A 72089-nucleotide genomic window follows, 5' to 3' on the forward strand; every position below is an offset into this window, starting at 1 on the left:
CACACAAGGAAACGGCCCCACACACCCGTCATAAGTCAGCCCCAATAAGGTGATTTACACGATGGTGACGGAGCGTGACTGCGAACTGTAAATAAACAAGGCGGGCGCGTACTTTGTATGTAAATTATCTAACCTGTAACCCCCCTCTCTGCTCCCCCCCCCCCCCCGCTCCCTTCCAAAATCCAAAATAAAGGCGTGTCAGCCTCTAAAAATAAAAAATGAGGGAAATAAAAGGTATGGGGGGGGGGGACCTGAGGTAGCCCAGTTAATTTGCACCACAGCACTTCTAATCTTAGCCCGTCTCATGTGTGGGGCTCAGTGAAATATGAGGCTCCGACAGCAGCAGCACACCCTGGTATATTTAGCACAGGGTCACCCGAGCTCTCGCGCTGGAGTCTGACGAGGAGGTGTGTGTGTGTGGGAGTGTGATTGTGTGCGGGAGGGGTGTGTGTGTGTGTGTGTGTGTGTGTAGGTGTGTGTGTGCAGGAGGGGTGGTGTGTGAATGAGTGTGTGTGTGTGTGTGTGTGTGCGTGTGAGCGGTGTGTGCGTGTATGTGAGGTGTGTGTGTGTGTGTGTGTACTGTATATATGTGTGTGCGTGAGGGGTGTGTGTGTGTGTGTGTGTGTATATGAGTTTACATGTTGGCATGTGTGAAGGTAAATGTGTGTTTGTGTGTGAATGTAAATGTGTGTGTATCTGTGTGTAGGGGAAGCACAAGGGAACCACACGCTTTGTTTCTCAAATAGCAGCGGCGGCCCAGAGGATTAGCCATCTCCTCAGGCCACAGGGCTGTTGTTTACAGAGTGTGAAGATGCCTCTTACCAAACGACCAACATTTTAATCAGCTCAAACTGCAATTCCCATAGATCCTGCCTGCGCTGATCTCCTCCATGGTGATTATATGCATTTGCAGTGTATACAGTTACGCGCAGCCTGGCGCGAGCGCGCATTCGCTGCGGCAGTCGGTCTGTATTGAATGACGGTGACGGCGAAACCGAACTAAAATCCCACACCGGGCTCTTGTTTGGCAGCGTGCCCACGAACGGCACTCGATCCGCTTTTAGACACACAGGACCTTTCGAACGGCGGTAACACTTACGCTGTATGACATAAAGAACGCGCCGCAGCGTCATCCGCATGGCACAGCGCCTGTCATGCCCGGGCGTGACAGCGCATTTCAGCTAGGAGCAGATGTCATAACGCTGTTGTAATGTCCACGGTGAACATTGTAACAGTCGCCTCCTAATTGTTTCTCAGTGTCGTGCATATATGATAGCCTTATGTCATAAGTTGTAATTTGCTGTCACGGCTGGTTGTGACAGGTGGTATGTCATGCCTATGGGGTAGGCTTCTAGTTCACAGACCGTTACTGAAAAGGCCAATGTTTTTTTTTTTTTTTTTTTTTGCCTAGACAGCAAACAATTCCCAGCATGCAATGCAGCGAGACTGCGCCAGGCTCAGGCACTTTCGAGATAAGCCTCTGGATGGGACGCCCCGTCCTGAGTTGTGTGAACCCCCTAAACAGCTGTTCCGTCCGAAGGGGGCCAGAAAGGCTGGGGGGAGGGGGGAGGGGGTGCTGGGGACATAACGGAAATGTCGCAGCTTGAATTTCAAAATGGGGGTCTGGAGGGGCCTAACAACCCAAGCCTCCTGTTGGGAAAGGTTTGGAGCAGCGGCGTCCCACAGCTGTTGAAAATGGGAGGCGGGGGGGGGGGGGTCAGTGCATAACTGAGCCCTTGTCTGTTGCCTGGGTAACCGGTCAGAGTCCACGGCACCGACATGCCTGTGTTACCCCAGGCCGGGGGCCTGGAGAGGACCAGCCATGGCACCAGGGCAAAGGTCACATGGCTCCCGTTATTTGCCCAAGAGGATTAAAAGCGTCTAATTGGTCACAGGGGTCCCTTAAGTATGAACGTTTTGCCCTTATTGCTTCAGAAAAAGCACTGTTGCTTAAGCACAGATGGATACGCATAGAGGGTCAGATGACTTCTCTTTTGAAATACCTTCCATTTTAGTTCAGGGCTTTGCAGCTGCTAGTGTTACTATTTCCTTATATAGCAGCAACTCTCAGGAGCAGAACAACTGACAGAACAGGTATTAAAAACACTCACAAGACTAGTTTGCAGTTTAATACAAAAAATGCGATGACAGAATTAACATTAGCTAAGATTATGACTAAATAAAATAATAAAGCATGAATATTAAATCATTTCTAGTCTGTAGGTAATCAGACCTCAAGGTACAATTTATTCATGAAAATGGTGAGCATTGTTGGGCTGAATGGCCTGTTCTCGTCAATTTGTTATATTATCACAGATGAGAATGAGAGCCTCAGCCATGACATGACAGAAGAGAATGGGAGCCTCATCTGTGACATCACAAAACGAATGAGACCTCAGCTGATACTTCAGAAAAAAGTGAGTAAGCCTCAGCTGTGACATCATAGTAGAGAATGAATTAGCTGTGTTGCCACAGATGAAAATCAGCAAACCCACAGCACATTTTCAGTCCTGTTGCCTTTAACATGATAGCAACTGTTACTAATGGGCATGCTCATTTTAAATTTCTTGCAGAAAGCACTGGCAAATTCAATATATTCCATTTCCGCAAGGACCCCCCCCTTCCTCATTTTATTTACGCCCCCCACTTCACCATTTCTGTGATTGTTATTCGGAAATGGAAAAATCCTAGAATAAAAAATGAGCTTACAAACTGCTGGAAAGTGGTGAGAAAAAACTGCAGCTATTCCTTCCCACTCATTCTTCACTGGCTGAAACCCATTAGTGCTGGAGCGCATCCTGTATTTCTCTCCGTCCAAACTGCAGGTAAAAGCCGTGTACACCTGCTCTGTTTTTATAACCAGGCAACTCCGGGGAGCAGAACAAGCTACGGGCATTTCCATGGTTACAGGCAGGAGGGCTGCAGATGAAGAGAAAACAGGTGTTTTCTGGGGGGGCCGCGGGGTCAGGGGCAGTTTATTAAACAATCGGAAATATTGCCGCTCCACCAAAATATTTTTCAGCCACAAACAACCCAGCAGCGTGCGATCCATCGATTCCCTCACCATTGTTTGACCGACTCAATTTCTGCACGTCTAGCTAACAAATACTAGCCTGTCAGAAATGTCAACTCCACAAAGACCTCACGAGTCATTTCAGATAAGAAAAGTCATCTTATTATTGCACTTAATCCATCTATTGGGTGATATGCACATCAGTGGTGGTCCATGTGAGTTTGCTCGATCTCTCTCTCCGGCTATGAGCCCAGTGCTTGGTATCTCTCTCTGGCTGAGCTCAGTGCTTGGTATCTCTCTCCGGCTATGACCCCAGTGCTCAGTATCTCTCTCCGGCTATGAGCCCAGGGCTCGGTATCTCTCTCCGGCTACGAGCCGAGCGCTAGGTATCGCTCTATGACTATGAGCCGAGCGCTAGGTATCTCTCTCCGGCTACGAGCCGAGCGCTAGGTATCGCTCTACGGGTAGAAGCTCTCGGGGATGCTGTTCCCAGAGCAGGAACACTGCCTGCCCCAGTTTAGATGTCATATCAGCACTAATGTATTTTCAGACAGCAGCACATAGCCATGCTCACGGGCCTCCTGTCCCGCAGGTCTGCAGTTCCCCCAGCAGCCAGACAGCCCTATAAATCTTATTAAACTGCGTGAGGGGACAGCACTGGGGTGAAGGGGGGGGGGGGGTGGGCACACAGTGGAGAACCCCCCCCACCCCACCCCCTTTTACAAGCCCCCAAGCTGGAGATTGAATTTAAAAAAAATGTACCTGTCCAGGGAGACTTTAAAAAAGACTAACTGTTCCTGAGACTGCGGTCAGGAAGCCACACTGTACATAAAGCACAGCTTAATGAAGCGGACAGGAGGGTGGTGCTGTTACTAATACTTTCAGCCAGCCTCACAGCGACCCCACTGTGCAGATCAGATCCGGGGTTTGGGGGGAAAAAAACAGAGTCCTGTTTCATAGGCTGGAGAGCTGCAGGAACAGAGATACTCAGCGACAGGGAGGCTTGCACGTGCTCAGATACTCTGCGACACGCAGGGATGCCCAGGGATATGGGAATGAGAGTGTTAGAGTGTGTTTGTTTAAGTGTGTGTATGATTGTGGATGAGTATGCAAGTGTCTGATTGTCAGTTTGTGGGTAAGTGCAAGTGATTGTGAATGTGTGTATGTGATTGTCAGTGTGTCTGCAAGTTTATGTGATTGTATTGTGTGTATAAGTGTGTGTGTGCGCCTGTGAGTGAGTGAGTGTAAGTGTGATTTTGAGTGAGTGTATGTGCGTGATTGTAATAGTGAGTGATTGTGTGCTTAATTGTGGCTGATTGTGAGTGTGTGTATGTGCTTGTATAAGGCTCTGAATCTATTTTTTTTAACATGACAAACTCCACAAGGATTCAAGTGCCTAGCGCAACAATACAAATAAATCTGGACTGGACCTTTTCTGTTACCCCCGAGGGTATAAAATATTAATCATCAACACAAATAAGATCCGTCCATTTCATTCAGAGACGGCTTCACAATTGGCCACTCGATCATAAATACAACCGCTTTCACACATACACTTGCACTCCACTGTAAACTTACTCGCGAAACGATGACTTACGACTTCGCTTCCTGCTTTGAATTACTTCACACGCAACACACACATCCAATCGGGAGTGAGCTATTGGGGAACAGCGGTTCAGTCTCAGAGTGACCCCCGGCTTGCTTCGGTAAACACCCAGCACAGGAGGATGTGACAGCAGATGTGATGAGGTCATTGTACCAGGCGAATAAATCATTCAGCGTACTGCCATTGGCTGATGCGTTGTAGTGTTTGCGGGGGGGTGGGGGTGGGGTGGGGGGGGGATTTACACCTCCTGCCATTCTTGACTTACCTGCCAGGGCGTCAGGTGATCGCCGTGGTGATTTGATTTTTGGCAACCCCTTCCGCGGTGTCGGCTGGCTGCCGGTTCTGGCGGTTCCAGAGACTCCTGGCCTCTTCCCGCTGGCAGACAGCCACACGCACCTGAAGAGCAGCCCACCTTCCTGACCCCCTGTCACTCAAATCCTTCCATACGCATCGTTCCGTTAAAATTAAACCAGGGATCAGCAGGCCTGCATGACTGCACGTTTTTCACTAGTGACGCTCCCTTAAAATGAAACCAGGGATCTGCAGACCCATATGACTGCACATTTTTCACTAGTGACGCTCCCTTAAAATTAAATCAAGGATCTGCAGACCTGCTTTAAAATGGTACCACCATCTAAAGAGTTAAGGATAAATAAATGAATAAACTGATTTCCATAACACAAGTCAGCCTCAGCATAATGCTGTTCTGTGTGTTAAAGGTAACTCTGTTACCTCCCTGTAGACACCAGTGAAGGTCCTGCAGTTTACTTACCATTTAAAAAAAAAGAAAAAAGGAGCGGACCATACTCACATTCAGACATTGAGAACAGAACTTCTCTTTCATACCCTTGTACATTTTGGCTAGGGGGACTCACTGAAGGTTCTCAGGGATCTGCAGAAGTGGGTTTTTCTTTCTCTCCATTTCACTGGCAGCTAAAGAGTTAAAAGTATGTGAAATATGCGTGCGATCCAGGTCTGCAGTGAACCACCCGCGAGCTGAGTCAGTCTTAGTGGTGCTTTTGTGTCCATGCCGCTTAAATCGCCCAACTGGACTGGCAACTCATTTTCACATCTGCTTTAAAAAAAAAAAAAACCCTCAGGCACTTCTGCTTCGACGAACAGAAAATGACTAACTCAGAAAAAAAAGTGTTTGCTCGGACGTACCTTCATTCTGTGTACATGGAATTAATATTAATTAGCCGGCTCACTCGAACGCCGCCCCGACTGAACGTACAAGAAGTTGATTGCTGAATGAAATGTAAACTACTAATAAGCCTTCTGTGAAGCTCCAGGTGCATTGGCACATAATGATTACCTCCAGTGTACAGGATGGTAAATAATTTAAGGTAATGTCAGCAATAAAGGTCAGAGATAGCAAGGAAAAGGAATCCAGAAAGAAGGCTTTTCATGTAGTTTTTGGGCACAAACTTAGCTCAGTCTCCAATTGCAAATTTTGAGGTCCCGCTGGTCTCTTGCAATATATTTTATGCATTGAATTTTATATATTAAACACTGCAAGTATGTGGACCTGTTGGAAAATATATTTGCTGATAATTTCTCAGCAGTGTAGTATCCGACATTATCTGAGTGGGAATCATTTTTTTTTATATTTGGAAATATATTGTTCTTGAATATATTGATAAAATATTTATTTCTATTTCCAAAGACATGACTTTTCTATAGAGCATGCAACCTGCGTTCAGTGCTCTTGGATCTAAGCTTAGCTGAAAAAAGCCAACAAGACCAGAGTCAGTATTCATAAAGCAGAGTCAGTATTCATAAAGGAAAGTCAGCATTCATAAAAGCATCAGAGTAATAAGGTTAGGAAATTGACAGGGGAATACAGATCCCCAATTAGCACTCGCACTCATAATTTATATTCATAATGTTTTATGAATACGGTGCCCAGGCTTTTGAAATCAAAATCAGAGAAATTTCTGATAAAACTGCTTCAAGAATACAGACGACTAATCTACGACCAGCTTGGTCTTTTAGTTCATAATGGAGAAGGTTACGATTTGGACAGAGGATGTGCTCTGGAACGAGTACTCCTAACTCCGAGAAGTTTTATGAATACCACGCGCCCGGGCTTTTGAAAACAGTGATGAGATTCTCGATCCACGAAACGAACGGAACGAACGAAACGAACGAATCGAATGAATCGAACGAATCGAACGAAAGGAGCACACGACACAAAGGAAGCGCTGACTGGCGAATGTTTTAATGGCTTTCATGCGCGTAGTGAGAGAGTTCAAGGTGCGGCGACGCGCCAAGGAAACGAACACTGAAACAGGAAACACCGACTGCACAGACCGTGGACTTCTCCGCGTGAACATCGTAGCTACAAACACAGTGGCTAAAACGCAACCCCAAACCCCCCCACACCCCCACCCAACACCCCCTCCCATTCCCAACCGCACAAGGCCTCAATCTTCAGTTAGCTTAGACACCAGGTCTTAAATTACACCCTGACCCAACCCCGATTCAAATACTATACACATTTATATATTACAGTGTGATCTAAATTTTACAGTCTATAAACATGTTTGTTCTTAAGAAGTACTGAATGAGTTAGGCTTCACGTCCACTGATTGTTATTTTGTTATTACTTTAGCTTTTTTTTTTACATGGCTGGCAAGAGGTCAGTTCAATGGTCAGTCATCATCGGTGACCGTCTGGGAGACCTGCCCCCCCCCCTCGCCCCCCCTACCGCTCACCCCCAAGTGGGCTACCCCAGGAGACCGCAGTCTAAAGTCACAACAAAGCCAAGTTCCATTCGGTCTGAGTTGTCATCTCAGTCACCAGTCTCAAGGGCCACTGGGAATTAATAATGGGGATTCAGGTTGGGTAGGGAAGGGGGGGTGGGATTTTTCCATCAGTCACCAGTTTTGTTTTTTTTGGCCCCTCCTAGATTTTGACTGAACGAATGAAAAAAAAACAGTATTTAAAAAAAAAAACAAAAAAAAAAACAACGCTTCAGTGTTTTAGACTTATGTGCGTATGTTCTCTCCTCCATTTGAGGATGAAGGCCTCTCTCTCCATCCTTCCCTCTTTCCTTCTGTCCATCTGCCCTTCCTCTCGGGGCAGTTCCCTGTTCTCTCTGGGGGCTCCACCATCTTCACCCAAAGCCTGCAGGGGGCGCTGCAGCCCCAGTATCAGAGGTGTGAGGAGGTGGAGAAGCACAGCTTCAGGGTGTAGGGGTTGGAACCATCTAGAAAAAACAAGGACACACTGTCATTGATGCGCAGCAGCCTGAGTGCTAATAGCGCCCCCTAGTGTGAAATCTTCAGCCTGCTAAACGTGAGGGAGTGAGTGTGAGAGTGAGTGAGTGAGTGAGAGAGTGAGCAGTGAGTGAGTGAGTGAATGAGTGAGTGAGTAAATGAGGGAGTTAGCGGGAGACAGAGTGAGTGAGTGAGAGAGTGAATGAGAGAGTGAGCAAGTGAGTGAGTTACAAGTCAAAACCATCGGGTGCTTTGAATCTTAAGATAACACTGCCAACTTATCACCCACAAAACAACAGAAAAAAAACCATGTGAAAGGACAACTGGTCCCCCACAGACAAACCTTACACACACTGCATAACCAAATCACAGCTCGGCTCCCCAACCCCCCCCGTCAACCACTGACAATCACACCCACTCAACTATTCCAGACGTGTCTTCAGACTCCACTTGAAACCACCCTTGAAGGCAGTATGTGCACAGACGCAGAATCTCTCAAAGACGACACCGGTATGTTCTTTGAATAAAACATTCCTCGAAACACGCAGTTGAAATCAAGCTGACGTTCGAAAATGGGAAGGAATGTTGATTCACAGGATATTACAAGCAGAAACTCGCTCAAGGATGATTTGTAAGCGTGTGGTCCTGTTGATCTCGAAATATAAATTCCTGGGAGTTTAATATCACTGGGCACGCGTAGATTAAATCAGACGTGTGCACCCTTGGGCTTGGTGTGGCTCCCATGGGTTCCCAAACTTCACAGGCCCCAGAGTTCTGGGGGGTTGGCCAGCCCCCACACAAAAGCATTTTCTGTGTCTTCGTCTCTTCTGTTTCTATGTCACTTGTGATCAGTAAAACAGTGAACAAAAAATCTTAATAAATGAACCAATTTTTTTCTGTCTAGGAGCTGTTTAAAACACAACAATCCATGGCAAAAAGTATGTGGACATCTGACACCCAACATCTCAGGCAAAATTATGGGCATTAATGTGGAGTTGGTCGAACCTTTGCTTCTATAACAACCTCCACTCTTCTGGAAAGGCTTTATACTAGAGTTTGGAGCATTGCAGCAGGGATTTGCTTCCATTCGGCCAGAAGAGTGGTTGAGCACTGATCGGGCGATTAGGCCTGGCTCACAGTTGGTTTTCCAACTGATCCCAAAGGTGTTGGACAGGGTTGAGGTCAGGGCTCTGTGCAGTCCAGTCAAGTTCTTCCACACCAATCTCGACAAAACCATTTCTATATGGACCGCGCAGTGTGCCCGGGGGCATTGTCATGCTGAAACAGGAAAGAGCCTTCCCCAACTGTTGGGGAAGTACAGAATTGTCTATAATGTGATTGTATGCTGCAGCATTACTATTTGCCTTTACTGGAACTAAGGGGCCTAGCCCAAACCATGAAAAACAGCCCCAGACCAAGACGTGTCCAGGTGCTTTGGATCATACAGTGTATCATTTACCTGCACAGGTGATTCCCACGTTCCAATGACACAACCCTGGCAGTGTAATTAAAAGCAGTCGCGTGCGGCATAAATGAGCTTAGCGACTGCAGAGAGGAAACAGATGTGGCAGGTTCGGGATGGGCCGAAGGACCTCTCCTCATTATCAAACGCTGTTTTCTCACAAGTCAGCGCGAGGACTACATTTCAGGGGATCAACACATGTCTTCACGTGTAACCACATTACTTTGATCTGATTTAGGTTTCATCGCTCTTGACGCTCTGTCGCGAGGCGTCGGTACGAATTACGGGCAGCAAAACGGTTTAACGGTGACACTGTACCCAGAAGCACTTTCATAAACGGCTTTGCAAGATGGAGCCACAGCTGTCTCCCATTCACTAACAAATGGCTGACTGCCCTTCCTGTGCTGTAGAGGATTAGAGAAGTCACTCTTCTTTACTAAACTTCTACCCCCGTTTCATAAACTTGTGTGAGTTTATGTTCTTATGCCCATCCACACACTGGAACAGTACCTTAACAGGTAACAGACTGTGAGGCCCATCCACACACTGGATCAGTGCCTTAACAGATACCAGACCAGGGGGCCCATCCACACACTGGAACAGTGCCTTAACAGGTACCAGACTGTGGGGCCATCCACAAACTGGAACAGTGCCTTAACAGATACCAGACCAGGGGGCCCATCCACACACTGGAACAGTGCCTTAACAGGTACCAGACTGTGGGGCCCATCCACACACTGGAACAGTGCCTTAACAGGTACCAGACTGTGGGGCCCATCCACACACTGGAACAGTGCCTTAACAGATACCAGACCAGGGGGCCCATCCACACACTGGAACATTGCCTTAAAAGATACCAGACTGTGTAGAGTCTATAGCAGAGATCTCAAACTGCAGTCCTGAAGGGTTGTAGAGCAGAGGGAAGAGCAGAAGTTGGCAAGGAGGGCCATATCTGTTCCTGGTTTCCATTCCAACTTCTGGCATTAATTAATAAATTAGCCCAAACATTTGTGCCATCTGATATTTTAGCTAAAAGTACAACTATGACAGCTCCAGATTGTTCTTCTGGCCCATATGAAACGTTTTACTGTGATCTACAAGTGAACCACTGTTGGTGTATACAGCCAATTAGCTCATTTGGCCAGGGTAATTGGTGGAAACAAAAACCTGCGTGCACACACCGGCCCTCCAGGACCGCAATTAGGCCCCCCTGGTGTAGGAGGAGGCCCAGGTAACGAGAGCGTTTTAGGCCAAACAAGAGCTGAAAGCCGCTCGGCTTTTTCCACACCACGCACCGATCATCCTACAGACAAAACAAACAGACAGGGAGCTTTCACAATAAAAAAAGAAAAAGAAAATGAATGGCAGCCGAAGGAAGAAAGAGTGAAAAGGCAAAGGAAAAGAGCTCAGTGTCTGCTCGCATCCACCGGCTAAGCCTTCAGGTTTGAACTTCCTGCCTTTTCTCTCCAAAGAGTCTGCTCTTAATGTGAAGATCCAGCGAGCGCTGTGTAAGTGTTTAATATTCGCCAGGTAAGACTACCGGAGAAAACAGCCTAATACTGAACGCAAGGTAAGGAGTGGAGGACGGGTCTTAAACTCCAGCCACAGGAGAGCCACAGCATGTGCAGATTTCTGTGGATTTCTTCTATTCGGCAGCGAATTAATCACCTTGGAAACAAGGTTGGCGGATTCGTTAGCCACTCAATCTCTTAAGTTCTGCATTGAGGAGCTGAAACATGCTAGGAACTCCCCATTGGCTCGGTGTGCGCTATTTCATAATGATAACAATAATCACAGATTGCACTTATACAGCTCTTCACATCCCTGAAGGTAATGCATAGTAGCCATTCTGTGTCAAAATGCTGTCCGCACATCTAATGGAACACCAGTTACCTGTGGCACAGTGGGGCCTGAAGCACTAAAATCACACCGAAATGTGGAGTTTGTTTTCTCCCTTCCCAAGTGCTCCTCAGGGCTGCACTGCACCCTGGGATTTGTGGTTTCTTTTTATTTCTTCCCCATGAGGACACAGACCCCCTCCTGTACACCACAGTGCAGGGAAGAGACTCCATCTACACAAACGCTCTTCTTCACATGTAGTAATTACTCTGTCGAAAACGCACTACACATGAAAACGTTACCAGTTCAGCAGACTCAACGACTCTCTGTTGTTGAATTGAGTTTTTAGTTGAGTATTTAAACTTTAAATATTAAATATGGAGTCTATACTTAGAGAATAAGCTATATAGTACAGCACGATCACATTTACTCTGTCCACGTCATCAATATATTCCTTAGATATTATTTCATAATGTAATACTGCATCCATTTATATTTCATTTAAAAATTCTACAAGTTATTTAGTACATGTGGTATTCTAGAAGATTCCTGAATCCTTACACCTGCTCTCCAAGCATCTGTTTTACAGCAAATGAGCAGTGTTTTAAGAGGGGTTTAACAGAGACCACACGGACTCTATTAAAGGGTTTACAGCCTACGATGATTACGGAGTTCAGTATGCTTCTGTTTTTGAGCAGACAGGGTCCCTCTCCCCCTCTCCGTCACAGAACGGCTGACCTCATCCACTTACTCATTTATTAGCATATATTTTTAAACCAGCATCTGTTGAGACCACGCAGTATTAAGTACACTGCACTGCGATTCCCCTCCAATACTGTTTGGCTTTAAAATGTTAAATGTGCGAGGTCTCAACAGTGCGATATGTTACATGTTTCCTGTCCCTGGTTTTAAATCCATGGCACATTTGCAGAAAGGCGGTGGAAATGTTTGGTGTTCGGTGTCAGAGTGGCGCGGCAGGTTTTTTCGTGGAGGGAAGCGAGCGTCGCTCAGAAATCGGCGGGAGATGGAAAGGGACGGGACGCTCACTTGGTATTCTGATCTGGAAATGGTTCAGCACGGTCAGGACCTCCACGGCGTGCGTCTTGCTGTCGAACTCCAGCAGCCCGGAGATGGTTTTTGAGCAGGCTGCGGGGGGGGTGGGGGGGGGGGGGGGGGGGGTCACACGTTAAAAACGGCGAGACTCTGTCATGAAAGCGCGTGCGGCTGTGTGTGTGTGAAACCGGCGGGGGAGATGTCACATGACCCCCTGCCCTCCACAGCTGAGCTCCTCCTGCTAAAGTCTCTGCTTTTTAAATATTTCCACTGTTGTGGAAATGTAAGGCTCCTGTGGGTGTGTGTATATATATATATGTTTTAGGTTAGTCAGAGGACTCTTAGGAGAAATATAACATTAATTATAACAGTACAAAACAAACATAATAGCTTTGGTAAATTCAGTCACCACTACAACATTGAATCTTCCCCCATTGGCTGTTCACCCACTCTTGTGCTTTTTAAGTGACAGCCATTAAAATCTGAACTAAATGGATTTTAAATTGAGAACTTACAGCTGTGTAGCTTAAGGTTGGCGATAAATGTATTTTTCAATGTTGCCAGTATTTTTTTTTTTTTTAAAGAGCACTTACGTTTTGCGTCAAACACTTTGAACTTGATGAAACCGGGTACATCGTGCTCTGTACATAACTGTAAAAAATAAAACAAGGAAGAAGGGGAGCAAAAGGTCAGTCCACTAGATGGCGATGTTCAGCCTGAATCCACCACTCAATTAGGCTGCAAAAAGACGACTTCTCCCTATTTTACTGCTTCTGATCCGACTGTGAATTTGCAACTGATTATCACTGGTAAAGCAGTGTTATGACACATCCATGTGGAACCGTTAGATCAAAGTAGGGAAACAGACACTGCAGATTAGGCAAATTACAAAAAAATGGCCACTGTCACAGAACCGCATTGTTCTGTTCCTTTTTAAGAATAGATACTGTCCTTCTTAATTACTGTGAATTTTACTAATCGGTAATTTTATATACAGCTTTATTTCTAAAAACATTACAATTGGCATAACATTCCTATTTTCTCTCCTTTTGATTTTAATGTTTTGGTTGCCCTGTGTAAAACATAGATTGATGTTTATATATTATATATATTATGATTATTTGTTGGTTGTGTACTCCTGCCTTAAGTACGGGAGGCTCTGGCTGTTGACAAAATGGTGGCCATTTTTTGTAATTTGCCTAATCTGCAGTGTCTGTTTTCCTGCTTTGATCTAACGGTTTCTGGGGCTGTATTACAGCACAAAAGACCCATTGCCATAGTGACCCCCCCTCCCCCCGCCCAAATACGCCTCACGTACCCTCTGCAGCTCCTCCTCGGTGACGCAGGGCGGGACGTTGTAGAAGTGCAGCACGCAGGACGGCGGCTGGATGATGTTTTTGGAGGCCTGCCCCGCGCTGGTGAAGCGGTTGTTTCGGGTCATGGCGAAGTCCTTGTAGCTGCTGGTGCCGTCCTCCAGCTCGAACACCTGACTGGGGATGACGGCGTGTTGCTTGGATACGCTGTGGGGGGTTGTGGGGGGGGGGGGGGGAAGGGAGAGAGGAGCCAGCTGAAGGACGGGAGGAAGACAGGAGCTCCTCTTCCTCGCTGTGCTACACTGCACTACCAAACCACCTCCTTGCGCTACATTATGCTGGAGCTATTCATCAGATGCTCTAACGCAGACTTACACAGCTCACGTTGTTTATATGCAGTCCATTTATACGGCTGGATGTTTTTACTGACGCAGCTCAGGTTAAGTACTTTGCTTAAGTGTACAGCAGCAGTGCCCCCTCCGGGGAGCTGAATCCATAACCTTGGAGCTCTAAGCCCAGTTTCCCCAGCCATTAAGGATACTGCCGTCCCACTGTATTTAAAATCCTTTAAGACACCGGGAAAGTTATTCACGGAGTTACATCCTGCGAAGTACTTTTGGTATCGCCATTCTAATATCATGCACACGTAAAGGGCAAGTCAAAATTCCTGCAGATTTTTCTGAATATTTTCATATTATTCTATACTTTTGGTTGGTAACATATTTTTGTTGAAAATTCTCCAGGACTTGCAGGAGTGCCTTTACTCAAGCGCTGCACAAGGGCCGATCTATTTTAGGATTTTGTGCCAACTTCTGCTCTTAATGGTTTAATTAGCTCAACCACACCTTGTTCTGACATTGTATAAGTACCAGCTACAGCCACAAACTGCAGTTGTAACCTTGTGATTTTACTGTGCTCACGTACAGGAGCGAACCAGATTGGTTTATAGAGCTGTCAGAAAACTAAGGTCATCGGTTGGAACAAAAACCAGCATGCAGACCCGTCTCCCAGGACCGGAGTTGTGCACCACTGCGTTATTCTCGGTTTGATCAGCAGGTAAAGAGTTGAGTATTCCGCACGCGTGTTTGTGCCGTGTCTGCTAGCAGCAGGACAGCAGCGGGTCCGGAACGTTACCGCAGCCCTGTGTTTGGACGCGGCTATTCTCCCGAAAGACTTCGGTAAATACAACTCATTGGTTAGGCAGCTGCGCTGCGATTTCCACACCGGAGGTTCCTACAAGGACATCACGCCTGGAGGGCCTGTTCTACCGCGCACCTACGCGAACCCTCCCACTCCAAGGTCCGTGAAACACACGCCCCCCGATCGATATGCCCCCCGAGGATGACTGCGGGGCCGATCAGAAGGATGGACGCGTCTAATAAAACTACGTTCGAACTTGTGTGTGTGGCGGGTGGTAATTCCAAACTGAACCACGTCTGCATCCTATTATAAACACGCAAACCGAATAAAGTATATCTCCAGAGCACCTCGGACAGTTTTTTTAAAAACGAGCCTGCTTCCGAATGTGCCTTCAACGACGGTCACCATGGAGATAAATAAGCGATGTTTTTCCACTGTTAACGGGAGAAAGGTGGTGCCCTGAGGATAGAGAGATCGCAGAGCATCTTAAAGGGAAAAAAAACACCTGTACTTGGATCTCCTGGGGGGACGGGGGCGATGTTGAGGAGGAAGAAATCACGTTCTTCAGAAAACAAGAAGAGAAAAACTCCCACCGGGCATTTTTTCCGAAGGATTCACTTGATTACGGTGCTCGCGGAGAATTGAAAGTGTTTGACCTCTGCTTTATTACTCGCTCCGGCGATGGGCGCTGTGTGCTCTGGGTTTAGACGTGGCTCTCGCGTGCTGCCGGTTTTTACAAACAGACCCGCCGCGTTTCTGCCGCCGCGGGCGTCACTCGCGGTACAGCGGTCACACAGAAGCGCGGCTTAGCGAGGAGACAGCGCGCGCGCTTTTATTATCTAATCAATATCCCGTTAGACACTGACATACTGAAGCAATACGCTCACCGGCCGTGCTCGCGTTCGCTCCAATATTCCACTGTCACATGGAATATTTGCGCAGTCTGTAATCAGATTGTGCCGAGTACAACTGAGTACAAACTTGTGCATATGGGCAGCGTTCTGATTGCCTTCGCTTCAAGTCAGAACAAGGGAAAAATTTTCAATTAATCTTTCGGTTAATAAGCATTAGCCATGTAAACAAAACACTCCAGAGGTTTGTTTCATCAAGTGCAGTTAAATTACACTAAATTAAACTGAAATTGAAAACATTTTAATAATATATTTTTTTAGAAGTTCTTCTGAAGGGAGCAGGAATGCCTGAGAACACTTGAATTCCTAGTTTGCATTTTCGAAGAGTGTGTGTGTGTGTGTGTGCGGGTGGGAGATCAACAGAATATAGTACTTGGCTGATACTAGTATTAATAATTGATCCCCTTCCTTCCTGCAGATAGAACAGGTTAACTACAAGCCAAAAGTATGTGTGCTTAATAAATGTGTGATGCATTTTCACAGTTCTGAAGTATTGCCATTGTTATGTCACATTTTGTGCCTGCAATGCAGTTACTGTAGTTTCATTAATTTTTTTTTCTAGTCAGGAAATAAGGAGTGTTCTAATATGATAGAACACACACACACAAAAAAAAAACAGTTAACCCTTTAAAGGCACTCCCTGGCGCTGGGACACATCTGATACAGTGCTGAAGTGTTCTAAAGTGGGAAGGGTCAAACTCAATCCAGTGCCCTTGTCCTCGGGGCTCCGGCTCGGAGAACCAATCCCGCCATCCGATACGCCGCCGTATGAATAATATATGAGCCACCCGACCACCGTACAGCCGGGATTTAATTTGAAAATATAACGCAGTGATAAAAATGAGCCGAATTAAAAAAAAAAAAATGTTCTCACCGCACCTGACATATATCATCCTCTGCGGCTGCGCAAATATTTTCGTATTTATTTTATTTTATTTTATTTTTTTTTTTCTTCTGGGCCGGGGAGGGGCGATGGGTGGGGGTTTGTTGGTCCGCAAAGGGTGAGGATCGACGTCCCAAATATTGATTTTGGCCGCTAAGGCCCGGAACATGGCCCAGGTATACGGGAATCTCCACAGTGGACATAAATCATGTGAATCACATAACACAAGGAGGGCAATAGCGGCTAATGACTGCGGCGCAGTGTGGGCCTCTGAGCTGAGGCCCGTACGAGCCCGCCGGGGCCCATACGCATGCACAACAGAGTTAAGAGTGCCATCAGCATCCATTTTGCACTAAACATTCTGCTGCGCGCAGGGGGCTAACATTGTGAGAGTCTGCCTGCTTTCCCAGCGAGCAAAGGCCGGAATCTAGACATCTAGAGGAACGGAAATCTAGTTTGAGAAACGTTTTTTGATATAAATGGACTCGGTTCAGCTCAAAACAGCTCAGGTTTTACCCAGATATAGCCCGGCTAAATCCCAGTCGGCTAGTAAACTTTCACTTTTCAACCGAATGCAGCCAGGTTACCACCTGAACACCCGGACGGTGTTTTACCAAGTTATCACCACAAAAACGCTCAGTGGGTTATGGCTCTGGTTTAGCACAGGTTGGCTGCGTTAGTGTGAGGTTTGGCACAGTTTTTCCGTTTCAGGTTTGGCACAGGTAGTGTGAGGTTTAGCACAGTGCTGGGCGGTTCCTGCTCACCAGACGTTAAGCCTCTTGGTGAACACCTTGATGCTGTTCAGGTGCGTAATGGCTCTGTCCACAGCGTACTCATCTCCCATCTCCACCAGGGCGGTGCCCGGCACGCTCTTCATGAACTTCACCTGCGGTCCAATGGAAATTCAGGCGTTATCGCCATGACAACATCATCACCGCCATGACAACATCATCACTGGTCCCATACAGCACAGTTCTTTTTATAAATGGCCAAACATTCACCCACCATGTTTAAAAGGATGCGTGAACAACGTGCTATACATTTATGATGAACAATGCAGCCTTTTTTTTAACATACATGCAGATATTATTTATTCTCATTTTTGGACATGGCTTAAAATGTTGATTTGATGCAGGTGAACCCGGCACTTCCTTTGGAAAACGACAGACTGAGCAGTATCGCCATGACAACGAGACCATTACGTAGTCCCATGCAGAGCGTTTCAAAACCAATTTCCCAATTGTACCCCTCACCACCCGAACCCCCCCCCACCAACCCCCACCATGTTCCAAGGCCATCAAATCTCCTGACCTTCTCGATGTTGCCGTAGAGACAGAAGAGGTTGAAGATGCGGGTGCAGTTCATCTTGGCGGGATGGAGGCCGCTCACCATGGCGACGGAGCTGGAGGCGTGTCCCATGTAAGAGGAGGTTTGGGGCAGGGGGTAGGCCACCACGTCAGGGATGTCGTGGGACGTCCTCTTATACCTGTTATTGCTGGGAAGTGGCAGCAGGGGGCAGTGTGGCCCTGGAGAGGAAGGAGAGGCCACAGGGACGAGTGTTGAGAGAAGGGGGGGCTTCTTAGCGCAGTGGGCCCCTCGCCCCCCCCGTTCCCTCTCCCCCTCCCTCCCTCCCTCCCTCCCCCCAAAAAGAAAGGAATAAAAAAAAAAGAAACAAAATTACACGCCATTTTCTGCACCGATGCACTCAGGTTCCTAATTACCCCCGATGCTCAGTCACGCTACGCTGGGCTGTTGTGTTTCACAGTCTCTTTTCCTCCGCCGCCATCTCTTCAGTCACGCCTCCCTCCCTCCCTCCCTCTCTCTCTCCATCTCTCCGCCTCTCTCTCTCCATCTCTCCTCCTCCCATTCTTTTTCTCCATCTCTCTCCCTCTTTTCATTCTCACCTCCCTCCGTCTCTCTTCCCCCAATCCCTCGCTCTCTCTCTGCCCCCTCTCCATCTCTCTCTCTCTCTCCCCAATCCCTCCCTCTCTCCCCCCCCCCCCTGCATCCCTCCCTCACTCTGGCTCTCCATCCCACTCTCATTCTTGTCTCATTTCTCTCTCCATCTCTCCTGCTGTTTTTCTCCTTCGTCTGCTCCTCCTCTCTCGGGGGAGCTGCTGACAGGGTGTAATTAAGGTGCCAGAGTCCCCTCGTTTCTATGGGCAGAGCCCTGGGGGGGGCTGGGCCCTGGGGGGGGGGGGGGCAGGGGGTGCCGACGGGCGTCTCACCGTAGCCGTTGTCGCTGAAAGAGGAAGGGTGCGCTCCCAGGATGGCCTGCCGCTGCCTCCCTTTCCCCCGCTCTGAAAAACACACATTTAACACAATAAAGGACAAGGCCAGGAACGACACACACACCTACTCACACAAACACACACCTACTCACACACACACCAACTCATATACACACACACACACACTCACTCACACACACACTCACACCTACTCACACACACACACACACACACACACACCTACTCACATACACACACACCTACTCATGTACACACACACCAACTCACACACACCTACTCAAATACACACACACCAACTCATATACACACACACTCACACACACACCTACTCACACACACACACACCTACTCACATACACACACACCAACTCATATACACACACACTCACACACACACACACACACACACACACCTACTCATGTATACACACCAACTCACACACACCTACTCAAATACACACACACACATACCTACTCACACACACACACACACTCACCCCACAAATTCACATGCCCATGCACACAAACACACATTAACACCCCACACACACACATACCCATGCACAAACACACACACACACACACACACACACACATATGGACAGGGAATCAATGAGGGTTGTGGCTAACAGGTGCAAACCGGTGAACAAAGGCAAGAAAAAAAAAAAAAAAACAGACTCCTTTTTCTGACATTTTACACTCTTCCAATTTCACAAACGAGTGACTACGCACAGATTCGGCTGGGTGGCTATCTGCTTTATGCAGCGGAATGGGAGAATAGAGGGAGGGAGGGAGAGAGGGAGGAGAGGAGAGGAGAGGGGGATGAAAGGCTTTTTAAAGGTCACAATTACAGTTCAGTGGTATGGAGGGGAGGGGGGGGGCCAGTGACCCAGAGCAGAAGACAAATTATTGACACGTTAAAAAAAGCACATTAGGTGCCACTGAAATTTAATCCTCTTAAGGTACAAGCTGGCAACAGGACAGACCTGGGAATAAATAAATAAATAAATGTGTGCGTGTGTGTGTGTGTGTGTGTGAGAATATACAGTATATATAAATATGTCAGTATATAAATATATAATATACAGCCCATCTTGGTGGCCAGCATTTTCAGAAGAAAAAACTATCTGTCCTGTTTCATGGAGCATATCAAAGAACCGTGTCTGTAAATTTCAGCAACCTTTAGCCCAGGGGAACAAGGAGACCAGAGTGAAACTTTCACAGAGCAAACAACGAGACAGTCTGAAGAGGAAAAGAAACCGCACAGGTTTTAAAAGAGGGGAACGCCTCACAAGGGCCGCACTGACCACTTTCCACTGAGCAAACGGGATCTGTTCACACACTGACCACGGTGCGGGCGTCTTTAAAAGGGAGATTTTACCCATTTATAACGAGCGCTTTTGTGGAGCCGAACCCCCGGTTCTGTTTGCACAGTGTGAAAGTGAGCAACAGATGCTCCTGCTGATCTCTGCCATTGCTGGTCCCCCTGGGTGTCAGGCTCCTAATTCACTCCCATTCATTTTCAGGACCTTAGAAAAATTGAGTTTTTCAAGCACAGATGAACTACGGAGGACACTAGATCAATGCAATATTTTCTTCTTAATCTGTTTTTTTTTTTTTGAGCTGATAAGCTGTATTCATGTTTAGGTTAAAATAGTTCTCTAAATAAAGGAAGTGTTTTCAGAGTTTCCGGCTACTACGTAGAAATACAGCGAGTTGTAGTTTGATTCATTATAATACACGCGTCTATGTGAATCTTATCGTGCACAAGGATACATACCCTTAAATAACAGAACTTTTGGCCAGATCTTAATTTTCTTTTATAAGGAAATAAAACATTGACAATCCATCGGATATCAAGACAAACAGATAACCTTTGACCTTAGCACTCTCTTTTATGGATCTATTATCCTCCATAGTTAGTCTGTGCTTTAAAACTATTAATTTTGTTCAGTGAAATTGGAAATTGAGAGCCTGACAAACAGGAGGAATGGTGATGCTGTTAACGGTCAACAGGAGCATCTGATGTTGCTAGTATTCACGCTACGCAAATACAATGGGGTAAGCTCCACAAAATGACTTGCGTTATGAAAGGGTGAAATATCCCCATAATACTAAGTAATGTGTGTAATCGTGTGCTATTTTCATTTTTGCATGTACGTTCATTTCTTGAACATCAGATTTCAGCATTTCTGAAATGAATGAAAAAAATAACACATGCTTAAATTCTTAAATCTTAATCTTAATCTAACAAACCACAACTACGTCACAAAGTTCTACAAAAAAAGACACATTGGTTCAGATTGAAGAAGAGACACATAGCATTACATTCGGAAGGTACATTACATTTCATTGACTCGGTACAACATTACAACATTTTTGGGAGAAGAAACGGTACCTTGCGTTACATCACATAGCGTCATGTGGCCTTCCTTACACTGCCATAGGGGAAGGGGGGAAGCTTTTTCAGCACAAAGACATCAAAGCACCAACCTGTGTTACATCACGTTACAGTCAGTACAGCAGGAGGAGAGACACCCTGGAGGCTCAGGACTGAGTACGGAGAGCACCCCGCCGGCTGCTTCCGCCCGCCGCGCGACACGGGCGGGAACTCGCGCTGCTCGCGGCTCGGCTAGCCCGCTAGCAGGCCCAGCGAGGGGCCGTAAAAGCGAGAGCCTGGCGGCGGGTTACCGTGACAACACAGCTGTAGCCAGGGGCGATTTCGCCCGTCGGGTTGACCGTTAAAACGTGTTCGTCTCGGGCGAGCGAGCGGGCAGGGGTTCGATTTCCACCCTGGGCGAGCGCCTGTCACTCGTTGCGCTCGCGCCAAGCTAACGCTAATCGCTACGACCGGAGCGGCGGAACCTCGGGAAGAGAGGGCCGCGAGGCATCGTCGGGCTCGTGGCGCTAGCGTAAAACATTTGTACGGCCGAGGGGCGGGTGGACGGGCGGGGCGATGTCGCAGTGAGAGAGGATGTGAGTAGCGGAACAAGGGTGTGACTTTACCACGCCGATGAGAACTGGCATCCCCCTTAAAGACGGTTTCTCAGTTCCCTCTCTGCCTCAGCTGATGTGTGCCAAGCATTTTTGCCACAAAATGGCTGCCGTACATCGCCAGGAGAGGGCTACACATTGGTGGGGGCTGAAATGAGTCACCGCCCCCCCCCCCTCACTGTAAAGCGCTTTGAGATCACGAGACAGAAGGCGCTATATGTGTGTGTACAGTACGCGGGGTAGGCCGGCTGTAGGTTCAGAGCCACGGAGCTCCACTATAACAGCAGACACGATTAACCCGCCAAGCTGAACACCACGGTCTCCAGACAGGGGGACTAATCGCACTCCGAATACTTCTCCGGTCCCGACTGTCACTGTCTGGCAGATTTTCACGCGCTAACTCGCCTCTCTAAGCAAATGCAATCCTTCATTAGTCTCATATCTCTTCTTCTCATTATTATTATTATTATTATTGAGCAGCAGGCTTGTTTTGGATAGATCCACAATCATCTGGAATCATCCGGGGCAATGATCTAACACCTGCCCGTTCTCATAGAAAAAGATCCCCCCCACCCCCCCCCCCCGGCAGAAAGCGCTTTGTCTCTCGACTCACGGCGGAAGCTCTTCCTCTCCCACTGTGAGACGAACTTCAGCGCCGCTCCGCGGAAGATTCCGGAAGACTCCCCGCCTCTCCCATTACAGAGAAACAAACAGAAAAATGCTGATTTCATACAAAGTCTCTGGGGGATGCCAGCATTTGGCTTTATCATTAATTTTTTTCTCCTGCTACACTGCACTTGTGTGACAGAGTGATATAATGCTTGGGGCTCTGGGCTTGAATCCCAGAGGTTCCTGTGGTACCACTGAGTGAGGAACTTAACCTGAATTACTTCAGTATACACACAGCTGTGTAAATGCGCACTACGAAAAGGTGTGTTACTTGGAATGGTGACTGCAAAAGGGGTGTGTGTGTGTATGTGCATGCGTGTGGGTGTGTATGTGTATGCGTGTGTGTTTGTGCGTGTGTGTGTGCATGTGTGTTTTTCTGTGCGTGTGTGTTTGTGTACGTGCGTGCGTGTTTGTGTGTGGGTGTGGGTTTGTGTGTGTGTATGTGCGTGTGTGGGCCCCTTTAGGGTTATCTGGGGGGCAGTTTGGCCTGCTGTGGCTTATCGGTTGTCTCTTTGTGAAACAGTATAATTTAATGTGCATCCAAAATAACCCCATGCCCGGGTCAGCATCTGGATAGTGCACTGTGAACGTGAGAAACAGTAGCGATGCTTATTTTAAGAAAGGCGCCTATGCTGTTCTCTCTACAGTCACGTGCATATTTTCAGATGAGCAGGAAGTGGGAAAACGTTAATCTGCGTAATTCTTTAACCCCCACCCACCTGGGTCGTGAGCGAGGTAAACGAGCCGGGCTGTGCGATGGAACAGAGGGGTGCGTTCTCCCCCTCCTCCCTGAAACTCGAGGCAAAAGAAAAGCCCCCAGATGACGGAGGGGGAGAACAAATCAGACGAGGTAAATAACGCCACCGCGGGGGGGCAAACTCGTTTTCCGAGGGGCAATTTTCCCATCTCGCAGCCCGGAAACGTTCTAACGAGCTTTCGCCGAAATATCGAATGATCCTGTCTTTTGAAAGGGCCCCTGCTGACGCCCCCACCGCACGCCCCCCCCCCCACCCCACATCAGACCGGCGTGGTGACTTTACTCAGTCCTATGAGCCTCCATTAACATTTGTTTCAGCATCAACAGTCAACATTATTTCTTTTTTTTTTCCCAGTTACAGCAAAAAAAAAACATACAAACTGAACAAACATTCCACAGCTTCACAGCTGAATCATTTAAACGACAAGCAGTTGAGTGATCGTCAAAGTCCGAGTCAACGGTCCAAGTCAAAGTCAAGGTCAAGGTCAAGGTCAAGGTCAAGGTCAACGGCCGAGGTCAGCCTCAGATCCGACCCTTATCGATTCTGGAAGTTTCCTTGGCTGCTTGTGACAGCATTGGTTTTTGGCATCATCACCTGTCACTCATTAGTGTTTTATAAGACCTGTGTTTTACAATTCCAAGGCTGGGGGATGCTTCCGACTGTCTAAAAAGGCACATTTACGTAACATGGACCAAGTACAGACCAAGAGTGTAATTTATGAGGGGTTATAATCGCCTCCACCCCCAATTTTACAAAACAGGCCAAACAACCCCCTCCAGTAATGAAAAAAATTAAGTGTAATAAAGTTGGGGACATCATGTTGTGACTGGAATATACTGATCAGTATTCTGAAGGATTTTCCCCTAAGAATTCACTAGAAGTGATAATTTCACAGCTGTTCTTTTAAATAAGTGGGATGGGGGGGGGGTCGGGGGGGGCAGGGGGGACTGCCTCTGAATCCCCCCTGCAGGGTTGCAGTTCTCAGGGTCTAAGCATCCCAACCCCCTCCCCGCCCGCAACATTCAAACTAAGTCTACGCACTTGGACCGGATCGTGGATGAAAACATCTCTTTTTTTCCCCAGTAGGGTAAAATGAGCCGCTTTAATTATGAACGCCCTCAGCAGATCGACTGCGCGGATCCGGACGAACAGCCATTATGAGCTCGAGTCTGACGGCGTGTTCTCCGCCGGTTAGCGCCAAAGCGCTATTGGAAACGGAAGAAAGGATCACAGCGAGGGAGTCGGGGGTGGGGGGGAGGGGGCACCCTGTGATTAAATTCGAGGCCTTTTGTAAAGCGGGTTCCATTCCGGTACCTGCTGGTCTCCCGGAGAATGAAGTGGGCTCGGTACCGGATGAAAAGCCCCTTTCAGCGCCCGGCTGGACCGGCTCCAGAATCGACAGATCGGATCTGCGGCCGCCAGGGGCCCGAGCTGACAGGGTTCGGGTCCCGCAAACACAACACCAGGCGACATTATTTCTTAAACAGAAGATGGCAGCGCTGATAGGGGCCCAGCAGCTGTGTCAAATGAAAGTCTGGCGAAATCGACCGGCCCCTCGGGAAGGGGGGGTGGGGCTGGGGACGGGGGGCAGGGGGGGGGGGGAGGGGGGGGTGGGCACTGGCCTGAGGAAAATGCTGCACAGTCCTTGGGCAAGGGAGGAAAAGGGAAAGGCAGGGATTCTGGGGATTGTCTGAGGCAGTCTTTTTTTTTTCCGGGGGGGGGGAGGGGGATGGTTTTTATTTGGAAGGCATGAAGCATGCGGTAAGGGTGAGTGTCAAGTCTGGAAGTCTGGTCCCTCTGAACATTTCATATTTTTGAGGGGGTGGGGGGGGGGCAGGGAAGGGGGGGGGGCAAGTTGCGATGGTAGGTCAGCCTGACGTCCGTCTGTCTGTCTCTCTCTCTCTCTCTGTTCCCCCGTCAAAGAGGGGGGCGGTGCAGGCGTACGGATCTGAGAGTGCGTTGATTGGAGAAGGACGCTCGCTCGCTCTCTCGCTGTGCCGGTGATGTTGGTGGTGATGGTGCAGCTGGCTTGACTGCAGGTCTGTGGTTCCGCCTCCACTCCGGTCCTTTAGGGGGCGCTAGAGAGTCACAGTGATGGCTCGGCTGCTCTCAGCACGCGTGCAATGCGGGAGGAGGGGGGAGGGGGAGAGCCGGTTTGGGATCAAGGGGGTTTGAGGGTGGTGGGGGCGGGGAGGGTAGGACGGTGGAAGGGAACGCCAGCAACGATGTGCATCTCTGGTGTTTTTAAAAATGTATTTATTTCTAACTTTTCAATTACCAGCAATCCGCAGGCTGCAGTTCTACCACGAGCCGAATTGTTCTCCCTTTTTTCGTTTTGTTTCTTTTTTCCCTTTTAAAGCAGAACTCAATGCGGAGGTGACTGTGTGCATGTAATTGCCTCAATTTTCCTCTGACGCAGGCAAACCCTGGAACAAACAATCACACTCAATCAGGAGCCGGAGACCGGGCAGGCCGCTTTTTAAAAAGATATATTCACCCAGGAAAATCTTTGAAGGGTAAGCGAGAGAGGGGGTGAACAAAAAGCGCCTCTCCTTCTAGAATTTTCTAGAACGGGGGGGGTTCTGCTGAGGGGGGGCCCCGAACCGGTTACACTGCGTCAGAGGAAGGATGGGCGCTCGGGTCATACGGGCCTTCTCGTCGCGATTCGTTAAGAGGTTAAAACACACCGAAATGCACACACGGGCGGGGGCGGGGGCGGGGGGCGGGGTGGGGGGTTCGGGTGGTATCCCGGGAAACAGACGCGGCGCGGCGCAGGAAGGAGGCGGGGTCTCTCTTACCTCGTCTGACGAGGTACGGCTTGGTGTAGTCCCAGCTGTCGTTGTCATTCCGGATGACGTTCAGGCGCGTCGGCTGTGGGGAAGGAGGGGTGGGGGGGGGAGCATTGGTGTTGGGGGAGGGGACACACACACACACACAGAACAGAGCGCCGTTGGCCGTTTTTTCTCCCCACGTTCTGCAGATGCACCACACGCTCAGATCCACGCTCTCAACATCAAGGCCTCAGTCTCCCCGCGGAGTTTGCCGGAGTCTTGGGAGGCTTGTGTACCGACTGCAGCGCTCGGCTCGGCTGTGACTGACTGACTCGGCTTAGTCCCGGCTCGCCGTCTGAACCTTCACGGGCACATTTACGGTACGCAACTCACGCCGGGTAAGAGCCTCAGCTAAACGCCTTCATGTCAATGTGATATACATACAGTGTGATGCAAGGCAGTGTAGTGTAATGGGTATAAAGGAACTGGGCTTGTAACTTAATGGTCGTAGGCTCGATTGGACCGGACACTGCCGTTTTAAGACTTTTAGGAAGGTAGTTAACCTGCATTGCATCAGTATATATCCAGTATATCCAGCTGTATAAATGGATGCAATGTAAATGCTATGTAAAAAAAGTTGTGTAAGTCGCTCTGGATAAGAGAGTCTGCTAAATGGCTGTAATGTAATGTATTGTATTGTAATGTAAAGTAATGTAACGTAACGTAATGTAATGTAATGTAATGCAGTGTCTTCTGAAATTCACTAAGAGGGGAGTGACCAAGAGCAGCACAGCGATAGGGAGGTTCTGTGCTGACACTCCTGCTTCTGAACAGAGGCTCCTGCAGCCCAGAAGCAGGGCGGACGGGGGGGGAGGGTGCGGACGGGAGGGGTGCAGGGGCGGCCATATTTACCCGGGCGTACTCTATCTTCAGGGTGCAGCAGCCGGCGTAGATGTCCGCCCCGTTCAGCGCCGCCTTCGCCTTCTGCGCATTTTGTACCGTTTCGAATGTGGAGAGCGGTTAAGGAAGAACCAGGAGCGTTCCTACTACTGTATTAAAAACAGGTCCATTTATACTGCACATAAAACAGGTTCATTCACACTGTACATAAAACAACCCCATTCATTCTGTACTTGAAACAGGTCCATTAATACTGTACTCAAAACCGCTCAAATTTATACTGTACTTAAAGCAGGCAGACTTGAGCAGGTAGACTGCGGGCACACGTCTGACCAGCGGGGGTCGCTGGCGAGCGCTGAGATGTGTTGATCCCAGCTGACTGAACCCCCCCCCCCCCCCATACCCATGGTGCACTGCTGCAAACACACAGATCCGTGGTTTCCCGCGGTCACAATGACGAGCCCCATTATCCGCGATCGAATCCCGACCGCGACTCTCCCAGCTGCGGCCGGCAGCCCCGCAGGGTGATGTGTAATTGGCGGTAGCATCTCCCAGGGTTACGGAGGGTTCGGTCGGTAGGGATCCACACCTCATTGCTCTCTAGCGACCCCTGCTGGTCGATGGGGTGTTTGCACGTCCGCCTGTTACTCTAAACGTGTCATTCTCCATCTCCTTGGACCATGACGCCATTTTTAGTCTGTGTAAGAGTACAACTGTGTAACTGCACATTCTAGCTCAGATCACTGCAGTCACCACATTGGCTGAGGAGGATAATATAGAGACCGGGAGGAATGGGATTTTGCTTATGATTTTATCCACTGCTACCTTAGTTCTGGCTCTCAGCCCAGTATTTAATTCATAATAAATTCATGGGTCTGAGATGCTTATGAAATAAGTGGGAAAGGACCCCTGGCAGGCAGGGCTAGCCTGTAGAAGCGCTGCTTCAAATCAGAGGACATGCATTCGGGAGGTTGTGTGTTCACATCCTAGGTAGGGTGTGTTTGGATCCCAGATTGGGAGATTGTGTGTTTGGATCCTGTGGGGAAGTTGTGTGTTTCAGATCCCGGATGGGGAGGTTGTGTGTTCAGATCCTGGATGGGAGGTTGTGTGTTTGGATCCCGAGTTGGGTTCGGATCCCAGGTGGGGAGGTTGTATGTTCAGATCCTGGGTGTGGAGGTTGTGTGTTCAGATCCTGGATGGGAGGTTGCATGCATGCATGCATCCCTTGAGCAAGGGCTTTTAAATATATTGCTTCAGGAAAATATCCAGTTGTGAGAATGAGATTTTAAAAAAAAATACCCTTTGTGGCTGTCAGCTGTGTCCATGGTCCGAGATAAAGGCTGCTTGCTAAAGCACACAAAAATAACGTAATGACTGCTGACACCCCATCAAAGCCAGGTGTTGTCAGGTAATTTCCTTCAGTTAAGGCTGTCTGAATAGGCGTATCTCGTCATGTTCCCCGTGTCGCCGGCCTGCATCCAAATTTCATGAGGAAGGGGATCCCGAGGGAGGGGGCGAGGACTGCGTGGTCGCGTGTGTGAGGGTGTGGTGTGTGTGTGTGAGGGTGTGGTGCGTGCGTGAGGGTGTGGGCGTCGCGTGCGTGAGGGTGTGGTGCGTGTGTGAGGGTGTGGTGCGTGCGTGAGGGTGTGGTGCGTGTGTGAGGGTGTGGTGCGTGTGTGAGGGTGTGGTGCGTGTGTGAGGGTGTGGTGTGTGTGTGAGGGTGTGGTCGCGTGCGTGAGGGCGTGGTGCGTGCGTGAGGGCGTGGTGCGTGCGTGAGGGTGTGGTGCGTGTGTGAGGGTGTGGTTTGTGTGTGAGGGCGTGGTGTGTGTGTGAGGGTGTGGTCGCGTGCGTGAGGGTGTGGTGCGTGTGTGAGGGCGTGGTGCGTGTGTGAGGGTGTGGTGCGTGCGTGAGGGTGTGGTGCGTGTGTGAGGGCGTGGTTGCGTGCGTGAGGGTGTGGTGTGTGTGTGAGGGTGTGGTGCGTGTGTGACGTGTGGTGTGTGTGTGAAGGTGTGGTCGCAAGCGTGAGGGTGTGGTGTGTGTGTGAGGGTGTGGTGCGTGCGTGAGGGTGTGGTGCGTGCGTGAAGGTGTGGTGTGTGTGTGAGGGTGTGTTAACCCCCAGGCTGAGCTCCAGAGAGAGGCAGCCCACGATGCCCAACATCTACAGGACCCAGAGCTGCACCGAAACACAAACACACTCACTCACTCACACACATACAGAACACACACACACACACACACACACACACTCACACACACACACACACACACACACACACACACAAACACACACACACACTCTCACACACACACACACACACAAACACACACACACACAGAAGCACACACACACACACTCTCACACACATAGACACACACACAGAAACACACACACTCACTCACACACATACAGAACACACACACACACACACACACACACACAGAGTACACACACTCGCACACATACACACACACACTCTCTCACACACACACAGAAGCACACACACACACACTCTCACACACATAGAAGCACACACACACACACACACGGGGCGGGGGGGGGGGGGGACATTCTCAGCCACGCGGCGAAAGTAAATCATCCTCTGTCAAGGCTTTAATCTCGCCTTAACGATTCGGGCCTTTAACAAGCGTTCAGACCATATCGCTGTCACCCGGCGTGGATGAACAAAGCCAGCCGTACCGCACACGCCCACACACGGCGACACACGCCCGCACACGCCCGCACACGCCCGCACACGCCCGCACACGCCCGCACACGCCCGCACACGGCGACACAAGGCCACTCAGAAGGATATTCCACCATGGCCTGGATCCCGTTCCGCTTGAATATGACGATGCGCAGCACGTTACCGATGGGGTTGCACACCGTGTACAAAACATCCTTCACAACAAGACGGGAGGAAAAAAAACAAAGCTTTACCATGCAGAGAAGCGGACCTTTTTCAAGCACGCAATCACAAAGCTAATCTCCTCACTGATTCACTGATAAACACGCTGGCAGGAAGACTCTTTCTATCTTTCCTCAGATAGCCGGGTATCACGGCTTTCGCGGCTATTAAGGTACCGAATACTTCGCATAATAAGCGTAAGGCAGCACCTGAATGTTAGCGCTGCGTTCAACCTGGCCTTTTTTAGGAGGAGAGATTAGGGAAAGTGTGAAACGCGCTGGTTTCGCACGCAGAGACGTAACCGGTGTTCAGGCGCGAGCTCTGCGTTCGGTCGTGAGAGACCGCCGCCGCCGCAGAGCGCTGCTCCTGCAGCACTCCTGCTGTTCGCCGGATCAAAACGAAGAGCGGGTTCAAGGGCGGGCTAACGGAGTCAGCGGGAAGACAGAGCCGAGAGCCGCGCGAGATGAAGGGGGTGGGGTGGTGTGGGGGGGGTGGGGGCGCGTGTGCGGGTTTGACAGCTGCAGTGCAGCTCGGGGCCGCAGGAGCGCGAGATCACAAACGTTTACCATGTGTGGATCAGGGGAAAAAAAAAAAAAAAAAAAAAAACACCAGTCGAACTGTTTCGGGTTCAGGGGCTGAAGGCACCTGTAAATTTACTGCAGATCACAGACAAGACACTATATTTCATTAACGCTCAGAACACTATCCTTTCATATTATTACTGTATGTTCGCTGGAATTTTTAAAAGGATTTTACTGCCGTGCAAAGTTAAATTATTCCAAATATGTATTTGTAAGTCTGACTCTGGATCATTGGTCCTCTGTTCGTTTGGATCAGTTTGTTATTCGCTTGGTTCTACACAAAAAAAGTGCTGTATCTTTGCAGCCATCTTGCACTGGCAATCTTATCGACTGTTTTGCTTAAATTCAATAGAACTCCAGCTACTTCTCTCTGCAAACACTCTCAAAACCTTTTTCACATCAGTGTGCTCTCACCAAAAGAAGAATACCTAGAGGAGGAACTGAAAGATTTTGTTTTTCAGAGAGGGGAAAAAAAAAATGTGAGACAAAGGTTTTTACAAACCGCTGTGAAAAAAGGAGTTTGTGTGCTCGGGTCTGATGCAAAAACAAAACAAAATCAGAAACCGACTGGACGGCCAGCAAAACAAAGAACGCTCTGGTGCATTTTCAGAAGAGGAAATGCTACAGAGAGAGCAGGTGTACACTGTGTACAAGCCTGGCCATGACTCCCCTGTCCCCTTATGAGCAGCTTCTGTTTTTTTTAGCTGCGGTGAGACAGAGCTACGCATGGTGTCCTCTGTGCTAGAAAGCTCTATGGGCTAGAACACGGCGTGTGCTCTAACAAGATTATTGTTTCAGATGGGCTAACAGCTTTCTGTGACATCTGTGGGGTTCTAGGTCCTTGCAAACGTAATGGGGTACAGGTGGAATCCCAGGGGTAAAAGTTAAGGGGGGGGTTCTAGGCTGGTACCATGGTGATGGATTTGCGATTCCATGCTCTTACCGTGGTGATGGGATAGAGGGCATTCTAGACTGTTACCGCGGAGATGGATTAGAGATTCTACACTCTTAACGTGGTGATGGGATAGAGGGGGTTCTAAGCCCTTACTGTAGTGATGGGGTAGAGGAGGTTCTAAGCTCTTACCGTAGTGATGGGGTAGAGGAGGTTCTAAGCTCTTACCGTAGTGATGGGGTAGAGGAGGTTCTAAGCCCTTACTGTAGTGATGGGGTACAGTTTGTTTTAGGTTCTTACCATGGTGATGGGGTAGAGTGGGTTCTGGACTGTTACCATTGTGATGGTACAGTTTGTTTTAGGTTCTTACCGTAGTGATGGGGTAGAGCGGGTTCTGTATGGACAGCAGCAGCACTTTGTTCCCGCTGTTGGGGTCGTCGGAGTTGGTGGGGCGCGTGATCCTCTTGCTGGTGGAGTAGTTGAAGAAGGCCTGCTGCCCGGCGATGTAGACGGCCTCGCTGGCCCCGCACGCCACGCACTTGTCCGCGCTCTCCACCCCCTCAAACTCCACCAGCGCCTGCCGCTTGAAGGGCATCATCATCACGTAGCTGCCATGGAAACGAGGAGGGGGGGGGGGGGGGGCGGAGTCCATTCAGAGTTCACAGAAACTCCCCTACCGCCAGTTCCGTATCAAAACAGTTCAAATTCGATGCAGAAAAAAAGCCCACGAGCTATTTTTTGACAGTACGTTTGCGAAACTGGTTGTACTGAAATGGAATCAGGCACTTCGTGCAGTTTCACAAGCCCCAGTGCACGTCAGCGATAGCGCTCGGCGTTGTGGTTTAAAAGATGCGCTTGAGCTGAAGGTCCCTTTAATAGCCACGGCACTCCTCTGCACGCACCGGTTACTGCGCTACCTCCCCAAAATAAACAGGGGGGAGGGGGGAACTGTCTGCCTTGGCGAGGCAGTCCTTTTACAAGCGTGGGGGTGTGGGGGGTGGGGGGGGGTGTGTGAAAGTCCCGCCTTTAAAAGACTGCACGCACTCGAGCCCCAGGCCCATGGAGGCTTCCTCCGCGCGTCAGCCTTACCACGAAACGAAAAAAAAGACCTCACCCGCTGCGGACCTTAAATGTGCCCTGCACCGGACCCCTGGAGTCCCCGCACCCCCACCCACCCAATTAACTCCCCCGTCCCGCACCCCCACCCACCCAATTAACTCCCCTGTCCCGCGCGCGCGAGAGAACTTAATAACTCAACCGCTTCGGCCTTTCAGATAGAGAAAGTGAATGGAGCAGTCTCAGGGGGGGGGGGGGGGGGGGGAGTGGGTTTGGCAAACCCCCCATCTGCCTAGAGAGCAAAAGGAACCAGTAAGGTATGATTCGATTAAAGCCGAAATGGCATGATAATTTAAGTATGCTCCGTAATGGACCTTGTTCAATTTGGAATGTGATCCACGCGGACTGCTTTATTGCATTAAAATGCACTAAAAAAGGGAAAATTTAAAGTAAGAAAGATTTAATTTATTTGAAAATGAGAGGTAAGGGAAAATGCTATCACATCCCAATGTCTTTCTTTTTCATGCGCAGGACTCACAAAAGGAACCACAAAATCAGGTCCTCAGTCAGAATACAGACCTGTTTTCGGGCCTTTCTTCAGGGTACATGGATAAAATAATCTGGGTAAGTCTCTCCAGGTAATAGGATCAATTAAATGCCTAAATCTAACCCTAAGTGCAACCAGTAATGCGACTACTCTCCCGAAAACCCGCGACAGGGTCCGGCGGGCCGGCGCGTTCGTTACCAGATGGTGCCGAACTTCTCCAGAGCTTCCACCAGGTCGGCCTCCACCACCGACTCGCAGAGCCCGCGAACGTGCACCACAGGGGAGGGAGCGATCCGGTGAGCGTCGTCTCCATTGTCCTGAGAGGGAGGACGGGGAAGGAGAGCGAGGGGGAGAGGAAAGAGAGGGAGAGAGACAGGGAAGGAGAGAGGGAGAGAGAGAGAAAGAGGGACAGTTAGACGGGGAGAGATGGGGAGAGAGAGAGATAGGGAAGGGGAGAGGAAGAGACAGAGGGAGAGAGAGGGAGAGAGAGAGAGATAGATAGGGAAGGAGAGAGGAAGAGACAGAGGGAGAGAGAGGGAGAGAGAAAGACAGGGAGAAAGAGACAGAGGTGGGGGAGAAAGAGAAGGAAAAGAGAGAGAGGCAGAGAGGCAGAGGGAAAGAAAGGGAGAGAGAGAGAGAGACATGTTGTAAAGTGAAAATATGATGTGAATGTGACACAGGGTCAGTAGCCATCCCCAGCGAGCATCAGAGCCCCCCCTCTGTCAAATCCATCCACATCCCAGCATGCATTGCGGGACTTCATTCTGACTGATCAGGGACATGCGGCAGCGTCCCCCTCGAATTTCAGCATTCAAACAGCAGTCCCATCATTCCCCCCACATTCACTCAGTCTGCGCTCGTGTGTGTGTGGGTATGTGTTGTTAGTGTGTGTATGAGTGTGTGTGTGTGTGTGCCAGTGTGTGTGTGTATGTGTATGTAAGTTGTGTGCGATGTGTTGTACGTGTGTGTGTGTGGGTGTAGTGTGTGTATTACGTGGTGTGTGTATAGTGGTGTAGTGGTAGGTGTGTGTGTGTGTGTGTGCGTATGAGTGTGTGTGCACACACACGCGTGTCCTTTCCTTTCTCAAGGTGACAGCGCAAATCAGGCTGTTGCCAGACACCCAGGGAGATGTTCGCCATTAAAACACAGAGAGCGAACCCCAGCGAAGCCAGAGAAGGCCTGATGAGGGGGAAGGGTGGAGTATTACTCTGTCTGATATATTCAGCTCACCGACTCCGCACAGGCACTTACAATCTTCCCCCCTTTTTCCTCATCTGGAAAAGCAGGAGGTGCCCTGGGAGAGAACTCCATTTCCCATCTTTCATAGTCGCTTTGGAGTGCACCCACGTTCCTGTTTCTGTCAAATCCACCACCACCACCAGCAAAGTCCAATTTGACTGCATTAAATGCAAAATGAACTTCTCCTTCTTGGCCTGAGAGTACACAACCTGACTTGCCAAACTGAAAAGACACATTTTCAAACCAGAACCACTCCCGAGGTAAGAAAGGGGAACAGAACCTGCTGAAAACTGGAACACGAAACACCCCCCCGCCCCCCGACACGGCTTTCAAATCTTAAATTTGACTGGTTTCTTTAACGCCAACTACACAAGCCTGAGAATAGAACGTCCGCATACACTATACACGCAGCGGTTGTCTGCATATTTAATAAATAATACAGCTACATACAGGGCATCTAAAAAAAATTCCATTACACATAAAGAGAGTAATATATGCTTTACACAGCAAATACAGTACACTATCTGAGCACCATTTAAAATTTGGGACATATTCATTTGCCTTCCATTAAAGCGCAGCTGTACATCGTGTTTTTTTACGAGGCCGATGGAAGCAGAAAGCAGCCCTCCTCGCAGGGCACGAGTGCGTCTGACTGAACAGGATGCGGGACGTCCCTCTGAAGGCCCTCGGATACGGTCGCCGGGGCATCGCAACATCGCACGTACTGGGCTTCAGATGTGGGCTGTCCTCTCTCTCTCTCTCTCTCTCTCTGACTCTCTCATTCTCTCTCTCACTCTCTCTCTGACTCTCTCATTCTCTCTCTCACTCTATCTCCCTCTCTCTGACTCTCTCATTCTCTCTCTGTCCTCTCTCTCTGGCTCTCTCATTCTCTCTCTCCCTCTCTCTCTCTCTCTGACTCTCTCATTCTCTCTCTCACTCTCTCTCCCCCTCTCTCTGACTCTCTCATTCTCTCTCTCACTCTATCTCTCTCTCTGACTCTCTCATTCTCTCTCTGTCCTCTCTCTCTGGCTCTCTCATTCTCTCTCTCCCTCTCTCTCTCTGACTCTCTCATTCTCTCTCTCACTCTCTCTCCCCCTCTCTCTGACTCTCTCATTCTCTCTCTCACTCTCTCTCCCCCTCTCTCTGACTCTCTCATTCTCTCTCTCACTCTCTCTCCCTCTCTCTCTGACTCTCTCATTCTCTCTCTCTCTCTCTCTCTCCCTCTCAAATTCAAATTCAAAGTGCTTTATTGGCATGACAAAATTTGCATTTGTATTGCCAAGGCATGGCAAGGAACATTGTGAAACATCAGATGACAAACTGTAATAACAGAATAATGTGACTGTATACATACATGTGCACTTACAGGTACACACACATGCACGCACACACACACACACATATACATGTGCAGTAATACTAATATCACCTTATACCACATAACAACACATTAACCCAATAATAATGGGCAATAATAGCCTCTCTCTCTCTCTCTTTCTGTCTGACGCCCAACTGACATGGGACTGCAAATAGCTTCCTGTTTGTAACCACCCACCCCCCACATCCCCACCCCCCACACCCCCACACCCTCCAGAAAAAAGCTCACCGCATCACCGCACCGGAGCCATAAAAGATGTCGACCGCAGCCCCGTCCACCCAACTGAACGAAAGGGACCCGGTCACACTCCCCCTGACCCCCCCTCTGACCCCCCATCCCCCCCTTCTTAGAGCCGAGATGCCTGTGACGCTTTACACCGATCCGCGTAAATCGTGTACCCCTTCATTACCACAGCTGTCCCTCACTGGGAAAACCCAGGAGGCCGTTTTTTGTTCCGCTGAGTATTTGTACACTCAGAAGGGTGCAGGAGTTCACCGTCTGATTTCTGTTTCGGCCGAGAGAAGACAGTGAAACGGTGAGCTCGGTATTACGTCAGACCGTGTCGGCTCTCGGAGGCACTTCCTGTTTCCTGTCAGGGCGCTTTCACGGTTTCACAGCGATACTGCGATGGCCACGGTCAGGTGGTTCGTCTCTCCTCGGCAGGGGAAGCTCAGTGCGGACGTGGGTGACAGCATCCTGCACGCTACATCAGTATTTTTGTCTGACCGGGAAAATGAAACTAAATTAACAGCTCTGCGTGTGAGAAAGTGCACCGTGACTATATAACACACTATCCTATATAACACACTACTCTATATAACACACTATCCTGCATAACACACTACTCTATATAACACACTATCCCATATAACACACTATCCTGCATAACACACTATTCTATATAACACACTATCCTGCATAACACACTACTCTATATAACACACTATCCTGCATAACACATTATTCTATATAACACACTATCCTGCATAACACACTACTCTATATAACACACTACTCTATATAACACACTATCCTGCATAACACACTACTCTATATAGCACACTATCCCATACAAGACACTATCCTGTATTATACACTGCCTTATATAACACCCTATCCTGTATAACACACTACCCTATATAACATACCATCTTTGATTACAGACTATCCTTTGACATTCCCAACAGCCAAACTAAACACAGCACCTCCTGTGCAGTGAGTTGTTCTGACATGCTAAAAAATGGGGCGGGGGGGGGCACAGCTGCAATCGAAGACGAGTTGGGAACCGTTAATCCTGACCTCACCAGCAGGGGGCAGCCTGCTGCTGGGAGGGTGGCTCTGACGGTGCTGTGCTGGCCTGCAGTTCTTCAAATGCTCCGTCTCCACAGAGGAGCACAGAGGAGAGAGACACTTGCGTAGTGTATCAGATTTCAGACATTTTCTGCCACTCAGTCCGCCTTTTTTTTTTTTTTTAAACCAAGGTGCCATATTTGCCCATAAGCTGCTGACTGCCATTTACTTCAACAGCTTCTGCAGCTGTCAGTCAAGAACGTTTTCAACATTTCCACCTTCAACAGGTCCTGCTCTCTTTCTCAATTCCTCTCTTTCTCTCCCTGTCTCTCTCCCACTTCCTCTTTCTCTCTCTCCCTCCCTCTTTGCCACTTCCCCTTTCTCGCTCTCTCTTCCTGTCTCTCACCTCTCTCTCTCTCTCTCTCTCTCTGCCTCTCTCTCTCTCTCTCTCTCTCTGTCATGCTCAGGCTATGAGGCTAAAGAGTTAGCGGAACAGCACAGAGTGTAAAGTGCACTCTGACAGTCCAAGACTTTTAACACTAAGAGTTTTGTATCAGTGTGCCTGTGTATGCTGTTGCGAGTGCTGATCTAGGATCAGTTTAAAACTTTAGCTCATAATGGATACCGGTAGCATACAGACAGGGGAAATCTGATCAGAGACCAGTGCTCTCATTTCTGAGATACGGACCCTATGATGGCTGTTACCACTGTTTACCCCATAGCCATCAATCAACCACCAAAAACATCATTTTACCACGAGCAGGCACGGTCTGCATTTAAAATATTATTATTAATAATATTAATAATAATAATATTTTTTAAATGATTTATTTATTTTCACTCGGGTGAGTCCCACAGAGATATGTCTTTATCAAAGAAGCCACACCCCTCTCTGAGCTTTGCCCCGAACCCCGCCCCTCTGTGCCCCGAGCCCCACCCTGCCCAGTACCCCGTGCTCCCTCTGTGCCCCGAAGCTGGGCCCCTTCTCCCCTCCTAATCCCCTATATAATCCAGAAGAGCCCGCAGCGATGACAGCCAGCCCAATGTCACAGGAGGTTAACCACCTCTCCTACAGCCCCCTCCCTCCCTCTCCCCTTCTCTCTCCCTCTCTCTCCTCTTCTCTCTCCCTCTCTACTCTCTCGCTCTCTCTTCTTTTCCCTCCCCTCTCTCTCTCCCCTCCCCCTCTCTCCACTTTCGCTCTCTTCTCCCTCTCCTCTCTCCCTCTCTCTCTCCTCCCCCTCTCTCCTACTCCCGTCTCTCTGTCCCTCTCCCCCCTCTCTAAAGCACGGGGTGGGGGGGGGCGCAGTTCCTTTAGGCATCAGAATAGCACAGGCTGTCCTGATGGTTCAGATAAACACCGGGGCCTGCATTAATAAAGGAGCACAGACACAGGATCGGACCCCTCAGCGCGCGCTGGATAAAACCGCAACACGGGCAGCAGAAGCAGATGCTCAACGGATAGACGGCTCTGAACAGGTCTGAGGGATCAGTTCAGGCCCGCGGCTCATTATAGATAAGGGCAGGGTGCGGAGGGGGGAAAGCCGTCCTCAGATCGGCTGTCCGTCTCTTGAGATGCTTCGTGAATACGGGTTCAGGTGTGTGATGCAAACGTGGCAGGAGCAGTGAGATATGGGGGGGGGACCTTTGGAGGTGAAAGCTGAAACATGGAACCACAGTCATATGAGCCACCTGCCCGCCCCCCGCAATGCTCCTTCCCCAACACCCCTCTCCCCACTGCCGTCTTTTCAAGAGCTCTTCCATTTTTGGTCCTCTATGAATTGCAATAATAATAATATTAGTAATAATAGCAATAAATACAAATTATTATTATTTTTTTTGTTATTTGTAGTAGTAGCAGTAGCAGTAGTAGTAGCAGTATTAGTAGAATACACATACCTGAATTTGAAATGCTGCACATGCCCCCTAATGTAATTGTGTCTTTTACTCCGACTCTTCTTCATGCTGACATTTGAAATACTCTGGCAGTGTTTGCTCCTCTGCTGAGGGACCACAGGTGAATAAATGAGCAGTTTAATGCCAGCCGGACCCCGGTGCATTTATACAGCCGCTGACGTGTCGATGGCGGCTCACCCTCCCTTTTAACCAAATTAAATAAATACATAAATTGCTTTGGCAAATGTGATGCGTTTTATCAGGCTAACAACCCCCCCCCTTCCTCCTCCTCCTCCTCCTCCTCCTCCAGCATGGACATCAATGACAGGGGAAGAAAATAAAATATGGAAGAAAAGGTGCAGGTGGAGAAAGGGATGAGGAGGGGGTGGAGGGTGGGGTGGAGAGAGGGATGAGGAGGGGGGGTGGGATGGAGAGAGAAAGGCGGAGATGAGAGAACGGAAAGGGGGAGTAGCAACAGCTGACATGAGAGAGAAGGTTCACAGGTACCTGAGTAAGTATTTACACCTGTAGGGAACCCGATGCAGTGGGTTAAGCAAAAGAGGTTGTGTAATTATTTATTATTATTATGTTTATAATTATTACAGAAAACATAATTATTATTATTCATATGTCCTTTCACACTCCTTTGGAGTATCCCATGGTGCCTGTAGTGGAGCGGTGGTGTTTGATCATGTGCTTGGTGAAAGAGAGAGGGGGGGGAGAGAGAGAGAGAGAGAGCACTCACTGCAGATCACAGCACTCACTGCAGCAGTTTGGCCCCCCTGGGAGAACCTCCCTCCTGTGTTTGATGTGTACCTCCACTTCCCTTCATCAAAGGGAGGCCAGCTGGCTCCCCCCACAGACCCCCCCCACCCCCGCCCAGCCATGCCCGGCACATAGCGCGTATCAGAGGCTAACGCCACAGTGCCGTGTGCCGTGTGCGTGTGCTGTGATGTCACGCCCCGGCCGGGGTTGGGTCCGTCATCTTCTCGCCGAGCGGAACGCTGAGATGATTTATGAGGCTGCAGTGCGACCAGCGGTTGGCATGACGCCGTTTACGGCTGTGTGCGTTTCTACAGTCATATTTCTTTATTTGGGGGGTGGGGGGGGGGGGCTGACAGTGGCGAGGTGCCTAATCGCAATGGGCTCTGAGCATTTGGCACAATCAGCGAATATCAGAAGCTTCTGCCCCTCAAAGGAGACTAAACGCGAAACAAAACAAACTCAGCAACGCGAGCGAAATGCGTTTATCTGGAGGGGAGCGAGGAAGCAGACTGGGGCTCCAAACCACATTAATTTAATTCATGCTTATTACTGAAAATTAAAATAAATTAAATCATATTTTGGATTTGACAAATAATGTCCCATCCCCTATTCCTTCACTTCTTAAGGGCTGCTTATTTATTGTGATTATCCTACACTTTCACAGATCAAACCAGGCCAAGTTTGGCGCCCTGGCCACGGACTTGGGGGCCTGGCCATACACCAGGCAGCCCTGGCCATAGACCTGGAAGCCCTGGGCATAGACCTGGAAGCCCTGGCCATAGACCTGGAAGCCCTGGCCATAGACTTGGAAGACCTGGCCATAGACCTGGAAGACCTGGCCATAGACCTGGAAGCCCTGGGCATAGACTCAGCAGGCCTGGCCATAGACTTGGAAGCCCTGGCCAGACTTGGCAGCCCTGGGCATAGACTCAGCAGGCCTGGCCATAGACTTGGCGGTCCTGGGCACAGACTTGGCGGTCCTGGGCACAGACTTGGTCCTGGGCACAGACTCCTGGTTTAGACGGTGAAAATGTCACCGCGTGTCCTGACGTGTGAAGGACGGCAGTGGAGGATTGAGAACGGCTCTGTCCTCCTGCCCCGGGTTAAATATAGAACCCTGCAGACATCCGAGGGGCAGAGGAAGAGGTGGCTACTTAGCATCTGACTGTGTGAGTGTGTGTGTGTGTGTGTGTGTGTGTGCCTGTGGGTGTGTGTGATTGTCAGTGTCTGACACAGCCTCCTTCCTTAAAGTCTCCACCCTAAAAGTTTATTGAAAGAGACCATTTCAAAAGTAGGCCTAATACAAACAGACCAGTTAAACTGATAAATTACAGTCAGATAAAGCAGCTGCAACAGGGGATACCTACCGCCCTGACAGACTCACCTTCTCCATAAATAATTTCACTAGTGGCGCTAAATAAAGCCTTAATGCTGAAGCAAACAGCATACTCACTGACTCACTGGCTGACCGACTGACTCACTGACTCACTGACTCACTGACTCACTGGCTGACTGACTGACTCACTCAGCCTGCCACTTCCAACCTCTTAGCAACTAAAGGTCGTTTCGAATCCAATCATCTGACCAGACGGTTCCAGAATGTTTTCCAGAAGAAATTTTGTTTTGTGTGAACTACCGAGAAACACGGTTTTTTTGTGTAGACCATGAAGGCATTACATGAGTAAGATTGCAAGATCATTTTCAAAAACCAAAACCACAGCAGTACCGTTTCAGTTCTGTTCTCCCATGGTAACTACTACCCAATGGCTTCCTACCAGCTGCTCTTGGCTCTGCCCCTTCCTCTGTGTGGCTTCTTCTCCACTTTTTCATGAACTTGCCTTTATATGCAGAATTTATCCAATTTTGTGGCAAATCTCATATGACTCAATGAAAGGGGCTGGAGTAGTGTAGTATAATGGGTCGGGAACTCAGGCCTGTGTAGTATAATGAGTAGGGGACAGGGGCTTGCAACCTGAAGGTTGTGGGTTCTATTCCCAGTTACGGCACTCCTGTTGTACCCTTGAGCAAGGTACTTAACCTGCTTTGCTTCAGTGTATATCCAGCTGTACAAATGCGAAGGCTGTACGAGTTGCTCTGGATAAAAGTTAAAAAAAAGATAAAAGTGCCGGCTAAATGCCTGTAATGAAAAGGGCACAAAGACTTGGATCCGATTCGTCTACGTCCGAACGCAGAACAAATGACGCGCGAGTATCAGCCTGAAGCGAAATCTGATTGGCCAACTGTATCAGACCTGAGTGGACACAAGGCCTCTGTTTCCTGCCACTGTCTGTCCAATGGGAGTCCAGGGATGAGTAGTTCCAGGAGGAGCATCTGGTTGCCCACTGCAGGAGCAGCACCCCGGCCATTTCATAAGCCTCTGCACCCACCAAACAGCCAGAGCTGCCGGGCTGGCATCGGTCTTCCTGCGACACTCCCACTGTGCAGATTCCTTAGGCGAGTTCCTTTTTCCGGGAGATTTCCCATTTATGGGCGCAACATTCTAGAATTCCGATCCACGCAGGAACGCTGAAACAATACCCTCGGAATCCTTCCCCATTTTCAGTCGGAGGCTACTTTCAGCAAGCGTATTTGATTACCGTGTCTGATTCTTAATTACGAATTGAATATTAAACAGCTTAAACGAGCCTGTTTCAGTTGGCTATATCCCTTAGGGGGGCGAAAAATACATACATACACATTTTCTCTAATCTGCTTTTGCAGTAAAAAAAAAAATTGGACTTTGATAAATTGCCACTCTTTAATTAAGCACTAATTTGGCAGACAACAAATCGTTGAAACAGCAGTCCTTTCCGTTTGAATACAACTGTTAAGGGGCACAAACGGGGGTCTTTTGAGGTCATCAGTCAGCCTCTCAACATAAAGTGAGCTATTTTAATGCGTTACCCCCAATGCCACAGACCTTTAAATTGGCTGGCGCACATACAGGGAGAAACAATGAAATAAAAGGGAAACACCAAAGCAAACTCACGCACTCGACAGGGTGCTGGACCGGCGCATGTGACACGTGGCTTGCGTTCACCACCATGCAGCGTGCCGGCGTGCGTAGTCCTGCAGGAGTCACTCAGTACCACTTACAGGAGGACCGACATCAACCTTCTGAGGGTACGAGTGTACCCAAGCCAGGGCTAGGAAAATGGACCCCACACCATTACCCAAACCCACAGAGCCAGCAGACCCAGCAGGACCCATCACTGCTCAATTCACTGTTGTGTGCGCTGTCTGTACACTGCGTGGCACAGCAGAGTCACAGATCATAATACCATCGGGACCGACCCAACCAATTACAGTACCCATCACATCAGCCAATCCACGTGTCATGTATTCACTCAATCAGCGATTACATGCAGAATCTGGTGCTCAGCACAATATTCTAAAGCCCATCCTCACTGTTCACTCACTGGAAGCACCAGAGGGTATGACATGTCCACACAATGTCTCACTAAAGGCTCTTATATGGCTACATAATAATAATAACAATAATAATAATAATACATTTTACTTGTTAAGTGCTTTTCCCATGCTCAAAGTAGTGTACTGTATAATACAATAAATACACAATACCGAACATAACATAAGATCACAACATAATTAAAAACACAACACTCAAACAGGGCGCAAGCTCTTTTTCTGAACAGGGAATGTCAGGGGAAACTCTCAGCACTTCCAGGAAGAAAACATAATATGAATTACATAATATTCTGTTTATTCGGCGTCCGTTGTCCAGACGACAGCTGCGCAAACATTGTGAAATTTACCCGAGCTGTCCTCACCTTAACGACAATGTGAACACTCCGCTCACCGCCGCGTGAACTCCGACGTTACTGGAAACGCGGTCAACAGAAGTCGACTAAATACAGCTGCATTATAACCTAGCCTGCACGATTCACGCTAAATTGGCAGTAAATTGTCGCACAGTGCAATTTATTTCGATTACAGTTTAATACAATGCAGTTTCCCCACTCGAGATTTTGATTATTGCAACGAGAGAGCTCATTTCCCGTTTTTTTGTTGACGCGGCTCAATATTCACGTATACAGTTTTAGTTCCACATTTGTTTCCCCCGCACAAGTCACTCGGACTCACTCGTATCAAAGTCTAATTTATTCCGCATTAGCTGTATAATACGATGTTCATTTCACATTGCTTTTGTGTTTTTGTATTAACAAGTATTTTCTCTTTTTTCACTGTAAGCAGTCCTGAATCAAACTTCATCACAACAGCTTAGGACTGCTGTGAATCAGGCCAAAGTGCATCTTCGTGCCTTTTTAATGCAGCGTCTTCTATGACATCCACAAACGCCTTAGAACCTCAGAGGCCTCAGAGTTCATCCTCGCATCCTCTGAACTTCTGTTTTCGAACAGCAGACCAGCAGGAAGTCATTTTGAACCCAAATGTTGTAGCCTGTGAATAACAGACATGCAATTTCCCCTTCTTCTAAGACTAATTTTCTCCTGAAAGTTGACTAGCTTTTATGAGCTGTGTAGACACAACTATAGCTAACGAGCTATTTATGCATCACAGAGTTCACCGGGTACATAATCAATTGCAGCAACAGTATGATCTGGTATCAACTAATCAGTCTGAATCCACCTCTGCACTGAGCTTCTTTTAAATCTGTTACCCTCCTTGTTCGGTGTTTTATGGTCGGTGACACTGCCCGTCTGCAGAGAGGAGAAAGCTGGTCTTTCTGGCAGTGAACTTGAGTGCACTGCATCCTCTTTATAATTAAAGCGCTGTTGCTTTTTGTACCTGAAACGCCGTAGCTTTGCAGGCCTAGCACACGCACCTTTCAAACCGCAATTATTTTTCACGAGGCTTTGATTTTCCTATGGCGCTAATTAATGAATTCATGCATTACGTTTAATTGGGAGGGAGAGTGCGCCGCACATCAATCCACATTTCTGCAGGTGCCAGGCTACCAGGTTTGAGCTAAAAAGCTTGTTTCCATCTGAAATCCCTGAGCAGCATTAACCCTCGTTTAACTGCTCATCCTGAAAAATCTGTAAAATCTCCCCCACTCATCTGAATCTAAACATGAGTCCAACTCAAGCTGTACACGTCCCTGACCCACTCAAACCAGAGATCCTCAGGCCTCAGACGCTTCATTCTGAAATATTCTGAAAACGATCAAGCTCTCATGTGATTGTATGGTCAGTTTTTGGTCAGTAGTGTGTTTACCAAAAATTCTTAAGGGATCTACTGGAGCTCTTTCAAAAGTCACACCAGCTTCTAAAGAGTATTTTCAAGTTCGCACGTTGACTGGCTCAAACAGAGAGGACCGTGCGGATGACCCAATCTGACCACCCCCCCAGCCCAAGCATAGGCCGCACAACCCACCGCAGCTCGGACAGGGTAAAATGACTCGCCTCGTTTATTAAAATCGGGCCGCAGGCGAAACTGGGCTGAGGAGCTTCCAGGTTAGCGCACGACAGCGTTACAGAACATCCCGTTTTTCTCGGGGTTAAACTTCTTTCCGGAAGTTTCCATCTCCTCATGTGGAGGGAAGGGACGCGACAGCAAGAAGATTGCGCTGCACACTACTGTGCGCGGACGCAGACGTTCCGGGGGGCAAGACCGCACCGCGACAGGGGCCCTTCTCCGTTGCCATGGTGACCAGAATTTGTGTAGGGGGGAGGGAGAGAGGGAGGAAGGCGGGATGAGAGGAGATAAAACTGAACTGGCGTGTAATTATCCTCTTTAACATTTGCATCCGTCCCGCTCAGAACTGGGGAGACGCTGATGCACAGCAGATCAACACTTTTTATGTTCCTCGATGAACTTTTGCTCGTGGGGTGAAGTGGCTTTTAAAAAACAAGAAGACACTCCCTCATTAATCAACACGCAAGTGAAAACAGTGGCTTGTTTAGCGAAGTCAAACGCTGTCAAAATAGTGACAATAACAAAATGGAATTAACACACAATTTAGGTAGCCGACAGTCTTGCGTTAAACAGTACACACAATCTAATGCGAGAACTTTGCTCAGAATGGATTCGACACTAAATTACCCATTAGCCTGATTATCTCTTTCTTCAGAACCAGCTTTAGAGCCGTTGCACTCCATTTTCCTGCAATTAGGAGTGGTAATAATTACATTTTCTTTCACATTAACATGAAAACATCATTGTTCTGATGTTTCAATAACCCCATATAGCCCCATATTGCTGACATCATAAGTTCTGCCTGTCTGCCTAGCTTTGAGCCTGGAGAGTTTGTCAACCTATCGCAAGGCACACGCACCATTCACTCACCACCACACTCATACCTATGGGCAATTCAGAGTCTCCAATTAGCCTATCTGCATGTTTTTTGGACTGTGGGAGGAAACAGGAGTACCCAGAGGAAACCCACACGGGCATGGGGAGAACATGCAAACTCCACTCAGAAAGGCCCCGGCCAGGATTCAAACCCGACCTTCTTGCTGTGAGGCAGCAGTGCTACCCACTGCACCACTGTGCTGCCCCTAGAGAAAACTCTGCTTGACAAAATTTTTTACAACTTTCTTATCCAGTGCACTCCACATATATAATCAATAGTAGTCAAGTGTGCAGGAGTCAGACACATCCCTGGACTGTCACCAGCAGAAATGACCCGGCTGCAAGGCCTGAGGGAAGAACGTAGAGCTAAACAGGCTTCTGATTGGCTCACAACTCCTGATGACACGGGTGCCTGGGGACAGCCACGGCAACAGCAGGCGGGAAGCCATAAAGCAAACAAAAAGACAAACACGACGCCGTAAATTCACAAACCGTCGCACCCGAAACATCGCCGCATTCATAACATCATCAAATACCTATTTGCCATCTGTTTATTCTACCACCAAACCTGCCTCTATCATGAGATAGATTTTTTTTTTTTTTTTTTTACAGAAGGGCCTGTGCTTTTTTTAAAAATAAATAAATAATTTACTGAAAATATGAGGCGCTTGGGCTACTGGAGAGCGACGGTAACCTTCACCGCCGGAGCGGTGGAACTAAGAGGCGAGGGAGATTAATGGCGTAAATACGTTGCCTTTGACATGACACATAAAACGAACAATAATTCAGATGGGGTGGGAGGTGGGAGGAGATATTCCAGATAGTCTACCCAGTGAACCTACACCGACTGCATTCAGGTAAGAGATGGGAGCGATCCAAACACACACACATATATATATATATATATATATATATATATATATATATATATATATTAAAAAAATATATAAATAAATCCTCAAAAGACCGCTAGCCCTGCTGCCCTCGGAAACGAGCGGCAACTTACTGTTCCGCTGACATTTAACAGGCAACCGGAGCGCCAGGTTCACTGGAAGTTTCCTGGGCGTGAAAGCCTATAAGTTAATAATAATAAAAAAAGAGAGAACCAAAGGGGGAATGACCCGTTCGTTCGGCGGCGTTTACGATGTTGATTTATCCACTTTGCCCTGAGTTTTATTTACTCGTAGAGCTACCTTATTGCCACTTAAAGAGCTGAAGCGGAGGAGGGTAGAAGGTTGCCAGGGAACTATCACGCCCGAGCGAATCATTTAGAAAGCTGAATTCCTATATATTAAATCCCCCCCGTGCTTTAAGTTTTGAGAATGAAAATGTATTTGCATCAAACAATTCTTTTTTTATTTGTTTCTTCTAGTGAGAACTCTGCCACTCTGATTGATTTATTTACAGAATTTATACAATTTTAGCCCACATGGGAAAGAACACGACGGGCAAATCTTTTGAAAGGGAAACTACAACAGAAAACACATAAACTCAATATGGGATCAAGAATAAGTACATTGTGACCACCTCTCCTTTAAGACTTGCTTTTTTTTCTTGGTTGCCTTTCAAAAAAAGGTTGAGGCGTGTGCTTATGGTCACAATGGAGCAATGAATCATGGAATCACTGGCTTTCAAACAAATGAATGACCATTAACTCTTGTTAAAGGTGTGAGATCACAAATACGTGATCAGAATGTTCTTCACTGAACATTCTAATGCTGATGTAACAATCACTACTGGTAACTGAATGTAGTGGAGTTCTAGAACACTGACTTAGAATTTTGAAAGAAAATTCAAATGGTTAAAACCATACAGGTGTGGAGAAAAGTAGGTAGACAGCTCCTTTACGGATCACGTCTAGCTTTTGCGCTCAGACAAGGAAAAATGTCCTTCCGGTGCCCAGCAAATTGCAGCTGCCAGAGCTCAACTCTGAAACACTGCCCCTCCGAGGTGGAGAATGCTCGTCGTAAAAGAGAGACCGCAGAACGCGGCTGATTCCAGAGGCCAGGTCACCTTATTACTGTTACGCAGCCATTTTTTCAGCAAAAAAAAATAAAATGTCCTGTGCTCCCTCTCAAGGGTGACTGTCTCGCAAAAAGCCAAGCAGTAACTTGCCTTTAGTGTCCCTGGTTGCCCTGGAAAGCCACGGTTGCCCTGGACAACCACGGAGGCCCACGCCTCTGTTTGAAATCCCGCCTTCGTGTACGTGTTAGCGCGGCTTCCCGTGTCTTTCCTGCGAAACGCAGACGCCGAACGGCGCAGTGATGAAGGCTCCCATCGCATCGTGAGGTCGGGGGTCCCACCGCATTTCACTTCAGTCAGATTCAGGAAGTAGAAAGGGAGAGCTCCCTTTCAAGGTTTTTTTTTTCTTTTTTTTTTGATATCCTTCAGGCTGTGGCGCATGTTTTCAATTGGCCCTGACGGTACGTGTGTGTGTGTGTGATGAAAGACATTTTAGATAAATATCTGTTTTTGATCACACACACACACACACACACACACACAGTAAGCAGCGGTCTTGGGTTGCATCACCATGGGAAATGATTCCACATTAATATGATATTAAACAGTTTTTTAAAGAATAATTGGGTAATATAGATATCTATGACATCTAGAGACATGAAGTCACTCTATAAGCTCCCTTTAAGGTACTTAGAGGCATATTATCTTAGAGGTCTGTTTCTCTGTTTTTTTTTACAGTAATACAATTATTCAGGTCATGACTACAGTTACACCCCTGAACATATATAATAGGTTTATTTAAAGCTACACTGTAGTGTAAACCTATATTTAATACTGTTTCATCCTCACTTCCAACAGAGCCAGTTCAGAAGAAGAAAAAAAAGATTTCAGAGAGATTTGGCCTGCTCCTCTTTGGAGACCTGCGCTATATTGTCAGTTATCTTTTTTTTAATGAATTGCGATTAATCCCAACACGTTTCAGTTTGCTGCAAAATTATTCAGGACACGTTCAGTCGAACCATTCGTGGAGAAAGTCCCGGGCATTTTCCACGCACCGCGGTGCCGTGCCTCCAGGCGTTCACAGGTTGCCCTCCTGGAGGGACAGACGTGTTTGCCGCAGGCGCCAATCAGTCAAACTACGGAAATTCACCCACAGGCTAATTAGAGCTGAAAACCCATAAGAGCTTGAACATACTACCACATACAGAGAAAACACACACATGCACACACCTGCAATCAGGCAGGTGAATGCAGAAGGTCACCAAAAACTACAGTAGAAAAAACCATTCCCCCATTCTGCAATAAAAACAAGAGATTGAGGCTGAACTGTAAAAATGAGATAAAACAGGTTACACAAAAAGAGGACTTTCTTCATTAGACATAGATCCATCCCTGGATCCGTGTGTGGTGCTTAGTGCTTCAAAAATTTCATTTTTGATGAGGCTTGTGTTGCCATGCAGCGGCAGGCTGATCATGCTAATTACCGTAACAATAGAAAATGCCTTCCGCATAAAAAGCGTCGCGCGACGACAGGCCTTGGCGTGCACGAGCGCGGCCTCTGACTCCCGACCGAGAGCCGCCTACGCTCGCAAGAACAACGAGCGACACGCGCAGACGAGGCACCTTCTGGAGAAAACCTCAACCCAAGTGCTACCCTTTTCTCTGCTGTCAGCCGCTGAGCACCGTGCTAATTACTTATAAGATTGGAATCTCTTCACCGCTTTACTAATTACACACTGACACTCACTGGAATGTTTTTATTTTTTATTTTTGCTTTGATTATCTCCCGTCTACCCGCTGTCAGCACTGCGTTGTAATACGTTTCCTGGGTTTACGTACCCTTTCAGAGCAGAACCTAATTTATTCCCAGCCCTAAATCGCTTTTCTGACGCGCTTCGTATAGCACAGGCTGAAATGTAACGGAGGATAATGCGTTTTGGCAGAAGAAATAAAACAGTTAAAAAAACGCTCTGCATCACGCCGAGCATTTTAGCCACTGAAACGAATTCTGATCCCCATAATTGTGGCAATTTGACTGTAGTTTACACGGTTTTCGGGTTATATTTGACCTGCATCTGTTCTGGCTAGCTGTCAGCACGAATAAGAATAAAAACAAGAATGCCCATGTGTACAGCATTGCGTTTGATAAGTTTCACAGGTTCTGCTCACGGGCTGTTTTTAGGAAAGGCCCGTCTGTGATTATTATTGTGAGCATCTCAGTTGGCAGCGTATAATTTATTTAAGATTATTAAAATGAACGAATTACGCTCCGTGGGTTCTACTCTAAAAATACCATTATTCATACAGTGATACCATTTTCGAAATGCCGGGTTGCTATTTTGACATTTATCATTTTTAACATTTAACCATTTTAAACAACAGTGTTACCCAGGCATTATGCTCTTTAATCCAAGTCAATACCGCATGATAACCCCCATGGAGAATCACATCTCGGTCTGTTTGATCTTATCGTTAACTCACTCAGCCGTAGAATTGCCACAGTGCATTTCGACGTTTAGGCACAAACACTGAGAAACGACTGCAAGACATCAATCAGGCAAACGTGACTCGATTTCTTAGACACGAACGCTCTTCGCAGGTTCGTCACGGATGGTAGCGATGATTCCAAAGCAGCAGAACCCGTCGGTTGGGGGCGTGGCAGTCTCAGTAAGAGCGCCGTATCCTTGTTTGCACCTGTGTTTGCAGAATCTGCACAGTACTTTCGTAACAGACATCTGTACTTATGAGAACTTTTCATTATGATTATATTACGAATATTATGTAAATTGCTGCGCTGAACATAGGTGCTGCATGCAAAGTTTTTTTCGTTGTGCATTTTGAAAAACACGGCATTGTTTTGTTCTTTCCCCAGATCATAAGTTGTCCATCTGTGCATGCACAATACCTCCCTTAGCAAAGTCGCAAACCGCAGCACAATTTTCATGTTTGGTTTTACATACTGACCAAATGGATTTGCAAACACTGCAAAATAAATAAACAAATGCATCCAAAATTATTCTATCACCTGCTAGCCCCTAAAAATAAGGGATCTCAAACTAAAGACTGTAGTATCTGCAGGTTTAACTCCAGTCCTGGAGGGCCGCAGTATCCGCAGGTTTAACTCCAGTCCTGGACAGCCGCAGTGTCTGCAGATTTTAGCAGTTACTTTCAATCACCAATCAGGTAAGGCCTCAGAATGAATGTGTGTGTGTGTGTGTGTGTGTGTGTGTATGTGTTCAGTCAGTCAATGCCTTATATCAAGCACTTAACTGCTGAAACACACCAACAAAAAAAAAAAAAAACCAGCAGACACTGCAGCTCTCCAGGATCTGAGTCTAAGATCTTGGCCTTAATGCAAGTGACACGGCCAGGCTGGTATTGCTAAGCTTTGAAAACGGGAAAAGGCAACATCACTCGCAAGCACCTCTGGGGGGGAAAAAACTGCCAACATGGCAACCAGGGGCCTGAATTTATACAGCGTTTAAGAGTGAGAGTGCTTATCCGGGATCAGTTAACCCCCCTGCATCTCCTAACGGTACCCATTATGAGCTAGAAGGAAAAACGGATCCCTAGATCCCAGCACCATGTTAAGCTATCTAAAAATCGGGGAGGGGGAGTGACCCAGTGCGACAAATATGGTTGATCATTAAACTAAAGTTTTGCATCAAACCCAACCTTTGCAGTACAGTTTTTTGTCCCAGTGAATATAGTCAGTTTAAAGCTGGTCCCTTTCTGGCAATAGTCCCTTTCTGGCAATAGTCCTTGTTTTTAGTGGCAATGATCCCCTCCCCTCTTCAGATTACACCTTTGTTACTTGTTGTGCATTTAATAATTAAAAAAATTAGCAGTCATGGCACCCATGAACTCACCCATTATAATAATAATAATGCACTGTGAGCCCTACCTCTCTCTCCAATCTCACATGTTGGATATGTACCCTGACAGACAGATGGACGGACAGACAGTCAGACAGACAAACGTAGGGCAAACAGAAGCAGGCTGTGACTGAAGTGGCACCAAAGGCATGATACCAGGCAGTATATGGATGTAATTACCAGCCTAATGCCTGTGATGAGCTGCCGCAAGGAGCAGAGAATGACCAATTAGGCCCCTGTGCCGTAGGGCGAAGCGGTCTGTGTGCCCTTCAGAAGGGGCTAGACTCAAGCATCACACTTCTGCTGCTGCCTCTTCCTCAAAACATTCACGGAAATAAAGCATTCACAAACTTTTAAAAGCAAAAATACATTTCTAAGAATTTTTCATTGTAGGGAGGGGCATTCTCTAGTGCAGAAACACGTTATTCCAAAAGAACCTTTCTTCCCAACATTCAGAGCCCAGAGAGCGAACACGTTCTGCAGAGCAGGAGGAGGAGCTCCCCCACACCTCGCAGACACAAAGCCCTGCGTTTGTGGTCCCAGAACCCCCCTTTGTGTCTCTCGCTGGAACCGTCGCATTTCTTGTTCCAGTTCCCCCAGAATTTGTGGTTCCAGAACCCAAGTGTTTGTGGTTCTAGAACCCCAGCATTTGTGGTTCCAGAACCCCCCAGTGTTCGTGGTTCCAGGACCGCCGTGTTCGTGGCTCCAGGACCTCAGCCTATCAGCTCGCTGGATTTCCCAGCCATCCCTGAGCATCTCCAATACCGCGCGCGTCATGAGGGAGCGTCTAATTATGGCTGCTTATTCACCATCGCCACCAGGGAACTGCGGGCTATTCACAGCCGCCCCCCCCCCCCATCCCCCCCATCCCCCCCAGCCTGGGGCAGCAGCTCACAAACCAGGACTTAACCGCAAAAGCACAGATAACGAGTTTGGCTTTTTTATTTATTTATTTATTTATTTATTTAAAAAAAAAAAAATCTTATTCTGTATTTACTGGCACTGACTGCTACTCTGACAACTCTCTGCTCGTTCATGAGGGAGTGCAGACAAACACGTTCGCCTCCGAAGCGCGTGATGTCAGCCGTCCCATCTTAGCACGTGGCGGTTAGCAAGCCGGGTTCGCACAGACGTGTGTCGCAGGAGGACAGCTTTGCGTGCAGGCAGCTCAACAGGTGGACTCGCAGGCACCCCCGTCTACCAGCAGGGGTCGCTAATGCACGACGACATGGCGTCGTATTGGCAGACCGAAACTCCCCCATCCCTGGGCGAAACCAGGGCCAACCGTGCACTGCCCTGGAAGGGCTGCCTGGCCGCAGTCGGCCCTGCCAAGTCTGCCTGGCAAAATGATTCAAGAAGAAGTCTGGCCAATGGAGGGCCTGCAGCCTGTGACAAGTGTGTTCCAGTTCTCGCCCCCAGCGTTATTAGTCATAGCAAAAAGCTGCTGCTTTATTTTCATGAGTCTGACGAGTCTGACTAATAGCGAGGTAACCATCTCGACTAACTCAGATAACACGTAACGAAACCTGCTAGCTTTCAAATGACCAACATAACTGTTAGCAGTATTCTACGATGCATTCACACACACGTTAAATGATTGATCTATTGTATTTCTGTTTCTTGATTTTTTTGTGCTTGAAAAACATTCTCAGTTTGAAGTGGCTATCCTATTCCTGCTGTAAGATCCCTCTGAATGAAGAAAATGCTAACTGTTACTGGGCAAAATCAAATAATAACACAGTACGCATCACGTGTAGATAAAGTATCTGTACCGGACAGCGTATGCACATGCTAACATGATGAAAAGCAACATAACAATAAAATAACAAGCAAAATAACAAACAAACCATGAAGCGAACAAACGTGTCTGCCCTGCCGTCCACCTCTCCTGACCCCGTGTTTATGGGAAGTCCCCCCCCCCCCAGGCAGTAAAGCGCTGAATGAAAAATGTATATTTACGTGTGCGAACATCGAGCATATGGGAGAGGGCATTAAAGCGAGCAGTGAATCGCAGCGGCCCCAGTTCCGCCCAAGAGGAGCGGGCGGCTCGGCAAAAAAATAAAAGTTTAAAACCGGCATTAATTCCAGACAGGGTGACAAAACATGGCAAATTATTAAAGCAGAAGAATAAAGCCAGACTCTCTCTTTTTTTCTCTCTCGCTTTCATTTTACACTCTCCCACCCTCTCTCTCTTTTCTTCCTCCCTCTCTCTTTGCTCTCTCCTCTTCTTCCCTCTCTTTCTCTCCCTCCCTCTCTTTTTTCTCTCTCCATCTCCCTTCTCTCTTTTCTCTCTCCCTACCCTCTCTCTCTCCCTCCCTCCCTCTCTCAGTCCTCTGATGTCAGAGCTGTCTGAATTAGCCGCCCCGCGGTGAGATCGCGGCTAAGTAGGGCAGCGCACCCGCGCGCGGCTCCGCAGCCCCATCAGAGGGGACCCCGTCTTTCAAGCCGGCGCGGAGATCACAGAGCTCGGCGAGTTAAAAGGCCGGCCGCTCCCGGGGGCGCCCCCAAACCCCCGGCAACATCAGACCGCGCGCGACACGGGCCGACCGGCACCGGGGGGCTAATACACATCTCAACAGCCGCTCTGACCGCCGAGCTCAGCTCAAACCGGACGAAGTGCGGCCCCCGTCTGGTGTAAAGCTAAAGAAAAGCACCCTCCCCCGTTCTGCGTGGCGATTAAGCGAGGGTTGGGGGTGGGGGGGGGTGGGGTGTTTGTTTTTCTTGGAACGCTGCGGCAACATTACACTGTTTGAGAGAGCTGAGACGGGGCACGTGGTGCAGTGGGTTCATGGTTGCCTTCAGAAAAGAGGCCTCGGTTTCCGTAGCACCCTCCGCAGAATAGACTGACATGACCTGACGGAAACGATGTCGCAGTGCGCGCTCTCTGTCAATCTCTGCTCCACTTTAGGTTTGTAACCATTTCCTTTTCCACACACCCCCCCCCCCCCTCCTTCCTTGTTTGCTTTTTCTCCCACAGGGGTAGCTGCGCGTGAACAGACGGGGTTCAGAATGTTCCTGGAGCGAAACGACCACACACTGTTTCATCAAAAAAGAAAAATAGAAAGGATTATTGACCATTTAAAATGGTGACTGCCAACTGCTATTTCCATTAACCTGGCTGCTCCAGGTCACATGACCTGTAAGAGATACTCTGCACGTGTGGCCTTGAAGCCGCAGAGGACAGATGAGCACCTGCTACAGCAGAAGGCCTGCTGAGTGTGGCCGTAAGCAGGCCAAACGTGACCGTACGCAGGCCAAACGTGACCGTACGCAGGCCAAACGTGACCGTACGCAGGCCAAACGTGTCCGTAAGCAGGCCAAACGTGACCGTAAGCAGGCCAAATGCTGCCCTTCCGGAACCCCACAGTTCACAAAGCTCTCGAAGGTCTGCAGAGCGCAGAGACACTCCACCTGTCAGCGAGAATGTTGTCGAGAAGAAAGAAAGAAAAAAAGAAAGGGGAAAAAAAAAAAAAAAACCGTGTTAACACTCCTCTGTAACCCGTCTGCACGCCCACGCCGTGTCAGAGGAAGCCGGAGAGCAGCGCAGCGAGCAGGTCGGTGGCGAACGCGACTTCCATCGCCCCGCAGCGACGCCGGGAGTTTACAGGAAACCCCCCGCGACCCCTCTGAGCGTTCAGCGACAGAGCAGGGGGGGCTGCGGCGAGGCCGGCAGTTAAAATACAAAAAAAAAAAAAAAAACGTCCTAGTCACCCTGGGAACGATGAACTTTGAGGAGAGACTAGAACGCGGGGCGCTGAATACGACAGAATCGACAGCTACGATGACCCGTTAAAAAAGCGCTGACCGTCGAACCTGAGGGAGAAATGCGCAGCCCGTGCTAACACACGTGCTAACACACGTGCTAACAGACGCTGCCTGAAGCCCTGCCCCTCGCTTCACCTGCAAGGGACTCCACCGGGATGGAGGGAGACAAATAGACTGCAATTAGTGCTCTAACAGCTAATATCTATCTCTGAAAACAAGACCGTGCTTTCGAACCACAAATTGCCCACACTACGATAAATTCTGATTATTGCTTGTGTGTCGATTTTGCTTTTTTTTTTTTTTTGCTTGCGATTCATCATCAAGGCGAGGCAGTAAAATAGACAAAATGAGACAAAATGACACGAGTTGAGCCGTCTCTTTTCCTTCATGTTATTACCCCGCGTCTTGCTGCACAGTAAAAAGGTGCATTCCTTCGAACACCTCTCTTCCTAATGCACTTTCATTGGTAATCACTGCATTAATCAATTCGCTAATAAAAACATAAGCCCACACAGCCATTCTACCCAATAAAGAGGAGATAATAGGCCTGGATATAAGCAAACATATCTGGAGGAGAAACATTGTGTGCTTAATGTATTCTGTTCGGAAACACAAACAGACCTGGGGAGAATAGCACGTCGTTCGCGATATAATCTCACAGTTTGTTGACTCTCAATAGACTTCAGACACACTATTTACCCCAGTAAAACAGAATGTAAAAACGAATTCACACAAGGGTGCACATATTAAATTTCGAGAGCGGGGAGGCACTAAGACGAGACGAAGATGATGACGCAAAGGAATAACAGCCAGAAGTGTTCTGCGTTCTGTGAAATGGGCACTACGGTTCTCGACCCTGACGCTTAGATCTTACCTACTGGGACAGGCGCGAACACTCTCTGTGTGAAGCTCTCTGAGAAGCTTCGGTAAACGGCCGATTGGGACAACCCCCAGGAAACGGAAAGATGAAAAAGCACCTATACATAGTCATTATTAGTAATCGTTTGCGTTGCCCTTATCCAGGCTGGCATATATTTTACAAGCCCACATTTAGCACAGTCACAAGCAACAGAAGCTAGGAACCTTGCATGAGCAAAATAACCTAACCTGTGATCAGAACTACAAAAGGCCTACTACAAGAGCCGGTCATCTGCTTGTCTATTTCTACTGTCATTCTATTTCTACGCTAGGCTAACATCAGCAGACTAGCTTTTCACAAAACATCATATTGAAAACAATACAATGACGGTGTGTTCACCTCTATTTATTTTTGGCAGCAGAAACATGCTCTCTATGTAAATCAAGGACATCCAGCAGGTTGTCAGGCAGGAAATTACTGACTGGCTGGATCTGAACAATGCATCCTGGGAAGCCGCTGATTGGCTGGATCCGAACAATGCACCCTGGGTTTTTTTCGGACCGCACAGCACTGATGAACCAAGACATTTCCGATTGATTGATTTTATTCCCTTGGCTGGAAATCAATCTGCTGGGGCTTTCACCCCCAGATGGGGCCTTTATTCCCGCTAGTCCCATTCTTTTAAGCACAATTAAAGGTGAAGCAACAACAACAAAAACTAGAAAATCGATTTCTCAAATCCCAGAAGTAATTTCTCAAATCCCCGGGGCCGGGGTGGGGGGGGGGGCACGTGACAGCGCACACAGACGACAGCCCTCGTTCTCGTCGTCGCGGCGCGGTCCAGGTTCCAGAATGCCCGGCACGTCGCCGTGACGACAGCCCCCGCTTTCGCCAGACGCTGCCGCGCAGCCCGGAGTGTTAACCGAACCGCACCGGCGATAACCGTGGCAACGAACCTGGTGCTGTGGCAGGGGTCGGCAAATCAGGTCACGGAGGGCCGGTGTGTATGCAGGCTTTTGTTTCCACCAATTACCCAGGCTAAATAGGCGTAAGATGGTTCACAGTAGGCTTACAAATTCTGCAATGTTAGGCAATTGTATTAAGGTCAAAGGTTGGCATGAAAAGCTGAAACAGACACGGCCCTCGTTACCCAGAGAGCACTACGGACACAGCCACCTCGTCTCTCTCTAGATCAGGAAGAGTCTAATCTTATCTGGAGACAGGGGCCAGTGCCGGTGCAGGTTTTTGTTTTCGCTCAGCACTAAGACACCTGATTGTGAAGTACACTGAAGTCAGTTATAAAGAAATCAGAAAACCCACTTTTCTTTAAATGCCATTAGTGACTGCCACCGTCCCTGAACATAAGCGCCAATAGTTTCCCCCTAGCCCCTAACTGCCAGACCTGGATCAACTAAGTGTTTGAACTCATTTTTAGAGTAAGATTAGAAAATTCTCCACCAAACCTTCAACCGAACATACTAATTTGCAGGATTTTTACTGGTATCAAATAAAGTGTCAAATAAAGAACAAAGTCTCATACATATATATATATATATATATATATTAGAACACTTACAATTGCTTAATAGTTTATTTGGAGCAGACAGAGTCCCATTAAATCGCACAGCCGGAGAGGCACATTCACCTCCCTAAGGTCGGCACACATTTTTTCCTGCTGCGAATCCAGATGTTTATCAGGGCCTTTGTGGCATGGCTCCGCTGCACGAGATGGCGCATCACACCTCAGGCGCGCACTCTGACTTTGCACGGGGCTGCTCAAAATCACACTACGCGAAATGTCTCACCCTGTCAAAAGTCATGCCGGCGAGGCTCGCGGTACACAGCAGCAGTCCCCCGCGACCCTACTTTGATGGAATAGGCCGCTGCAAGTCTGAGGCTGTTCAGGTAGCACCGAGAGACGAATACATCACCATAAATTTCATTTCGCTGAAACGTACAGCCAGTACTTGATTGCTTACATTGGCTTCAAGTGATGCAAACCCAGATTTACTGGCATACGGTATACTGGCCGTGTAAGAAGCGCAGAGTCTACCTAACGGAAGGAGCGACCTTGCTTCTCAAACAGAAACACCGCGGTGTTTGGCTTTGCTCGTCTAGATGCGCGTCCAATGTGTTTCAGAGAGCGGGAGCCTGTGCTGATCCGATACGCTGCACAGAAAAATGTGGGCTCTTTTTTAAATGAATTGGAATATTGAACATATTACAACGCCGTTCTGGTAATTAAATGACCACATTTCAAAACCAAAACAAAAAACTGTAATTGCAGTTGGCATGAACTTGACCACGAGTCACGTGACAAATGCGCACCGTTACAACACCCGTCTTTCGTTATAAAAGTGTATTTGGCTTGACGAACATCTCACGGTAGGTATTGTACAGACTATATAGCCTGAGTGTTACATTCCCGTGTGCAAGGCTATTCTTCAATTTATAAGCTACATTCAGACGTGTTGTCAGATCCTGCTAAAGAAGCCAGTTATTTGTGGTCAACCTTTTTATAATAAAAAACAAAATATTCCTTGCAGCAAGCTTAAGTGTAGATTGATTACCGATTAATGCTTGCAGTACTATTAACTCAATATGCGTTATCAAACATGTGTGTGCATATAAACAGAATGGATATTTTATAACTGAATATATCGTTGTGCTCATTATTCAAACTCATTATTCTCTTCATTTTAATTCTGCAACACGTGCTAATATGGACAGTGGAGCAACACCGCTGGCATCAACAGTCACTGTTTTATAATAGGCTACCAATGTCTGTGCAGGGATTAGGCGTTTAGAAAATGCCACACACATTGCCGTGCAGCTGTTAAACCAAATCCCAACAGATACATGAACAAAAACAATCGTGTATTTAAGTACTTGTTATTCGATTTATTGAGTTTCATGTCTATGCAAACCCAGTCACTCTGCATTGTCATTATAGTGCGTATAAGGATGTTTGGCTTCCCGTTGCGCAAGCCCGCACATCTTTGACACTCACGTGGTCATGAAGTATAGTTTGTCTATATCAGCAACCCGCTTAAACATTCAGTTGGGTCCTGTAAAGTGCCAACAAATCCTGCACTTAAACATTCAGATGTGTTCTGTCAAGTGCTTTCTCCTGACCTCCTCCGAGGCCGTACTCACTTGTAAAAGGCGGAACATATGGACCCACAGATTCATGCGCCAGGATGTGGCTAACACGTCAAGTGAGAAATTCATATCTTGACAGATACTAATACTTCAATGGCCTTTGGATAAACAGATTTTTTTGGTATAGGTATAGATTTTAAGATATAGGTATATCTGCATATTTCAGAAGACTGTTCGGGGAAAGGACTTACGCGGTTGTTAGCTGCATATAGTCTACCTACCTAGAACGTTTTGCGCGGATCTTAACTTCGTTTATTAACACTCCAATTAAAACCCGCACGTTAGGTTAGCTAACCAGCTCACGGGCTCGACTAGCTTTTATGCTGCTATAGCTGGTAGGTTGCTTTCGTTATAGAAAGATAAAACTTTCATTAACAGGGTATTTAAAGTCAAAATGAAACGAAATGCGTAAAGCTGGGTAGCCTACTTAATCCAACACATTTATTTACTGTTAAAATTGCAATTATGTTGCCGTTGCCGTGTTCCAAAATGCATAAAGCGATTTAGTTAATGTCATAATTAGCGAGCATCTTATAGATTTGATTGCCCATCGAACTTACCTTCCTTCCAGATCCATATTTTGGGGCGGACCAGTGGGTCCGTTTCTCTGCACCTGCCTGAGCAACATCTTCCTCGTCTCCTAGCAGCCCTGCAGATGCCGAATCTGAATCCTCGCCCTCCTCCAAGTCCTCGCCCTCCTCCACCTCTACCGTCTTAAGTCGCTTGGGTGCTCTCTCGTATTCTCCTTCCTCGTATTCCTCAATAAGAGACATGCTTCTTTGTGCGATGGTTAATTTCAATTAAATTACAATGACGATCAGTCCTGGTTATATGTTCAAATGGATAGACAGGACATGCGAAGTTGTTCGTATCTAGTGCGCTGTCGTCTCAACACAATTCTGCAACAGCCGGGAGCATCCACCTAGACCGACTGCCACTCACTAGAGTGCCCTCCGCGTATCTATACTGTCTGTCTTTGTTCACGTTGCAGCACTGACAGATAGGACTCGCTCTGCTGGTTTCCCATTGGGCAATCCTTGCTGGCTACTTACGAATGCATTCGTTGATTGGTTTCGGTAGCTGTGTGTCAGCAAATGGGGGTGCAGCACGGCTTCTTCAGCGCAAATACATCGCAGAACGTACTGAGCATATCGTCGAAAGGACTAAAACGGTACCTCCGCTGATGTCCGTTATATTTGGGAGCGTCGGAACTGCAATACCTGACATTTGTGCATTTATACACATTTAGGTTTTAGCTGGTAGTTATCATCTCGCGCTACTCAGTCACATACACAGATATTCAAAATGTTCTTCACTGTGTGCGATTTTGTGGCGTAACAATTAACACTATGAGTAGAATTTAATCAAGACATTCACAAATTGATGCAAATTAGGCTGCACGATGTTAACGGTAATGTGAACACTTAAACCAAAAAAGTACGGCAATGAGTCTGGCACGGCTATGGCACCACAAAATTGCCGGCTACCTATGACAGATTTAAATGGTTAAAAAAAACCTAAACGACTAAAAAAAGTATAACCAATATACTGGGAGATGGTTATACCAAAGTTCTTTACGATAGGTCCAGATATGCTCGATTATGACCCACAGGCCAATTCTGCTGGTTTTTATTTATTTTATTTTTTTTAGGGGAAAATAATTATTTAGACCGGGGAACCTGGATGTGTGGGTTGTTCTGGGCAATCAGTGATTAGTCATCATTAATCAATCAAGTAAATGTCCATGAAATGAACGGCAGCAGTACTATTGGCCTGGAGTGTCAGTTAAGAATGTCTCTGTGATAAATGATGCACAGACGTTAAAATGCAGGGAAAACACTCAAAAAGCTATTTGAGCACATTGATGATGTGGATTCCACAGTGGCATAAATATAAATTTAATTTTCATAAATAAAAGCTATGAGTTGTCATCGTGTACTTAAACCTGTCAGAAGGGGACCGAGCAGACTTAAGTACTGTACACAAAACGGTAAGATCTGCAAACATTTTCCCATGTTTTTGCTATTCTGCCATTCTCATTTTGTTGAGAAAAAGGTCACGCTCGGCATTGTGAAATTGTTCATTTTTTTGTGATAAAAGGTGCACATCACCCAGATAGCAAGTGACTCCAGACTGGATCTGCACCAGATGTGCTGACCTTGGGCCAGAATCAGCCCAGATCCAGATCCCTTCCTATCAGGACAATGTATACCTGACATTTCTGTTGTTTAAGCGTTCTATGACAACACTGCAGGCGGCTCCTTTATTTTCACCTTTGTCACCTCAGGTCACTGCAGACTCACAGCACAACCTCACAGTTGCTTCCTCTACCCAGAATTCCACAGCCACAGTTTCTCAGAGAGTATTTTTTTTTTTTCAGTTGAAGCATGATTACAAGAGCATGAAGCATGAAGACAAGGATAACTACATGTTAGTATCCCTTATATATATATATATATATATATATAAAGGGGGGGGGGGGAGGAACTACATATGTGATTGAGGGCCTCTAGTGTTGTGCAAATTTAATGCACAGTACCATGCAACACTACTGACTCTTAAAGTCTCAAAGTCGCTTAAAGACTATGCAAACATCCCAGGGTGCTTTGTAAAAATATATACATTTAATAAAACAAGATCACCAAGAATTAGCTGAAAGTCTGAGAAGAGGAAACGTAGAAGACCTGATTTAGCATAGCCAGCTGCAACCGCAACAGCTTTGAAAGAAAAGCAGTCAAGATGCAGACCGTTTGTTTGCAGAGCGATGCAGAGCAGCTCGTTCACTGCACTTTGGTCATGGATGCGTAACAGGCTTTGAGGATGTTAGCATTTCTGTTTTGTGAAATGCTAACATCCACGCAGTCATCATATTACTCACGTGAAGAGGAAATACATTGTTTGTAAAATCCAAAAGATCACTCCCAAAACAAGTGTTTTAAAATCTAAACGTGTGTTTTTTTTTAAACACCTCCATGTCCAATTAAGGAAAGCACATTTTGTGTTAGTTTCAACACAGACTGTATTACAAGGTCTCTCTTTGGAACACATAGATTGTATATTTGTAAAGCAAATGTAGTAACTTTGACATAAAATGTGTTGAAAGTAACACGAAAGTAGTAACACAAAAAGCGTGTTGTATATTAACATCCTTTTTGAAAGTGATGTAGCCTTAATTTCAAATGTGAAATACAAATGGTTCTGACAGGTAAACAACTGGTGGTAGGCCACACCAATGCTCGTCATATTACTTGTGCAGTTTAATTTCCATTGATGTGAATTATGGAAAGTGTTTAATATATTTTATATTTAAAAAAATTTCACATGTAGCCAATCTCACAATCTGACAACAAAGTGACCTCCCAGTTGGCCACTACCTACAGTTTGGGAAACCCTGGCCTACTACCAATACAGTACATTACACACCTTACAGGCATTTAGCATGCCCTCTGAAAAAGAGATGTGTTGATATCTAGAACACTTTTTTGTTTCTTTAGCTTTATTTTCAACAAATGTTGTTTCAAAGCTACTACTCTTGTGTTGCAAACATACAATGTGTGTGTTACAAAGGGAAATTTATTTATTTATTTATTTATTTATTTTTAAACACAGACTGTATTGAAAATAACACAAAATGTGTTGTCCTGAACTAGGTGTGTTAAAAAAATAACTCTGTGTTCTTTTTAACAAATCTGTTTGGAGAGTATTTTGAGAGCAATCAACAACTTTTTCTTACACACTGTATTATCTATTTATACAGCTGGATATAAACTGAAGCAATTCAGGGCAGGCTTAAGTACACTGCTCGAAATGTACCTGGGAATCAAAACCTGTAAACTTTAGGTAACCATCTAAGTTCCCTAACCGTTACACCACACTGCCGCTGGTACACGCAGTGCTAAAGTTTATGAAGAAAAAGAAGGACCTCCAGTGGATAGTATCGATCTGTTTTTTCATTCTGACCAAATAGGCGAGCGGACTAATTTGTCATCTTCTGGAAGCGTGTCAAAACCCGACTGGAGCCCGGTAATAATTCAAGATCGCTCAGGAGCTTAGTAAGGGGCCGGGGGGGGGGGGGGGGTGAAAGTCTGACTTTATCTGTGTAGATACTGACGATGAAATGTCAAAAATTTAAAACAAGAGATAAGCCTAACTGCAGTAACTACGCAAAGGGTAAAACTGAGAAAAATGGCTTTATAGTGTTTTAACTGGCCAGCCGTCATGGTATTTGGGCATAAAAATTACCTCATGAACACATGTACAATTAGTGCAGTACCACTAATATACCTATAACCCATTTGGCTGACCAGTTAAAACACTTTAAAGCCACTTTTCTCAGTTTTGTCCCTTTGCGTAGTCAGGCTTTGTAGGGCATCGTAGGTCACGAAAGGTGAATTCTGGCTTGCGCCGTAGATTCACGCCTCGGCTTCTGGATGAACCACAGGGCTGAACGATTCAATACTGGGACCATAGTGGGGGCCAAGCTCGCAGTTTTAGTGACCAGCTGATTTCGTGATTGTCTACGTGTGTGTGTGCGCGTGATTGTGTGTGCGCATACGTGTGTGTGTGTGTGTATGAATGTGTTTGCGTGATTGTGTGGTATGCGTTCGAGTGTGTGGTGAGTGTGTGTGTGTGTGTGCGCGCATACGTGCGTGTGTGTGTGTGTGTATGTGTTTGTGTGATTGTGTGTGTATGCGTTTGAGTGTGTGGTGAGTGTGTGTGTGTGTGCGCATATGTGCATGTGGGTGTGTGTATGTGTTTGTGTGTGTATGCGTTTGAGTGTGTGGTGAGTGTGTGTGTGTGTGTGCGCATACGTGCATGTGTGTGTGTTTGTGTGATTGTGTGTGTATGCGTTTGAGTGTGTGGTGAGTGTGTGTGTGTGTGTGCGCATATGTGCATGTGTGTGTGTGTATGTGTTTGTGTGATTGTGTGTGTATGCGTTTGAGTGTGTGGTGAGTGTGTGTGTGTGTGTGCGCATATGTGCATGTGTGTGTGTGTATGTGTTTGTGTGATTGTGTGTGTATGCGTTTGAGTGTGTGGTGAGTGTGTGTGTGTGTGTGCGCGCATACGTGCGTGTGTGTATGTGTTTGTGTGATTGTGTGTGTATGCCTTTGCGTGTGTGGTGAGTGTGTGTGTGTGTGTCACAATGTATTTGCGCATTATGACTAATCGCTTGCTCGCCCACGCCAGCCGTTAGCGGACGCGCCGGGCTGCGACACGTGGGAACCACGCCGTGGAGGGCAGCGCGCTGGCTGCGTCGCAAACAGGAAGTGAAACCGACTCACGACGGGAGCACACCCGCAGGGCTGCACGCATCCGTCAGGGCGGTTAGCACGACTCACCGTGCAATTACAAGCAAATTAGCATAGCTGCACAACAGCCACCTCCCCTCCCCTCCCCTCCCCAATCTTCTCATTCACCAGTTTCCTTCAGCCCACGTGACCATTACCATCACGCCACTTCTGCAAGATTCCATCCGGTCATCTTAAATCAGGAAGTATGTAAAAAAAAAAAAAATAAATAAAAAAATATATTTTTGGGAACCGAAGACCCAGTGCTGGAGACCCTTTGAAATGAAACTGTAGTGGACCGGGGGGGGGGGCCCAATTAAAGATGGACCTGGGGTAGATCAAGGGGTCCCCATGAACTGTGCTCTCAATTAGCCCTGTATTTAGTATTGGATTGTGTAGACATCATTCGATTTGATCGTGGATTCACACATTATGGACTGCATGCTCTAGGCTCAAATTGTTTGATGAATTTTTCTACAGAAGAGAGATAGTCACTTTTCCAGATTAGAATCTTAAATTTTAACATATACCAAGGCTCCTCAGATGATGGTAAACCCTGGGAATATATGAAAAGTACCTTGTAAAAGCCAACAGGGGCAAATTACTTCCAGTTGAGAACTAATCATTTGTGAAAAATGTATTGAAGTGTTTTTCATGCCAGGAAACAGATTTTTCCTAGGATAATTTTTTTCGTGTCCCTTCTCCAAACATCCTGAAAATCAGAGATGGTTAATACAGTACGTGGGTTTAGCAACATATAGATGGGGGGGATACTGTTGCCAAAGAGCTGTCTGTTTCTTCAGATGAGATTGGCATGGCTACAGTGAAAGGGACCTGAGCAACTGTGGGATAAGGACCATATAAGGTGCAGCGGGGCTGCTATGCATATGCATTCACCCTCCTGAGTAAACATGGGAAATGAGTCTTTCTTCATGAATAAAGGATAGGGTTTACACTAAATCCCGTTCGCACGGTACGGCTTGCTCAGACGATTAACGCCCAATTTGTTTGTTCATTTTTTTTTGTGCCGTATTCTGTCTTTTTGTTCACAGGTGGTGATGCGGCGGGGAAGGGGGGGGGGGGGGGGTGATTGCAGGGGACGGGTACCGAAAACGTGCATCAAACAATGGCCTTCACTACGGCGGATATTCTTCCACAAAGGCAAACACTCTCGCGCAACTCCAGTGTTGGAGGACGCTCACATAAAAACACAATTCATCTCTCGAAATTGTCGGGCTCATTTTGTCAAGATCGTTTCGTTTGAAAGCGAAAAAGTTGGCGGGGGGGGGGGGGGGGGGGGTGGGAAGTGGTGGTGGGGGGGGGGGTGGTGGGGTGATACAAAGAGCCAAGTGAGTTACATTTTTGTCCGCGCCAAAATGTAATCGCTTTAAATTGGACTTCGAAAGGATCGGATACCACAAAGTGATTTTTGTGCGGCGACAGAGTGGGGATTAGTCTCACTTCCCACCTCGGTGGATCATTCCTGCCGATCACTCGGGATTACTCCATCAACAGCCGGGCAGCATCCCTGTGACGGCCCATCACTCCAGAAACCGCTGCTTGACCTACATTACGCTGAAACGCCACGTTTTGGGGAGGGGGGGGGGGGGGGGGGAGGGAGGGAGGGGGGGAGAGAGAGAGAGGGGAGAGAAGCCAGACTCTCCCCTGCGCACGCTGCGCAGACGGACGCTAAGCGAGCCCCAGGGCCCCGGCTGCGGGTTTGATTAATTTCACATTCCTCCGGCGTCCGCAGGTGTCGCTTCAGAAGGTCAGACGACTGAATTTCGGCAGAGTTTACAGAACGTCTCGTATCAAGGCGGGAGATTCACGTCCCGTGTGTTTATGTATCAGAAATGTGCCACAGAAGGAACATTAAAAATGCAAAAATCCGCAAAAATCTCTCTCTCTCTCATCACACACACAGCCACCCCCACCTCATCCCAGAAAATATGTCAAACAATATAGCAATGTAAATATTTTGTTGATTACTGTGCTGATCGTTATAAATTGCACAATGAGCTAATGTGTATTCTAATATATGTATAAATGAATATAAATGCATATAACTGTGCATATATATTGCAGTACATTTTATTACTTTACATTCATTTATCCGACAGTCCTCTCTCGAGCAACTTGCAATACAGGATGAATATAGGAACTAATGTTCTCTCCTGTGTAAACAATGTAAACAAGATGAAATATGTTGCTTTACAAATAAATAATCCTACATCTGTGCTCATCTGCTTCTCTCTCGAATGTGAGTAGTTGGTTGCAGTTTGCATTTGTGCTGTAATGTAGAACAGGGCAGCACAGCCACACAAGCAGCAAAATATCAGTTAGAGTTGCAAGCCCAGGCTTCTGAACAGCATGCTGCGCCACCATCCCTTCCTCTCCTTCATCATAATAATATCATAAAAATAATTAATTGCGTTCATATAGTGGTATTCTTGCACGCAAAGCACTTTACAGTGATGAGCGGGAAACTCGCCTCACCCACCATCAATGTGTAGCACCAACCTGGGTGATGTATGGCAGCCATTTTGTGCCAGAACGCTCATCACACGTCAGCCGAGGTGAGAGGGAGAGAACTGGGAATTTAGCCAGGACACTACGGAACCCTCCTCCTCTTTGCGATGAGTGTCATGGGGTCTTTAATGACCACAGTGAGTCAGGACCTTCCGTTTAAAGTCTCATCCAAAAGATGGCCTCTCCTACGGCACAGTGTCCCCATCACTGCACCGGGGCATTGAGAGATCAGAGAGATTTTTCTACATGCTGATTTTTTTCCCCCCCTCCCTTGCCGCTGAACGCTACAGCACAGTGGACGATCCTTCGGCTTTCCTCATATGTGAAATCCTTTGCCTTCGCCTGGTATACGCCGCTCGCTGACTGCTAACCGCCTCTGACAAAATAGCTCTGCTGCACGGCCGAGCGCAGCTCCAGCCCTGACAGCCCGACGCGTGGGCGAGGGGAGGTCTCCCTGACCCTTTCCAGCTCCGGTTCTGAGCGGATGCTGATTGCCAGGCTTTCAGTCCTGACAGCTTCTCACTCCGTGTGTGGAACACGAGCGCCGTCCGTTTCGGCGCTGCTAGCTTACAGCCCAGGAACGCAGCATTCTTACACAGGGAAAAATTCCCCAGTGTTAAATCAACTCTTAACAGAGTACATATGAGCCCAACAGGGACTGTGTGTACTCCGTAAGAGTTGATTCAACGCTTAACATTTAGCTTTGTGGAGTTAAAGCCATAGTTCACTGTCAGGGGCTTTTTTTGGTACTATTTCAGTTTTCGGTGTATGTTTTGGATTGGCTCAGACGGCTTTTGTGTGTGATGAAGGATATTTGAGATGTTTACAGAAGTGTCTGAGGATCTTTTCTGGCTTTACAGTGGTTGGTATTGGGGGCACTGGAGGTTTGTGGAATATTCAGGGCTTCACGGTCCAAAGCATTAAAATAAACTCCAAGTAACTCCAAAGCAGCATATTATGCCACCAGAGGTTGTACAAGACTATATTACCAGATTATTCTTAACAGAAAGAAAGAAAAAAAAAAATCACATTTAATCCTCTTTTCCCATTGGAATGATTTCTTATGGCGCAAGCAACCTGAGACCACCGCGCACCAAGGAAAGAAATACTGGCACCATATAAAAACCGATATTTATGTTTATAAATGCGAATAAACCCCATAAAACTAAGTAATTCATATATTAGCAGTCTCTGGAAACATAATGTTGCGGTACAAGCTGCTTTGGAGTTACTCGAAGTGCATTTTATTGCTTTAGAGGACAAACTTCCCACTGCCCGTATTTCAGCCATTTTAAAGCCAGCAGGTTGTCAGAAACTTCTGGAAGTATCTAAAAAAACCATCATCGCATGCATTCGCACACATGCAGGCATGCATGCACACACACACACACACACACACACACACGCACACACATATATATACACATACACACACAAAAACACACAAATACTGAAAAAATATCAGGAAAACACCAGAAAGTGGACTCTCTCACCCTCCAGTCTGTTTCAGCCCTGCATGCTCTGTGGAGCTTTCAGAGTGCCACCACATCGAGTTAGTTTTTTTTTTTTGTTCAGCCAGTGCCTATAAAATTGAAGGTAATTGATAGTTATAAACTGTCTCTCCATCTTCTGACATTTCCTTCCCCCAGCATGCACCGTTTTTTTTTTTTTTTTTGTAGCGGTTGCAAATTTCCTGTCGGTGCATATATTTCCTCGTTTTGTTGCTCTGTAGGGGTAATCACTCACCATGATGTTGACTATCCCCGAAAAAAACAGGGACGTGTATGAAGAGAAAATTGATAAGTGGCATCATTTTCATCCGCCGCATTTGAGTTGTGTGCAGCATCATTTCTTCTCCCATTGGCAACTCCCTTATAATAATTTTTCAGATGATGTCTGAAGAGGGTTTTGTATGCAAGACCCGGAAAGAAAAGAAAATAGGAAATTATTCATTATATGTAAAGATGCAATATTTAAATATTCTTTTAAATTTGAGTGGAATATAATAAATTACTTTTCCATGGGGTGCAATGTGGTGCCATTTGATTTAATTAAATAAAACAGATTTATGCTGATGTTCCCGTTTGTGTATTGTTGTAAATGCGGAGGATTTGAACAATAATTGCTTCTTGAGCTATCGCAGAGTGCAGGAATATGAGGACACGCTTAGTAGAATTTTAAACTTTTATTTATGGTGGATTCCTTTGGTGTCTGATGGGTTTGTGTGAACTTCAATAGAAAAGGAAAAACTTCTCACTCGTCAGAGAGTAAACACACATGCACGGCTTCCACAACTACGTCCTCAAAAATATACTCATTACAAATGGCTACCACGTCGACCTAGTTTCTATAGAAACAATCATAGCCACTGCATTCATAAGCAATTTCCACACTTCCGATCTGAATTCCTAAGACCTGGCAGGGAGCTGCAGCTTGGCATTGTTCAAGGGATTTTTTTTGGCACTTTTTATGCCCACAAGTAATGTTTCATTATTTTCGTTTCATTTCCACCTGATAATTTGTGGTTTAGGCGGGCGTGCCATTATGGCTATTACTCGGCTTTGATTACGGTGACATTTTTCTTCCAATTTTTTGCACGTCCGGTTATTGTTAACATGTCACTGTATACGAAGTTCAAATTGCGAGTAATCTTTGCTGCATGACATTTAAACATAATTCACACCTGCAGAATTCTGAAGAGTGTTAAGACTGAATAGGTATCATGTTCTTGTTTTACCGACAGATCCGTATCAATTCAACAGTTATTAGACTGAATATTTGCAATCAGTGACAGACGGGTTTTGGAAACTAATACGCGAGTGAGAAACTCAACTCACAAACGTATTGATGGTGTCACATGGAAATTAACTTTTCATTTTGTAGATATATTTTTCCAGCAGGCATGTGAAAGTGAGGGAAAGAAAGAAAAAAAATACTAATTTTAAAGGTTGAATGGATCAGTTTCTATAGCAACCATGACCAAACCAGAAGTACAGAATGCCTTTGAAGCTATCCAGATTTTAACACTATACATACTGTAGGACTTTACAGCAGCAGTAGAGCAAGGTTGACTTCCTAGGGGAAAGGTCGAATCTCAAGCATTGTAGTACGACATGTTGTATGACGACACTACATGTTGGACGCTTGACCCAACGTATGACCACTCGCAAAAAACTACAGACTGTGAAATACGAACAGTTTTTACCGAGCAACCCAGGGAACTGAAAACATACCAGTGGGCAAAAAGCAGGCCGAACAGAAATGCTGACTGTTGAGGACAGCAGAGTCACCTTTAGAGGTTTATCTTCCTCCACAGACTGAGAAACCTCACCTGCTGAAATTGCACCCGGGCTTGGCTAATGCTGAACGTTTTTCATTCGTTTTAACGAGCCACAACTACAGCGCTACCTCAAGCACTGTAATCTCAGTCTCCCTCTTGGACCCGCGTTTTAAGTTCATGCATTTAGTGACTAAGTAAGTCATGAATTAATGGGTCCTGTCGTTTGTGAGTGACCCTAATGGTTTGGGATCAGCACTTTGTTGCTTTAAATATTTTCGTATGCACTTATGCAAGAGGCTCTGGATAAGAGCGTTTTCCTAAATGCCATCTTGGGCCATCTTGTTGTCTTGTTGTTATGGATGAATTACAAAGCTTTTAACATCTTTACATAGTCCCAATTTTTATACATACTGGACACATGCTGCAGCAATTCAGATTAAGTACTTTGCTCAGGGGTACAACTACTATGCTCCACTTGGGAATTGAACCTACGACTTTTAGGTTACAGTACCCTGATCATTACACTGAATGTTCCAATACCTTCCAGTTTCCTTCCTACATGATGGTGCAGAACTGCCAATAAGGTCAACCAGGGAAAAAGGAGGGTTTCGGTTGCCTGTGCTGTACCAGCTACACCGTGGTAGAACTACGACTGTGGTCTAGCAGGCACCTGCAGTTCACCTGCTACACCTGCGCACGCAGTGCAGCCCTCTGATGCCATGACTGTGCAGCTGAGCTGGGGGACTTGAGAGAGAGAGGAGTGGTAGGCCGTGGAAAGGGTTTCAAAAGATGGGGTTGTAGGGATGGTACTGGCCAATGGGTAAAATTAGGCATTCCAAATTGGGATAAAACACAAAAAGGAGGGCAGAAATTGGTACCAAAACAAAAAAAAAAACAGTGTAACCGTCAGCAATTTCAACCAATATTTCCACAACGTGATGCGAATGCCCTTGCTCATCGCCAAGCACAAGGTCCTGTGGATCGGGTCCGGTTAGCATGGCCTCTGTAACCCTATTAATTTTAGATGTACCCTCAAGTTTTTTTTCTTCCTTTTTTTCCATGTTAAATTTATGCTTTGCCCCCACACCTTCAGCTGGGGTTGCAAAATATTTCATTTGCAACACTGAAAGGCGAACGTCTTGTGGGAGTTATAGTCAGCTAGCGCAGCAAACTGTGAGCTGCCAGCATCCATCCACTTTTTTTTTAAAGATCTGCAACCTTGTAGTTTATGTTCCTCTGTAACAACCCATAATGCTTTTTTGGAATCTCAAGTCATTCCTGCACCCAAAATTCATGAGCCTCTTGAACAGGATTTTTTTTTTTTCGGATGGTGGGGGGTGGGGGAGTTTGGGGGGGGGGGGGGGGGGGGGGGGCTAGGGCACGGAGGTTACTTTACCAGTGAGAGTACATGTGATTCAGTCTCAAAATCAGTTTGCAACACTGAAAAACTCCTGGTGTTAAATTAACTCCCAACAGTCTTTAATATAGTGCCTTTTGTCCCTATAGGGACAGAGTAAAAAGATACACTGCCACGGCTGGTTTTTTACACTGGACGTTTATCTTTGTAGAACAGCATTCAGGACCTCAAGGCCTGCTTGGGTTTCCTGTTAGCATTCATAGCCTCATGCCATAAGCTTTTAATTGGTCGATTAATGTCCAGAGCGCAGCACCCAGTCCAGATCAATACATAGAGCGCGGACTGTACAGCTCAATATAATTATGACCATGTCTGTCAACTATATGGAACGTGTCAATATGCAT

The 72089-nt window shown here is 47.2% G+C and overlaps 1 protein-coding gene and 1 long non-coding RNA gene across 2 annotated transcripts in view; both read right to left on the bottom strand.

Annotated features, from left to right (window-relative positions):
• Positions 1-6817: 6817 nt before the first annotated feature.
• Positions 6818-60205, bottom strand: LOC135244962 (heterogeneous nuclear ribonucleoprotein L-like). Its single transcript, XM_064317673.1, has 13 exons — positions 59792-60205; positions 32966-33084; positions 31535-31772; positions 29599-29684; positions 26798-26894; positions 25913-25985; positions 18670-18741; positions 17753-17967; positions 17206-17327; positions 13513-13714; positions 12788-12845; positions 12189-12287; positions 6818-7830 (listed from the first exon to the last, which is right to left on the bottom strand). Exons 1-13 carry the CDS (start codon positions 60002-60004, stop codon positions 7775-7777), a joined length of 1650 nt encoding a protein of 549 aa, XP_064173743.1. The 5' UTR covers positions 60005-60205; the 3' UTR covers positions 6818-7774.
• A 6912-nt stretch (positions 60206-67117) lies between these two features.
• Positions 67118-72089, bottom strand: part of LOC135244965 (uncharacterized) — a 19655-nt gene continuing 14683 nt past the window's right edge. The window contains exons 3-4 of the long non-coding RNA XR_010327108.1: positions 68795-68944; positions 67118-68630 (exon numbers count right to left, since the gene is read on the bottom strand). This is a non-coding gene — a long non-coding RNA (uncharacterized LOC135244965). The remainder of the gene's footprint in view (positions 68631-68794; positions 68945-72089) is intronic.

The sequence above is a fragment of the Anguilla rostrata genome, chromosome 2, assembly GCF_018555375.3.
Source record: "Anguilla rostrata isolate EN2019 chromosome 2, ASM1855537v3, whole genome shotgun sequence".
Taxonomy (NCBI): domain Eukaryota; kingdom Metazoa; phylum Chordata; class Actinopteri; order Anguilliformes; family Anguillidae; genus Anguilla; species Anguilla rostrata.

Bases quoted from the DNA above. Each gene is read 5' to 3' on its own strand.
- LOC135244962 (XM_064317673.1), bottom strand. From the start codon at position 60,004: ATGTCTCTTATTGAGGAATACGAGGAAGGAGAATACGAGAGAGCACCC. The intron at 26,895-29,598 runs ATATCCTTCTGA...ACCGCTCTCCAC, and splicing joins GGGATCCAGGCCATGGTGGA to ATTCGAAACGGTACAAAATG. The intron at 13,715-17,205 runs GTGAGCAGGAAC...AACCCCCCACAG, and splicing joins ACCAAGAGGCTTAACGTCTG to CGTATCCAAGCAACACGCCG.